Source organism: Mya arenaria, chromosome 5, assembly GCF_026914265.1.
Source record: "Mya arenaria isolate MELC-2E11 chromosome 5, ASM2691426v1".
Lineage (NCBI taxonomy): Eukaryota > Metazoa > Mollusca > Bivalvia > Myida > Myidae > Mya > Mya arenaria.
Window position 1 is genome coordinate 79961936 of NC_069126.1, and position 53160 is coordinate 80015095.

The 53160-nt window shown below is 35.0% G+C and overlaps 1 protein-coding gene across 1 annotated transcript; it reads right to left on the bottom strand.

Moving 5' to 3' along the window:
- Nucleotides 1-1014: 1014 nt before the first annotated feature.
- On the bottom strand, nucleotides 1015-39983 carry LOC128235993 (titin-like). The gene is made up of 12 exons (XM_052950775.1): nucleotides 39834-39983; nucleotides 38641-38985; nucleotides 35173-35481; nucleotides 33171-33479; nucleotides 31170-31478; nucleotides 29169-29477; nucleotides 27163-27471; nucleotides 24025-24333; nucleotides 5861-6193; nucleotides 3849-4139; nucleotides 2037-2197; nucleotides 1015-1047 (listed from the first exon to the last, which is right to left on the bottom strand). Exons 1-12 carry the CDS (start codon nucleotides 39892-39894, stop codon nucleotides 1015-1017), a joined length of 3078 nt encoding a protein of 1025 aa, XP_052806735.1. The 5' UTR covers nucleotides 39895-39983.
- Between the last annotated feature and the right edge of the window lie 13177 nt (nucleotides 39984-53160).

Sequence of the window (53160 nt, forward strand, 5' to 3'; positions counted from 1 at the left end):
ATTTCAAGAAATTTTAACTTACCAGGTATGTGCTTCAATGTTATGAACGTGTCGTTTATTGTTGGAGAGAACCCGTTTTCATTGGAGGCGTAAATTGAAGCAATGTATTCTGTTTCGGGTTCTAAACTTCTTAACGTGTAATTAATTTGTGCTTTATGTGTGTGTTGGATAGACATTGTGATCCACCCTGATAAATCGCCCTTCTTCGTATAGGTGATGTAAAACGTTTGTGGCGAGCCGTTGTCAAACCCAGGAACCCAGGTCAACACAGCACTCGTTTCTCTTATTTCCTCTTGGATTACATGGAAGCCTGAGGGCGACTCCGGTTTTCCTGTATTTAAAAATGATGCCAAGGAGCAAAAAGACGTTAGTGTAATATCTGTCATAGAAGCATGAACGCCATCATTTACGTGAATTTGGGATTGACATATCGGTTATTGACCATATCTATAACCATTTTTGGCCAAGTTTTATCAAATCATGTCCTACATTTACAAACAAAATGTTGGGTTGAGTTATATTTATATATTAAAAACAATTTGTAATCAATTCGTATAAATATATCTTAAAATAATAGTACTATGTCGTTTTAGACAACCTTCTTAAAAAGTTAAGCAAGAATTTGCTTTTTAAAAAATATCAAACAAAAGGACTTTTCAATTGAATTCCTTATAAAATTCAACAACATAGATGTATATGACGATTAAAAGACCAGTAAAGTACCTATAGGTATAAGGTGCAACCACTCAATAAATGGTGATCCAATGCCGTTTGACACAGACAACTGGTACATTCCGAAATCCTCTATGTTAACATCACGTATTGTTAAAAAGCTCGAAAGGCCTTCAGACTTTACATTATATTTAAGCATTCCATCCAACGAGTTGCTACAAGAACCCTCGCTTGCGTTCCTGCACCCTTGCCATACAAACTGTGAAGGTTTTGGAACTGGGTAGGCAGCTATTGTATACCACAGCGTCACATTTTCATGTTGACGGGCGGTGTAAAAAAGCTTCACAACAACTCCTGTGGGTTTCCTTGCTGAGCCTGCAGAAATCAGCACTCATAAATCAATGGCAATGCTAATGTTAAACGTCAAGCTATCTGCAAGCCAATTTGTTCTGTTTTGGTAACACGGGGATATATTCTCTATTAAATTGATATGACGCTAAACCGCAGTACGGCCGCGTTCGTTAATATTTGTTTTCAAAACATAATATAATGAATCCACATCTTTTATCTAGGGTATAACGTGACTAATGGATAGTTTGAGTTGTTTTAAATATATTGATGTTTATATCAGGGTGATTTAGTCATGTCGGTAAAGTAGAGTAAATAAAAAGAATACGAAATACTTCTTTATATTCTGTTTATCAGTTCAGCTTGTTATTTTTTTTATTATTACCCGTGCTTTTCAGATATTGCACAATATAAGTATACGCGTTTTTGGTCAATATGTACATAAAATGTCATTTAGATATCGAATGATCGTTTAGCAAATGCATATATTGACCTTTTATTTATGGATAGTTCATTATTGTCATGTTTCCTTTGAGTTTTTGAAATCCCAACTTTTATTCATATAATGGTCTCAATTTTGTGTTAATATCAATTATATCGTATAATGAACAACGTCTCCATTATAATATAAACATCGTTATCATATTTTATGATAAATTATAAGTTCTTGAAGTAACGTAATTAATAAATAGCGTTGAAATGAGTAAGCGCTATATCATGACACTTGGATATACCTTTTTACAGTTATAAATATATATATATATATATATACATATTTACTTAAAATAGTTTTGTCTTGTCAATACGGCCATTACTGGACTGTTTAATTACGTTTCGTTGAAACGGATCATACTTAGTTTATAGCAGGCATCTAAATTTCAACGATACAACTACTTACATCTGACAAACAAATGGACCGAAGCGTTACCCCCCGTTCCATACTGGTTGTATCCTGAGCAAGTATAAACTCCCGTGTCTGAACATTCAGCCGTCATTCCATGTATAAGTTGATGTACTCCAGGTCTTTCTAGTATTGTCTTTCCATCCTTAACAATGAACATATGCGAGGCAGGGTTACTTTCCAGCGAGCATTGCAGGTTGTTTGTAGAATGTTCCTCAATTTCTACCGATGCGTTTGAAACGTTGTTGAGCAGTAACTGTAAATTAGCTGCTCCATCTGAAACACAACGAGGTTAAAATAGTTATTTTTCAATAATTTGAATCACAACTTATTTTCAATTCCACACGTAATATATCAATGATTAATAACATAAATGTAGTAGATAAATTACATATAAAATAGTTCAAAGAAACAGAACACTTTCAATACCTTGAGGAAACACTTTTTGATGATACTTTACACTATTTTTTGTCAAAATATCAATACCTAATTATTTCATGTTACGAATTTCATCAATATTCACGTCCTACTGGACATTGTTAAGAAACAACAAAATTTCCAAATAATACGATTTTAACTTCAAGGACAAGCCCTGTAATCAAATTCAAATATATATCCTGTTTATGGGCTCAAGGGAAGGCCCACATGTCATTAAACTAGAAACACGATGGTCACACACATACCCACTTACAAACAACAAAAACTCTCCACACATGCATCAAAAAGCTTTTACGAGTGTCCAGAGTCTATGATTATAACCTCACAGTTTTACCTACAGTTGTAATTTAAAGAATGAAAAAGTTTTGAAAACAAATATTGCTATGAATTTATCAGAAAAAAAATGTTTTTTGAATCAAAGAACATTTATATAACATGAAAATAATTTTAGAAATATTATCCGAAAATTAAAAAAAAAATACAATAATTAGTTGAAGATTAATGACGCTGGCATTTTCAAATTACAAACATTAAAATGAAAGACAATTGAGCGCACGACTTAAAATAGGATTACAAGTAGGAATACGCCATCAAATTTAGCAGATGTTTTAACATGTGTGTAATAAGACAATCCATCTGCAATAATACAGAACATTGTTTTTGTGGAAAATACTAAAATTAAAGCAGCTTATCAGAGCTAGCCGGAGAACTTGTGCAAAAGTAAATTAAGCTTAAGAGTAGATGTACAGAGGCGTAAGATGGTGTTTAGCGATGGGATGTCAGTGTTTTTAAGTACCGCTAAGGAAAAGCACTTTTTTATTAAAGTATCATCCTGGGAATTAACATTATGCAGGTCAGGGGATGCATAACATATGATGACCAAGGTTCCTTTTTTCATTCATTAATGTAAGTATAAACAGTGACGAGTGTATTCAAATAATTGACATCATTTTGTACTCAGTTGTATTAGCAATAATATATATTCCAGAATGATAAATCACACGGCCATACATCCCTTGAAACTAAAGCCTGGAAGAAATAATAATCATGTTTAACTTGGCCGGTACAAACTCCTTACCTCAACATCATTGATAATGTGTTGCCTCTTATGAAAATCATTATTACGCGACAGGTTGGAAATGTTATTACTGTTGGTGACTTGAAAGCAGTGACCACAGTTCGTATGATTATTTTCCAAGACCTTACCACAATGTTCAGAGATATCGCGGACATATTACTTAATATTAGAAAGAAGGAATGATTTAAATGTGTGTAAGTTAGTTTGTGTTTCTACTTCAATTTATGTTCATGAAATCTAACATGACCACCAAAACAAAATCAGACTTTTTCACACTGCAGTTTAGTTATGAGAAATTGGTTTATGTTCTCCGTTATTTCTTGAATATACTGAATATGTATTAATTAAACTGACCATGAACATGTGTTCAATAATCAACACTCATAAACAATATAACCATTTGGCACTTACACAATACATCTATTGTAAAGGACGTTGAGTTTCGGCCAGTAACCGGGCTACCACTACCAGAAGCGGACATATTGTTCCTGGCCTCGATGATGTACGATCCTGCCTGTGATCTTGCTATGTCGATGAAGCTAAGTTGCAGGTTATTACCCCCTTGTCCAGATAGCTGATATATGTTCGGAAGTGGATTACTGTCAGCTGTACAGGAGATTGAGAACGTGCTACCAACAACAACCCTCAACGTTGGGGAAATGTTCACGTTGTTGGATGTACACTCAGGACGGTCCGGTCCATCTAGAAATGATATGAAGATTGAAAATGCAAATCAGTTTATTGTAAATCTATGAACGGCACATGTATACTCGTAACGTTTCAAACAGCAATCAACTATGTAAACTAAAGGCTAGCACCTCTGTCAAAACTGGGTTCGGTAAGTGCGTATGCACTCACCATTTGTCATTTAGATTTCGCGCATAGTTATGGGTATGTGGCGAAACGCGATTGTTTATATGATATTATTATTTAAACGATATCTACACTGCTACTTAACTCTTACCAATTCAGTAATTGCACATAACCTTAACATAAGTTTAACATAAATAAAACATATTTAGCATTTTACAGCTAAAAGACAAAGCTAATAATTAAACACACTTTAACGGATACAGGCGGACAATCACATGTTTATTTTATGTAAGAGTTACTTCAAATAACCGCAATATGTCACATCAAGGAGGAAAACAGGTGTATCAACACCACAATGAAATAATGTTGTAAAGTGGCCTTAAATTATGAAACAGTGCGCTTAAAATTAGACTTTTGGCAACATTTTGTATAGTATAGTCATGTAAAATGCACAAAGTGTACAATGCATTGCAAAGGATAAAGCCAAGTCCAATTTACTCAACAATTCAAACCTGAGTCGTATTTTATTCACTATGCCAGCTAAACCAAACACATCAAACAAAATGCATTCACCTTGTTGACAAAGTTAATTTTTAAAATGTCTCTATAATGACAGAATACTCGCGCAAAGTTAATCTGCACCGAATTACCCGCATACTATATATTCCCTATATGAGTTTTCTTAATACAAGCTACGTCACGCTTGGACAAAAGAAAATTATATATCAGTGGTTTACAATTATGCATATGCAACATTCTAAAGACGCTGGGCTGAAACAACTGACACAAACTGAAAAAAATCATCAAACGCGTTCTGTCCCATTCGGCAATACGGGACTATACTCACAAAACGTGTCAGGTCAAAAGCCTGACAACGCTTTGAGCGCTTTGATTAATATTAGCAAGGCCTATCCATGAGGAAAGACGTAAAGTGATTGCAAAGCAGTTTAAGTCTATTGTTTTAAAATGGGGGCGGAAATGTAAATAACTATGTATGTTCGAAAAATGTATACCTTAATTATTATGTATTTCTTTAAAGAGACATTTATACTAATATCTGTCTCATTCAAATATAAAACAAATTTTAAAATAAAGTACCTTTCACTTTAAACCAATTGAGAATGCCAGGCTATTTGGCTTTTCAATAAACCTAGAGTAATGACAAGTCTATCGATAAGACGTTTAACGTCACTTAAACCCTGCTATATTGCTATCTAAAATATCATTTTTATTGTTTGTCTAATCTGAATTTAAAAATCGAAACACATGGTTTATTCATTATACGGACAAAGAGTTCACTATTTCATCCTAAATATGGGAATAAAATCATTATGTGTAAATTTTAACACTATTAACACATACACTTCGCATATGAAGTGAACTAATTAAGTCTGCTAATAAGAACCTAAAAATGTATTTACATATTTTTTTTCTTCGATGAACCCTCAAACTGCTTTCACTGAATAGGCACTTTCATCGAGACATATCGGATGTATAATATATTATGAATTGTTTTTAATCAATACGTATATATCTCTTCAGTTAAAATACATACATAATGCACCCAAAAATAATAAAAAAATAAGGCCTTACCGATTATACCGACTTACATAGAACATTGATCTTCTTTGTTCCGGAGGTGAACCATTGGTCCCTGTTTCTTGCTCGACAGTACACGCCCACGTCCTGGTCACCTCTCTGTACCTGTAGATTAAGTGTCCCGTACGTCACGTAGAGATTTCCTTCAGGTTTGGAGGACGTATTTGTACCCGAGGTAATTTTTGTGTCGTTTGCGTTAGCTTGGTTTGTGTTGTCTTTGTACCAAGCGACGGTAGATATAGTGTTTCCAGGTGACGTCTCACACAGGAATGTGGATGTTGTGTTAACTATAACGGACACAGGATTGACAATCGGAGATGTAATTACTGCTGACGTTATGCCAACTAAAACAAAGAAGCAGATGTTGTGCATCAACCAAGAAGCAGGTGTTAGACACTGAAATAATTTTATTATCAAATAACAAAACCCACACTAACACCAATGGATTGAGTTCATCACAAATGTTCCTTATGTTATATATTATAAAGCATTTGCAACAGGCGGGGAACTATAAAATTACGTCGAATAAGCATATATTAACGGTTAACAGTAGAAGCGACCCAGCAAACATTTTATGTTGGTCCGATGTCTTTGCGATATGAAATGTTTCATCGGCCCGACATCGGCATTTCATCGGGCCGATTTCGGATGTCAGCATATTTCGTATATACCCGACGTATAACCAGCGTAATGCCGAGATTGGTTTGGTCTTTATTTCCATACAGTCTATTTTTCAATGACAACAGGACAAGACAGTTAAAAACAAGGTTTTGTTTTGGTAGGTCTTTGGACAGAAAAAAAGATAATGCAGAGAAAACCTAACCCGTCAGGCATACCATTTACTCTAAATAACGGTAACTCGTTTGAAGCACTCCAAATGTTATGTCTAAAATCGTTTCCCAGCTTGGTCTAGTACCCATCCGTTCAAAGTAGGTTGAGTAACACCTAGTATGTGTTAAAGGGGAGACGGCACCATACAATTAGGGTCACCATTCTGGGAAAATTCGCAAACTCGTTCATCGTTTAAAGCAATAGCGAAATATGTGCTTAAACGGTAGAAAACACGTTTATCGGCTTAATGTGGTACGCACTGCGATTAAGTAGAAGGAGTACCACCTAGTGTGTTTTGAAGACGACAAGAACCACTCCAAAACAGGTAACCAATTCGAAAAATTTCAATCACTCGTTAAAGGAATTCGAAAAGTTTGGTCTAAAAGAGACAACCAGCTTGGACTGGAACTCAACTGAGTAAAGTAGTCAGATCACCTAGTAAATGTTGAGAGGGTTCCGCAAACCTACCACCACTTGAAGGTCACTATTCCGGAAATATCGTAAGCTTCTTTTACGCACGCTGTGCATAAAACTAAAGAAACCACATTATCCGGTTAGGTCAAGTACTCAATAAAGTAATTAAGGTGGAAAAACGTGTAGTATGCGTTATAGGGATCACACCACCCTACTACCCCATATAGGTCACAATTCCGAGAAAATTTGTTAAGTCAACTTAAGCACTTGCAGATTTGGGCTTAACTGTAGAAAACCTGTTTTCCGTCCGGGTCTGGTACACACTTAAATGATGTAGGCGGATGACAACCTAGTAGCTACGCGGTGAAGGGTACCCACCCACCTACGACCTAATATATGTAGATCATCAATCTGAGAAAACTCGGTTCCTTATTTAAAGAACTCGCAAAGTTTTACGTTGTACAGTTGTGTATGGTACTTAATAGGATGTAGTAGGCGTAGTACAATTTAGAATGTGTTGAAGGGGATTAACTCAACTATCAGTCATGTATATATAAGTCAGTTGGAAAAACTCGTATAAAGCACTCGTAAAATTATGTCTAAAATGGTAGGAGCTCCCTTTTCCGGCTTGGTTTACTCACTACAGTGAGGTAGGAGGAGTAAGTCCTAGAACTTGTTGCAGGAGATACCCGCTATAGGTAAGCACTTTGGGAAAACTCGTAAACTCGACGCTTTTAAAACACTCGCAATATTGGGCATAAGACGTTAGTTAACCCGTGTTTTGGCTAGTGTTGGTACTCACTTGAATAAAGTAGGCGATTTACCACCTAGTAGACTTTATATGAGACACGGCAACCTCCAATCCCGTATAGGTCACCAATTTAGGAAATTTCGCTTATTTTTTAAAGCACGTGATAACGCCATTCAATCACGCTACAACGGTTCTCTGAGTAGCTCGTTTATAACGCTATCGTACCTTTTTCTCTTCAAGACGATGTTTGAGCAAATATAAACAATTGTTGAAGGGTTCCAAATGTTCGTATCTTAGTTTTAATACTCCTAATGGTGTGCTACACAAATATTTGTAATACAAAAGTGCATTTTGCAAATCATAAGCTAGTTTCTATTAATAGTTTTGAGGGGGACTCAAAATGAGGCATTGACCCCTTATCTAAACATGACAGCGATCTGAATGAACCTGACAGTACATTTACTTTTAATGCCATCTCGATATGGTACTTTTCATGATACATGGGTCGTCTGCTAGCGGATTCGAAAATTACATTCGAAATAAAGATTGATCAATACTAGTGATAAACGTATTTGGGACCAAATATTTAGTTCGAAAATTCGTTTTATTCGAAATAGTGAAGTTCGGTTTAAACATTATTTTTTACATTGAATAAAGAAGGGAAAAAATCCGGACCGAAAAAAAAGTTCGATATACCGATTAATTCGGTTTATCGGTGTTCGAAATAGCGGTGTTCTACTGTATTTCAAAATGATGTATAGCCTGACTTTGAAAACAAACGATAACACGATATTCTTTTGACAATTATAGATGCGCTTATAAGTACAAGTTTTGCTATGGGAGGTAAATTGAAACATATTAAAGGACTGACTTTGTTCTAGTTTTGTCCCCTTTAACATTTTCATTATCAGGAATACTTCACAACAGGGCACGATTACAAAATAGCTGCGTTCAACACTACATGTATATCAATATTAATACTTACAAGATAAACATATGGCATAAACCACGGCTATTTCTAGACGTTGACAACCGTCATTGCAATTAGACTCAAATCCTTACTTAAACCGCCCTAGACACACTTAACGCGTATCCACCAACGCATCAGCCTCTTTTCTGATGTAATAGTATTTTAAAGCAGGGAGGTAATTATAATGCGTACTATATTAACTTGCATGTCACATTTAGGTTTAAAGCATTGCAAAACCCTCAGCTGATTGCCCTGACACTCTGCCCGATCATTTTACACGCAAAATTGATAGCATTTTTTGGTTGGATGGAAGATTTAGATAACTAATACTAAAGATCAAACATCGTTTTACACTACAAGGTTATACTATCAGTTTAAGGTTTATATATTTACCCCTTAAAATATCTTATGTAGCGATTTAAAAATGTCAGTCTTTAGATAGACAATACTGTGGCGTTTGTCCAAAAATACTGCATATAACCCAATGTTACTTCCTCGTTCATAAAAAAGCAAATACCTGTTTCAGTTTTACAAACGATATGGAGGGGTTTTCACAAAACATATGATTATTCTGAGCTTTGATGCCTCTAATAAAGATATATAGAAATATTTGTTAAATACGCAATATCATTGAGTTGTAATGCTCTGTGAGCCCACAAAAATGAACAACATTGACTGGTAACAATCGGTATCAATTTAGTATACAGACTGTAGATAACTTACTTACTCTTTAAACACCAATCGAATTACATGTGTATAATTTGCTTGGCCCGCAAAACCAACCCATCATACTAAGTACATTAGACCAGTGTTTATCCTGTTACTTGCATACAAATTGGTCCAGTCATAAGGTGCCGTGTAAACAAAAGTTTTTTAGATAGTAGACGAGTGATGTCGGAGCTTATCAATAATGACCGCTTGTTGTCAGGTGGTTATATGACCGCGAAAACGAATTTCTTTTTTATTCTGAAATGTCAGAGGAAAAACGCAAATACTGCTTCAGAATCTTACCAATAGTTAAAAAACAACCGACATCAGTAACAATTCACCTCGACAATTCCAACACTGTACAGGTGTGAAATTACTCATTTTCAGTGCAGTTTTGAATATTCAACACTTAATTCTTTAATATCAAAATTAATTTAAATCCATTGATGTGGCCACTGTTTGTAAACACTCTCGATCTTATACCATGACCTGTGCAGTCTAAGACTTGCGGAATAAGTGTGACATGATGTGATAATGTTCGTTGACTGATCCAAATTAAGGCACTTTTAAAATCTGTTTATGTTATGAATTGATATTGATGTGTTAAATTGCATTTACTCTATTATAAACATATTGATTTTTGTAAATAGCTTTGAGAGCTACTTTATGGGCGCATTTACATGGACACGGACTGTGCCGATGTCAACAGGATAAAACAGTTGTCCTCCTTATTTGTAAAGAAACCTGATAATTGTAAGGTAATTTATAGTGTTTTAATAAACCAAGTAACAGGATAAATATAATACTAGGTTAATGCCGTGGATGGAGAAAGTTTATTCGGTTATCGGCCAGATGATCGGCTGGTTATTCGGCCAGATAATTCCTCTATCCACGGCACATAACTACCATTCTATATGTATAGTTTATGTTTGAGGTCTCCTTAATGACGGGATCATTGAGCGAAAATCCTCGTAATCGGAAAAATACGCACTTTATTTTAACCTATATTTCTTGTTTTATCTAAATATTGCCCGCGATGTACACTTTGGGACAAAAATGTACATATTCTTATTAGTTGTTTAAAAAAATGCATATGCAACTTGCTTAAGGCTCTTCTGCATTGCCTTCTGTTTAGATCATTTCGTCGTGTTTGCATTGTGAAGTTCGAATTGCCGTATTTGTTTAACATTTCCTTTTTTATATTATCGTCTGTATTGGTAATGGAAAGTTTTGACTAAATGTTGAAGGTAAAATTATTGCCAATATATCTGTACTAGTTGAGCCTGTACTCAATGGCAAATTCTTACTCGGGACACCCAGAATTACTGCATTGCAAGTGGGAATGCAGTTGACACTAGGCAGTCCATAATACTAGTAAAAGGCAATGTGTTACAGATATAATGATATGACATCATGCAAAGAAAGCTTTTATTCAAGTACAATTTATATCATTTGTTCAGAAAAAAATGCAAATAAAATAAACATAATGATTATTACAAGGATTGAAAAACGAACTGTACTACAAATGATAAAACAACTTTCTCAACAACACACAATCGATAACTAACAAGTTCTCTCTAAAAAAAACTTCGCAATTCGGTAACATTTGATTGCAGAAAGTGTCGACAAATTATATACGCCTTTCATTTTAAATCAACATAGGGTTTTAAAATGTCCATGTTATTAAATGATGATATATATATAGCAGATAATAAGTCAAAGAAGTAAATATATCATTCAACTTTTTCAACAACTTATTCTAACAAGAGGGTCATGATAGCCCTAAAATGCTCACCTAAGGAAGGGCCACAACTCTGTGATAAAGCATTAATAACAATGTTATAATTTGAACATATCTTTACTGAAGACAATGCCCTGTTTTACATTTGTAAAAGGTCATGTAATGAAGCTACCTGTTAGTTTTCATTTTGTCGGCCATTTTTTTGTTGATTCATCTTGTATTTTTAAAAAGGGTCATGGAAGTAATTTTTCTGTAAAGTTTCAGTGAATGGTAGTTCCAGAGGAGATGATTTTTTTAAAGAAGTCGGCCAGATTGTTGTTTTGTTGATCAACCCTTTGTTGTATTTTGTAGAAGGTTATCTAAGGAAGCTTCATGTTAAGTTTCATTGAATTTGGACTGGTAGTTTCATAGATGTTTTTTTAAAGTAAAACAGGAAGTCAGCCACTTTGTTGTTGATGCTGTTCTTGTTGTTTTTGTTGTTGTTGTTGAACAATCGTGACTCCTTTTTGTACTTTTGAAGAGGGTTACCCAAGGAAGCTTCATGTAAAGTTTCATTTAATTTGGACTGGTAGTTTTAGAAGATATGTTTTTAAAAGCAAAATAGGAAGTTGGCCATTGCATTGTTGTTGTTTTTGTTTTTGTTGTTGTTGTTGTTGATCAATCGCGACCCCTTGTAGTATTTCTGTTGAAGGTTCCGAAAGGAAGCTTCCTGTAAAGTGTAAAGTTTCATAGAATTTGGACTGGTAGTTTTAGAAAGATTTTTTTTAAACAAAACAGGAAGTTGGCAATCTCGTTGCTGTTGCTGTTGTTGTTGTTGTCGATCAATCGTGACCCCTTGTTGTATTATTGTAGAGGATCACCCAAGGAAGCTTCCTGTAAAGGTCCATTGAATTTGCACTGGTAGTTTCAGATAAGATATTTTTTAAAAGCAAAACAGGAAAGCGGCCATTTTGTTGTTGTTGTTGTTGGTAATCAATCGTGACCCTTGCTGTTAGTATGTAGATGGTCACCCAAGCTTTCTGTAGAGTTTCATTGAATTTGAATTTGAACATGTAGTTTCAGAGGAGATGTTTATTAAAGCAAAACAGGAAGTCGGCCATTTAGCTGTTGTCTTTGTTGTTGATCAACGTGAACCCTTGTTTTTTTGTAGAGGGTCATACAAGGAAGCTTTCTATAAAGGTTAATTGAATTTGGAGTGGTAGTTGGAAAGGAGATGCTATTTTTAAAGCAGAACAGGAAGTTTGCCATTTTGTTGTTGTTGCTGTTGTTGTTGAACAATCGTGACCTATTGTTGATTTTTTGAAAAAGGTCACCAAAGGAAGCTTCCAATAAAGTTCCCTTGAATTTGGACTGGTAGTTTCAGAGGAGATGTGTATTTTAAAAGCAACACAGGAAGTCAGCCGTTTTGTTGTTGTTGTTGTTGCTGTTGTTGTTGCTAGTGTTAAGTTTAATTGAATCTGGAGTGGTAGTTTCAGATGAGACGATTTTTAAAGCAAAACAGGAAGACAGGTATGTTGTTGTTGTTGTTGTTGTTGTTGATGTTGTTGTTAATCACTCGTGACCCCTTGTTGTATTTTTTGTAGAGGGTCGACCAAGAAAGCTTTCTGTGAAATTTCATTGAATTTGGCCAGTAATTGTTGACGGACGGAATGAGGGACAGACAGGCGGACTGACTCTGGTGATCTAAAAAGTGATAGCACGAGTCCTAACCAGTTAACCCGTTATTATATTACTTACTTAAAGATGCACTCTTATTCCCAAATAAGGTGTACCCTAATTATAACATTTATCTTAAATACCAAAAGGATGAATAAATGTCAAAAACAAATGTTCTTGTTAAAGATACCGGGTTTAATTTGAAAGAAATATGCATTAAACAACATATTTCTTCCTTATGAGAAAAAAGTATATCACAGTAAGTATTTCGGCATTCGCCAATTATTCAATATTGTTGCATTTAATGCTTCACTCTCTTATATAAAAATTAATGTTTTATGGTTGAAACCGTTACTAACTAAGAACAATGCATAAAACATCAACTTTTGAACTTAGATATAAGAATCTGCGAACTATTTTTTGTCAGCAGTCTTATATAACTGGTTTTCACGGATTTTCGCAAAAAATGGCTCGTTCCCAAACAAAAAATTAAAAAAAAGTTGTCAAAACGTTCAATCTGTGAGAGTGCAGCATTAAATACACGGTTACAATATTGTTTTCCATCAAAGCATTATTCAATAGGTAATTAAAGGTTTATAAGTCAAATTGTATGTATGTTATACATATATGTATGTTGATTTGAATAAGAGTATCACTTTCAAGTTGAATTCGTAAACCCTAACTGAATGTATTTATAGAAAACTGGTAACATAAAGTAGTTAAACAATTATAACGTGACTACAATATCACATATTTAATTTATACATGATACGTAAACTAGAGCAGATCTCAATTTTATTGTAAAACTAGCGGATTTTATTTTTCTTTAAGCGTTAGAACACGTTTAACAATAAAACATAAAGTTTCAAACGAAATATTAAAAAAAAACGCGAACTGATCTTTTAGCAGCCTTGAATATCACAGGTTTACAGGCATTAATGCATATGGCTCAAGACAAAACAGTTCTTAAAACAGTCAGTCTGTGAGAGTGTAGCTTAAGTAAATTTCGCAAAATTATTAATCATAATCTGTTTATCTGTTAGTTTTATACACATGAAAAGGCCACATGTGGCTGTTTAAAGCACTTTTAAGTCTGTACTTAGTCTAATTGAATATATCTTACCGAAAGGTTTCTCGAATTTTAACTAGATAGCAAGATACGTTTTTCGAAAATTAAGTAGTTAACATGAAATAATTCTCAGCGTGCAAAGGTAACTTACGGCAGTTATATGCCACTATACGCTTCCGATGGATGCATGGCATTAATAATTGTACATTTATAAGAAAAATAATGCATACGATTTTAACCTATTACTAATAACTTAAAATGTTTTGCTTTTTAATAATATGCATGTTTATACCAGACATGTAATTATTATAAAGAAATGATCTAATAATTTTGCTTGTGCCATATGTTGATTTAAATTTTCCGACTTATTAGTGTTGATCATTTGCAATGCAACTTATATCGAATGTTAAGTAAACTATTAAATGTATTATTTAAAACTTTTTAATCATTTCCCCTCATATTGTCATTCTCTGAATACCAGTTTATAAGCTCCTTTAGAAAACAACAAAGTCAATACTTAACTTATGGTATTATTTTGAAAGTCTCAGTGATGCACTTTGGAAACCAATTTACATATACAGCATGAACTAGCAACATGAACAAAGTATGTCTTGGAAATAACATGCCTGACAAAAATGGAGCTTACAGACGTGGTCAACTGGCCGAGGAAAATCTAAGAAAAAACCTTCCTTCTGGGGAAAACTCAGTTTGGAATCCAGATTACAGGATTTGTCTCGTACCATTAGATGTCGGGCCCATCACCCATAGGCTCCTTAACAAAGATGTATCAAAAACATGCCATTGTTATGATTCAAGTATACGTACTTTATTAAGTTATACAAATGTATATTACATGTTCTTTGAAGACAAATGAAAAATATATTTATCATTCATATGATGAAATTGCATAGTAACAGAAAACTTTCACAATAAATATGTTCTTGTAAAATTTAAAAATCAATTGAAACGATGTGAACGGATCGGTTGTCCAAAGTTAAATGCTTTTACAGTCATATACGCACGAATTCCTCGTGCTTATCAATCGCCACCTTGCAATATTTCATTAGAAACAAGGGAAAATGATTTCCTTCTAATTCGTTTTACTCAAACGTAGGAAACGTATGTATGACTTAGGTTTGTTATTTAATTGTTGAACTGTTCAAATGCTGTATCGATTGCCTTAGGATTTATGTTCTGAAACTCTCTTAAAGTAATTAGTAATCTGAGTTCAGGTATGTCACTGACAGACTTTTATTTCTTATAAAATAAATTGAATTCATATAACTTGCACACGTTTCGCCCATCGTAAACATATCTGTATCTTATTCTCTTTCTTTCTCCGACCTTTGTTTTCTATGTGCAAATTTATGAAAAGACCCTATCACGAATAAGTCTTTTTCAGATGTTTCTCGCACTGAAAGGAAGGATATGATCCAGAATTCTGTCTGAGTCAAACAGGCGCATGATGCAGCTTGTAAAACACCTGCAGTCGTCGGTACATGTATCTTAACCCGGTTCTTTCTTGATTTCGTATTTGTCGTTACTGGTTGACTCCAATAGAAAAAAACTTCCATCCATGAATCCAGGCGAACGAGCTCACTATCTTCATCCGTCCCCTCTCCAGCATCCCAACCAGTGTCCTATCTCTGTATGTCAACTCTTTCGTTTAGCTCGGGCGCAGATGTGGACGCAAAACTATCAATACCATAGGTTCCCGGGATTGAGTCTAATTCCTCGTTTTGAAATCAAATATAATTTAATAATAGGATATCTATATTGATCATGCATATCACAAATTTAAATCATACACGATTATACGATAACTACAAGCTAATAAGCCGGATTTTTTATTTGACGACGCAATTTTGCAAACCTAGGATTTGAGCTAGTGACCTAGTATTTTTATCCAAAAAGACCCATATTTATACATATCGCAGATATCATACAAATAATCTGATCAACAGAAACTATTCCATTTGTGTGAGCAAAAATGAACATTTTATAAATACAGCAGCTTTTCCAATAAGATCTGTTTAGTTTGTGACCCTAGATGACACACTTTATCATTTAAGATTTCATGTACACAATTATTTTTAAGTTAATCAAATTTTTTTTTTTTTGAAAAATAAGGTAGATATGAAATTCATGATTGGAATGTGTAATTATAAAATAGCAATTGAATTTAGTTGTTGACTGATATTGATATGCTTGGTAAGTATAGAATTCTTTTTATAATATCAGGAAAATATTTCCTAAGATTTGACCTAGTGACCTGGTTTTTGATCTGAGGTTACCCATATTCACAAATGTTTAAGACAACACGTAGACAAATATTCTAAGGGAAGTCTTTCTCCTAAGATTTGACCATGTGACCTAGATTTTGACCGGGGATTTCCCATGTTAAAGAAAGTTCAAGATATTATGCAGACAAATATTCTGACCATTAGTTTCATTAAGTTTTAAAAAAAATGCTGAATCTATAACCTTGAAATATTTTTCCTAAGATTTGAACTGGTGATGAAGATTTTGACCCGGGTTGTCCCATATTATAAATATGCAAGATATAATGCAGACAAGCACTCCGACCATGTTTCATCAAGATTTATGAAAATTGTTGAATTTATTACCGTAAAATATTTCTTCCAAAGATTTGACCTAGTGACCTAGTTTTTGACCCGAGATGACCCATATTCATATATATTCTAGCCGACAAATAGTCTGGCCAAGTTTAATGACCATTGGATAAAACACTTAATTTTGTTTTATAAAATGAAAACTTTAACGCAGACTTGTTAACGCAAGCCCCACCAGCCCGCTCTCCCGCCCGCTCGGTTTTCGCCATTTAACCCGTTATTTTTCGATAAAAAAATGCGGCTAAAAACCTTTCTGAAACTAAATCCCAGATAATCGATAATACACTTTCATTCACTCCTCACTGACAATATGTCACTTATAAGCACCGTCGAGCACCCTACTTTCAGAGCAATTGTAAGTGAACTAGATGAAAGCTATAAGATTCCGGGCAGGAATAGTATTTGTTCGATGATACGAGAAAAGTACCAAGATTCTTAAAATCAAATTTGGTGTTGTTGAATATTGTCATAGTGTGGTTTTGACACATGATTTATGGATCTCTATATAAACGGAGAGTTTCGACACTGTAACAGCACACTTTATCGATTCAGAGTTGGTGCTTGAGTCAACCGTGCAACGAATATCCAAATTCTCTGGAGAATATACTGGTAGGTTTAGCATTATATAGAAATAAGTGAATAATCGTTATATATTTGAAATACTTTGGATTAACACAGGATGAATAAATACATATGGAAAACAAAAATAATGCAAATTAAAATATTTGCGCTGTACATTAAATCAATTATTACATAAATCAAATACAAATTAGTAAACAATTATAAATGATTAATAGAATTTCGTCATTTTATGCTAATTTTTAGCTTTTTTTACAGCTTATGTAATACGTTTGAGTTCACTTATCCATGTACTAGGCTACATGAACAATACTTGACATGGCATAGAGACCCGACCTTTTAATATGCTGTTTTAAATACACCCTCAATTAATAATATGCTGCTACTGCTAGACTAGTATGTTATCTTGTTAATTACTGATTAAAACCACCTTAATATTAATTGTCATGTGAGGATATCAGAGCACATCTTGCAGCAACACTCCGGTACTGGAAAGTGGCAGATCCAACTATTGTGACAGACAACGCGGCAAATGAAAAAAGGCCATAAGTCTTCTCGGAAATCCAAGAGTTGGCAGCTATGGGCGTTGGTTGAATTTAGTAGAGAGGCATGGTCCTTGAAAACCCCGAAGCAAAATAAAGGTCTCATGTTACATTCTTTAAGACCAGCACAAATGCAACAGAGCTCATGCTGAACAAACATTCCACAATACCACTTTTTTAATGCAAGATGTTTGTACTAGATAGAACTCAACCTTAGACATGTTAATGTTAATAGACAAGTTATTCCCCACACTGACTTATGTTGCATCTGAATAATCATTACGAAAAAGGGGAACAGAACTTGTGAATAATCTGTTCACATCTCAGAAAAAACATGAAGTAAAGGCATTGATTAATGTGTTGAGACCCTTGAAAAATGCAACAGAAACATTGTCTGCTGACAAAACTTCAACAAATGATCTAAGTCTGCCTTGCTAGAAAATACTTATGAGATTATTGACACGGACAGTGATACAAGAAAGAAGAATAGTGAAATGCTGATGGCAGTTAAGTACGACCTAAGAGCACAGTAAATGGCCAGAACTTAAGATGATGAATATTCATTTATTGCTAGTAAACTTACTCCAAGTACTCGTGCTATGATGTCTGCATCCGAAACACAGAGAAAAAAAAGCAAATGAGACGAGAGGCTTTTTTCAAAACTTAAAGGTTGCCAAGTGAAATCAAACAAGTGAGGAATGAAAATTAAAATGTCGCTTTGTCATCTTTGCCATCAATGGATTTCGATAACATGGTTACAGTGGGAGAAGATAAACCTTTATCACCTAAAATGACCAAACTGACAGAGACCTTAAAGGCCAGTCCTCAAACAAAGAAGAAAAACAGAATTATTGGCTTGATGACGTTATATTTTAGGCGAGAAAAAAATAACTAGTTCCATTGAAAAAGTGGAACTTCAAAATTAATTTTAAGAGCCTTCTGTGCCTATGTTCATGATGTCAACATTAAAGTGACACTCTTACAAAAATCAATACATACACATGTATAACAAACATAATTTTGAGTGATAAACCTTTAACTACTTACTAAATAATGCATTTATGGAAAATATTAGTTACCGATAACAAGATTGTAACCGTATATTTAATAGCTGGAAACGCAAACATATTAAAAAATTGGTGAATGCTTAAAGTTTTACTGTGATCTACTATAGTCACATTAGGTAGAAATACCTTGTTTTTTGCTCATTTCTTTCAAATTAAACTCGGTATCCTTCATAAGAACCATTGTTTCTCGACATTTATTCATCCATTTTGAAATATTGAAACAATATTATTAAACGTGGTAAATCTTTTTTGGGAGTAAGAGTGCATCTTTAACATTATGGAAGAAAACCCCCCTTCAAATACCCTAAACTATCCCTAGCTGAAAGGAAGTTTTAGGTAAATCCTGCCTACAGTGTAATTTCCAAATGGGTTTTCAGCCTAGCTGAAAGAATAATTTCGAAAGAGAGAGAAAGACTTAGGCATGACTTACTTGATATAATTTTATTTCTCAATAAGAATAAGAATTCTAATGTTGATAATTACGCTTTTTAAACTGAATTAATTACGTCAGTGAATTGTGACCTCTATAAATAAGTTAAAATTCAATTATGGTACTCATGAATGATTTCAGAAGTTCAATAGGATAAATTATATGGTATTAAGTTAGAGCTGTATAAAGTTATATTTTCCTTTCATGGATAAAAACCTGATTCATCGTTATTTAGTCAGAGTTTTTCTCCGATCAATCGACTAAAAATTCAAAGACCTTCTGATCTATTTCCCCTTTGCAGTATTTTTTTTAAAAAAACAGGTATTAAACAATGCATCTAAAAATAGATTTTCAGCGTCGCTTATTGAACTGAGCTTAAATAAAACATTGTTAAATAAGAAATTTGGACGCACTGATGCAGAAGCCTGAAATTATTTTTTCACGGAGATTTATTCATATTTTTTTTATTAATTTACGTCCACTTAAATTTCGAACCAGTTACACAAAATAAAGAACTTACATCGAACAGGTCCATTTCATATGTTCAATGTACAGTCCTCATATTTTAAACAATAAAACAATTCACATTCAGGTCGACGGAATGTCAATACAGGTGCAAGTACTTTTTCGTACTTTCTGACCGTGTCAAAAATGTCCGAAGGCCCAAAGGCGCAAGACGCGGCCAATTTCAAGTGCTCAATCGTCTATATGATTACGGTCATAACCAGACGTAAACAAACAATTTCGCAATTTAAAGATGTTTCCGTTGATGATCTCAATAATTTGCTGGATAATAGAGACTCATAGAGCACGAAAAATGTGATTAAATAAATAAATAAATAATATATATGAAGTATAACTAGGTAATAAAACATTTGTTGCATGGGCATTTGTACAAACGTCAACACTTTTGTCCTTGGTGTCGGGGATGACATTGTGATTTGTTACCCACGGCCTATTGACTTTGGGACCACAATCCAGAAGTCACCCCTCTTCGTTTCCGGAAAACAGTTTTGACTGTTACACAAATGCCAATGCATATCAGAAAACGTGGCTCCAACTGGTCTGAGGCTGAAACTACAAGTACAAGATGGAGATAATGATCATCTTCAAGCAGCTGTTGACAGAGTGCTAAACAAGATGTCTTTGGAAATTACACGGCTCGTCGCAGAAGATCATCACAGACAACTTCATAACCTCAAAGGTAAAATGCTTGAACTTGAAACACAGTTTAAACAGCTGATAAACAATGAACGTGAAGCAAATAACATTTCACAAGAAATTTATGAAAATGTTGACACCAAGAAAAATGCAATTGTTGCGAAACAAGAAAAGAAGCTCAAACAACTTGTTAAAGCACGCGACTGTATTGCAAAACAACCTTCTCCAGAGACATCTCCGCCAGAACAATGTGAAAATAGAAGGGAAAATGCTCAAACTAAAAAAGGAAATGGTTCAACCTTTAGAACATTGCACCAGAAAAAAATACTTATAAATAAAGATAAGCATTCAAAAAACGCGCAGTCCCCGGGCACCAACAAGACCAGCTATAGCGAAGCCGTAAAGATGGGGAAACAACAACAGCAGCAGCAGAAGCAGCATTCAAAAAACGCGCCGTCCCCGGGCACCAACAAGACCAGTTACAGCGAAGCCGTAAATATGGGGAAACAACAACAGCAGCAGCAGCATCATCAACACCAACACCAGCAACAATGCAAAGGCAACAGAAAGATCACCGACACCAGCAGCAAAAGAATCAACAACAACAACAACAACAAACCAACCATCAACAGCAACAAAAAACACAAAACAAAAATGGCAACATCCCAAAACAACACTGGAGAACGGTTACCAAAAAGAACAAGAATCATCGAGAAAAGGAAACCCTGTTATCAACAATAGAGAGACTAATCCAGTGCCTACGAAATCAACAAGAAACCGGAGATTCGTCAGACTCTCAAGCAGGAGGAAATGGAAAAAACACAAGAAAATAAATAAAAAAATTGAAAGGGGTAAGAAAACTGTTCTAAACCTATCAAATAAGATTTTAAATAACAACCACTACCGCTTACTTGGAAAAGGTTTGAAATACTGTGTAACTCCGAAACCCCATAGTCAAATTCAATTTAAACAAGACATATTTGAATTTACGAGGAGGCTCAGGCTTAAAGAATTTTTCGGAAATCGAGAGGATAGTGAGTTCTCACCAGAACATGAGAATACTACTGAAAAATTGGAAAATAAGAAACAAAATAATTCTACATTCATTCCTCATTCAGGTCGAGATACTACCTGGGATTTTTATATTGATGCAATTACAAATGAACTTTTGCTGCAAACCAAAAAATATAAATATCAGTCAAATATATCACCTGAAGAAATTTCGGCATTAAATGATCTCCGAAAAGATAAAAATATCATATTAAAAAAAGCAGACAAGAGTGCCACTATTGTCATTATGAATCGGACAGATTATATAAATGAAGTAGACAGACAACTTGAAAATGATATACATTATTGTAAACTTTCAAACAACCCACAAGAACAGTTCTCCAAGGAAATTATACATGAAGTGTCAAAAATCAATAACATCAGTGAAAAAATTAAAAGCAAATTACTCCCGTGTACTAACAATAGAGTGCCTGCTTTCTACATCCTGCCGAAGATTCACAAAGATGTCAACAATGCTTTACCGCTGGGATACCCGGGCCGACCTATAGTATCGGGATGCCAATCATTAACAGAAAATATATCTTCATATATTGACAGCGTCTTAAAATCTTACATGGAAAATTTGCCATCTTTTGTAAAGGACACTACAGACTTCATCAAGAAATTACGATCTTTATCCGATTTAAAAAAGATGCATTTTTAGTGACACTTGACGTCAGCTCTCTTTATACTAACATTCCACATGATGATGGTATAGCAGCATGCAGATCCTTCCTTGAACAAGACAACTCTAACTCTCTTGGATATATTGAGGACATCTCAAACTTAATCAAACATGTATTAACAAAGAACAATGTTCAATTCAACGATGCAAACTACCTACAGATTTTAGGAACAGCTATGGGCACGAAAATGGCACCGTGCTTTGCATCTTTGTTTATGGGAAAGTTTGAACAATATTTTCTTGAAAACTGTTCCAAAAAACCGTTACTATGGTTGCGTTTTCTTGATGACATTTTCTTCATATGGGAACATTCTGAAGATGAATTAACGGCTTTTCTTCACGATATCAACAAAGTCCACCAAAATATTAAATTTACAAATAATGTCTCTAAAAGATGTGTTTCATTCTTGGATGTCCATATCGAAAAAGACTTAAAGGGTGGTTTGGAAACAAGCGTTTTTCAAAAATCAACGAATTGCCACCAATACATAGAATACTCTTCGTGTCATCCAAAAAAGTGCAAGGTCGGCATCCCCTACATCCAGGCTAAACGCTATAGAAGAATAACATCAAGTGATGACCGTTTCCAGGAGGAATGTGATAAACTAAAAACCTATTTTGAAGAACGAAACTATCCAATTTCTGTTATAGATGAAGCTGTTTCGAAAACATTTTCCATCAGTGCAGAAGACGCCTTGCAGCCAAATGTTAAATCATCGGAAAAAGACAATATTCCTTTTGTGTGTACTTTTAATTCATCATTACCAAACATTGGTAAAATTATAAACCAATATTGGGGACTACTCATATATTCAAAAAGTAAAACTGTCCAAGATCTCATTAACTACAAACCAATTGTTGCATATAAGCGGCCTAAAAATATTCAAGATATACTTGTGAATTCTAAACTTACAAATGTTGTCACTAACGGGTTCGTTACTAAATGTAATAGATCCAGATGTTCACATTGTTGTACTATTTTTGAAAATGACAAATTTTCAAGTACATATTTTTGCAAAGAATTTAAGATAAATCATGAATTGTCCTGTTCTTCTACAGGTGTTATATATGTTATCAATTGCAAAAAAATGTAAAAAGCAATATGTTGGTCAGACACAACAAAAATGTAGTCAGAGAATGAACAGTCATAAGTTTGATATAAAGCATTTTCCAGATTCATATACAAATGTGTCTGAACATTTTAATGCTTCTGACCACATTATCAATGATTTTTCTTTTATGCCAATTGATATAATTGAGAACAATTGGAAACGATTATTAAAGGAGAGTAAATGGATGCACATTCTTGGCACAGTCATTCCTAATGGTATGAATTCAAAAAATATTATTTTAATTCTTCTTGCAGAATTAAAAAAAATCCCAAAATTAATCTGGTTTATAACTGTTTTTAACCTATTTAATGTTGCATAGTTTATACTGGTTTATTGATGTTTGTTTATGCATTTATATTGCATTTTACCAGTATAATTGTATCTCTATAGATCCTATAAGACATTATTTTGCGCAAAAACGTATGCTATATTTTGACGTTATCAACGTTGACGTCATTTAATGTTGACGCCATTTCCTGTTCATAATATACATACAACCTGATGAAGGCCGAATGGCCGAAACGTTGTTTCATAAATAAATAATTTCTGTTGAAGTTGGACTTCTTTAATTATCACCATATCAAGTGTTTTAACAAATCTTACATTTGTTTTCTCAAACATAAGTTAAAGAATAAGCTCACATATAGAAATATTATACTAAGGTAACCTGTGCATTTAGTCATAGCAAATACTGTCAATGTTCATGTTGTATATATATATATATATATATATATATTTTCTAATTTGCTGTATTTTTGTTTGTTTCTATGACATACCAGTTTGTTCGATGACGTTTAATCTTGCTGTATATCTGTCTATTATTGGTGTAATGATGCTGCATCTGTATGTTCCAGCATCACTATCCTCAATTGATGAAATAATTAGGTTCTTTGTGTCACTAGATCGAGCCCATCTAGAGTCAGTTGTACTTGGGTTAAAAATTGAAGTTCCTTCAGCTACATAAATTGTATTAGTGCCATCATCCCACATTGGGTTGACAAAAGTGCCAGCAATGTCACAAACTATTGTTGCAGTATCACCCCTTGCAACTTCAACACTTCTAATGTCAGTGATCAAAGGGCTAACTGAAATAAAAATAACAGCGTATTTAACCAACAGTGATTTGAAGCATTTAAGTGAGATTCAACCTTTTCGTTTTGGATAACATTATAACAACAATTTGGGAGAGTGCAGCTATAAAAAAACGAGTACGGTCCTTATCACATTTCAAAAGAAAGTGCACTCGGTATTGAAATAGTTGCAACATAATTTCCTCACGATTTCTTTAATTTCACCCTATGTTTTTCAAGAGATGCCCCAGCTAAGAAAACTTGATATTGAGTGTGTTGTACTCAACTCAACTTAACGCAATACTCTTATATAAAATCACAGTCTTCATTTGAGTAAAAGCATGTGAAAACGCAATATACACATGTTAACACAGGTAAGAAGAGGTGGGTTAATGGCGGCTTCAAAACAGGTTTGGAGTTTATCATTATACAAAACAAATTTAATTAGTAAGGGGAATGTGTTTAGTTTAAATAGTATTATTTTTATGACAAAACAAATTCATTTATTAGAATAAGGATACAATATAATCGATACAGTAATGAGATAACAAATGGAAAACTATTAAATACATGATCAGATTCGTTTAAAGTGATTATCTAAGATTTTAACAAAAATTGCTGTTTTCCTTAAGGTATCCGGCTTCTGACAATTTAAAACTTCACTAAAATATAAGACATTAGGTCTTCAGTAAAAACGACTATGTATATATTTGTTCTGGTAGAATTAAAAATTGACATGTAAGTAAATAGTGCAGTTCGTCACCGATATCGTTTAGATTACAATTCGTACACTTTCTATTGACATGTGGTACAGCATTCTGTCTCTATCTACCGACTTCGACCGTGAATTTATGATTGCTAGTGCGGAAATGCAAGAATGTAAAACGTAGATATTTGGGTAAGATATTAAGGTACTCCTCAAATTTGATATCGGACTTAAAAAGAGAATACATTTTACCATTAGACAAAATATTAAATTGTTAAATTGTTTCAATGCTATGATTTCTTTCTTAGTAACTAGATTCCAGCTTTGATGATTGGCTTGAGAAAACCTAGTGCACATAGATGTTTAAAAATATTCTTAATCCCAACATTCGATATAGTTTCCACGGGATTCCAGGCTAATAGCGAAACACATTCACAATGTCCAGAAGTTTTCCACACTGTTTTCCAGAAAAAGCTCTGGACATTTTTTTTGAAATCTGCGGAATAAATGGAAATTCCACGGTAAACTGTGTTTTTCAATATCAGTTCCTCTATGTACAACACATCCCTCTTGGATATAAACAGATGGGCTGTTATCTTAAACAATAAAACAATTCACAGTCAGGTCGACGGAATGTCAATACAGGTGCAAGTACTTTTTCGTACTTTCTGACCGTGTCAAAAAATGTCCGAAGGCCCAAAGTCGCAAGACGCGGCCCATTTCAAGCGCTCAATCGTCTATATGATTACGGTCATTACCAGACGTAAACAAACAAGTTCGCAATTTAAAGATGTTGCCGTTGATGATCTCAATAATTTGCTGGATAATAGAGACTCATAGAGTACGAAAAATGTGATTAAATAAATAAATAATATATATGAAGTATAGTAAGGTAATAAAACAGTTGTTGCATGGGCATTTGTATAAACGTCAACACTTTTGTCCTTGGTGTCGGGGATGACATTCTGATTTGTAACCCGCTGCCTATTGGCTTTGAGACCACAGTCCAAAAGTCCCCCTCTTCGTTTCGGGAAATTCAAATGCCAATGCAGCAAGTCGGTACTGTGTGTGTGGCATTTTCACCTATATGTGAACATAAACATGACACTGGCCTACAAATTTTAGCTTTTGATCAGAAACTGCCTTTGACCTTTTGGCTATGAACTTTTAGACTACTACGTCAAAAACTGTGCAAAAAGTTTGCTTCGCAAACCTTTTGCAGTAGACCAACTGATCGACTGACAAACCAACCACTAGACCATCTGCATGGTGACTTCAATATTCCCTTCTTAAACTGGGTTTGCTGGTGTATAACGAATGAACTCTCATTGTGTTGAAATTAATATTGCAAAATAATAAAAATAAAGTCAATTTTGATGAGGTAAATACCATCTAGTCTGCTGCCGGAGCGTATTTGTACAATTTATAATGAAGAGAGTCATATAAAGAGATGCAGTTACAATAATTATTGATGATCATGAAATATAAGTGCTCCAAGTGTTTTAACAAATCTTACATATTTTTTTTTTCTCAAACATAAAATAAAGAATAAGCTCACATATAGAAATAATATGTACTTAAGGTAACCTGTGCATTTAGTCATAGCAAATACTTTCAATGTACATGTTGTATATATTTAAGAAATATAACACACCACTGAGGGTCAAACGACATTATAAGGACCGGCCAGTCAGCCACCGAAAGTGTATTGCGCCGAGGTCCATTCACCTTCGGGGGCTGACTGACCGGTCCTTATAATGCCATATGGCCCGAAGTGGTGTGTTATATTCCTTTTATTATACCGAACATTTTCCGTTACCATTCAATATTTTTAAAGCGATTTAAATGAGTTTTATTGAATAAAGGTAATATCGTTACTTGCGACAAGTTTTCGCCGTTGTGAAAATGGCAAGCCGCACTTACCAATTGCATGACGTCAGCGGTCCATATTACATTTTTGGCGAGGTCCGGACCGGCCAAAATATAATATGGACCGCTGACGTCATTAAATTGGATTTTCATCAAAAAACAGTAATATACGGACCGATCGAGTTTATATATACAAAGAAGGGACACATTTATGTGAGGTATAATATATATTCTAATTTGCTGTATTTGTGTTTGTTTTTATGACATACCAGAGTGTTCGATGACTTTTAGTCTTGCTGTATAGCTGTCTATTGTTGGTGTAGTGATGCTGCATCTGTATGTTCCAGCATCACTATCCTCAATTGATGAAATGATTAGGTTCTTTGTGTCACTAGATCGAGCCCATCTAGAGTCAGTTGTACTTGGGTTAAAAATTGAAGTTCCTTCAGCTACATAAATTGTATTAGTGCCATCATCCCAACGTGGGTAGGCAAAAGTGCCAGCAATGTCACAAACTATTGTTGCAGTATCACCCCTTGCAACTTCAACACTTCTAATGTCAGTGATCAAAGGGCTAACTGAAATAAAAATAACAGCGTATTTAACCAACAGTGATTTGAAGCATTTAAGTGAGATTCAACCTTTTTGTTTGGATAACATTATAACAACAATTTGGGAGAGTGCAGCTATAAAATAACGAGTACGGCCCTAATCATATTTCAAAACAAAGTGTCTTAAACAATAAAACAATTCACAGTCAGGTCGACGGAATGTCAATACAGGTGCAAGTACTTTTTCGTACTTTCTGACCGTGTCAAAAAATGTCCGAAGGCCCAAAGTCGCAAGACGCGGCCCATTTCAAGCGCTCAATCGTCTATATGATTACGGTCGTTACCAGACGTAAACAAACAAGTTCGCAATTTAAATATGTTGCCGTTGATGATCTCAATAATTTGCTGGATAATAGAGACTCATAGAGTACGAAAAATGTGATTAAATAAATAAATAATATATATGAAGTATAGTAAGGTAATAAAACAGTTGTTGCATGGGCATTTGTATAAACGTCAACACTTTTGTCCTTGGTGTCGGGGATGACATTCTGATTTGTAACCCGCTGCCTATTGGCTTTGGGACCACAGTCCAAAAGTCCCCCTCTTCGTTTCGGGAAATTCAAATGCCAATGCAGCAAGTCGGTACTGTGTGTGTGGCATTTGCACATATATGTGAACATGAACATGACACTGGTCTACAAATTTTAGCTTGTGATCTGAAACTGCCTTTGACCTTTTGGCTATGAACTTTTAGACTACTACGTCAAAAACTGTGAAAAAAGTTTGCTCCGCAAACCTTTTACAGTAGACCAATTGATCGACTGACAAACCAACCACTAGACCATCTGCATGGTGACTTCAATATTCCCTTCTTAAACTGGGTTTGCTGGTGTATAACGAATGAACTCTCATTGTGTTGAAATTAATATTGCAAAATAATAAAAATAAAGTCAATTTTGATGAGGTAAATACCATCTAGTCTGCTGCCGGAGCGTATTTGTACAATTTATAGTGAAGAGAGTCATATAAAGAGATGCAGTTACAATAATTACTGATGATCATGAAATATAAGTGCTCCAAGTGTTTTAACAAATCTTACATATTTTTTTTTTCTCAAACATAAAATAAAGAATAAGCTCACATATAGATATAATATGTACTTAAGGTAACCTGTGCATTTAGTCATAGCAAATACTTTCAATGTACATGTTGTATATATTTAAGAAATATAACACACCACTGAGGGTCAAACGACATTATAAGGACCGGCCAGTCAGCCACCGAAAGTGTATTGCGCCGAGGTCCATTCACCTTCGGGGGCTGACTGACCGGTCCTTATAATGCCATATGGCCCGAAGTGGTGTGTTATATTCCTTTTATTATACCGAACATTTTCCGTTACCATTCAATATTTTTAAAGCGATTTAAATGAGTTTTATTGAATAAAGGTAATATCGTTACTTGCGACAAGTTTTCGCCGTTGTGAAAATGGCAAGCCGCACTTACCAATTGCATGACGTCAGCGGTCCATATTACATTTTTGGCGAGGTCCGGACCGGCCAAAATATAATATGGACCGCTGACGTCATTAAATTGGATTTTCATCAAAAAACAGTAATATACGGACCGATCGAGTTTATATATACAAAGAAGGGACACATTTATGTGAGGTATAATATATATTCTAATTTGCTGTATTTGTGTTTGTTTTTATGACATACCAGAGTGTTCGATGACTTTTAGTCTTGCTGTATAGCTGTCTATTGTTGGTGTAGTGATGCTGCATCTGTATGTTCCAGCATCACTATCCTCAATTGATGAAATGATTAGGTTCTTTGTGTCACTAGATCGAGCCCATCTAGAGTCAGTTGTACTTGGGTTAAAAATTGAAGTTCCTTCAGCTACATAAATTGTATTAGTGCCATCATCCCAACGTGGGTAGGCAAAAGTGCCAGCAATGTCACAAACTATTGTTGCAGTATCACCCCTTGCAACTTCAACACTTCTAATGTCAGTGATCAAAGGGCTAACTGAAATAAAAATAACAGCGTATTTAACCAACAGTGATTTGAAGCATTTAAGTGAGATTCAACCTTTTTGTTTGGATAACATTATAACAACAATTTGGGAGAGTGCAGCTATAAAATAACGAGTACGGCCCTAATCATATTTCAAAACAAAGTGTCTTAAACAATAAAACAATTCACAGTCAGGTCGACGGAATGTCAATACAGGTGCAAGTACTTTTTCGTACTTTCTGACCGTGTCAAAAAATGTCCGAAGGCCCAAAGTCGCAAGACGCGGCCCATTTCAAGCGCTCAATCGTCTATATGATTACGGTCGTTACCAGACGTAAACAAACAAGTTCGCAATTTAAAGATGTTGCCGTTGATGATCTCAATAATTTGCTGGATAATAGAGACTCATAGAGTACGAAAAATGTGATTAAATAAATAAATAATATATATGAAGTATAGTAAGGTAATAAAACAGTTGTTGCATGGGCATTTGTATAAACGTCAACACTTTTGTCCTTGGTGTCGGGGATGACATTCTGATTTGTAACCCGCTGCCTATTGGCTTTGGGACTACAGTCCAAAAGTCCCCCTCTTCGTTTCGGGAAATTCAAATGCCAATGCAGCAAGTCGGTACTGTGTGTGTGGCATTTGCACATATATGTGAACATGAACATGACACTGGTCTACAAATTTTAGCTTGTGATCTGAAACTGCCTTTGACCTTTTGGCTATGAACTTTTAGACTACTACGTCAAAAACTGTGAAAAAAGTTTGCTCCGCAAACCTTTTACAGTAGACCAACTGATCGACTGACAAACCAATCACTAGACCATCTGCATGGTGACTTCAATATTCCCTTCTTAAACTGGGTTTGCTGGTGTATAACGAATGAACTCTCATTGTGTTGAAATTAATATTGCAAAATAATAAAAATAAAGTCAATTTTGATGAGGTAAATACCATCTAGTCTGCTGCCGGAGCGTATTTGTACAATTTATAATGAAGAGAGTCATATAAAGAGATGCAGTTACAATAATTACTGATGATCATGAAATATAAGTGCTCCAAGTGTTTTAACAAATCTTACATTTTTTTTCTCAAACATAAAATAAAGAATAAGCTCACATATAGATATAATATGTACTTAAGGTAACCTGTGCATTTAGTCATAGCAAATACTGTCAATGTACATGTTGTATATATTTAAGAAATATAACACACCACTGAGGGTCAAACGACATTATAAGGACCGGCCAGTCAGCCACCGAAAGTGTATTGCGCCGAGGTCCATTCACCTTCGGGGGCTGACTGACCGGTCCTTATAATGCCATATGGCCCGAAGTGGTGTGTTATATTCCTTTTATTATACCGAACATTTTCCGTTACCATTCAATATTTTTAAAGCGATTTAAATGAGTTTTATTGAATAAAGTAATATCGTTACTTGCGACAAGTTTTCGCCGTTGTGAAAATGGCAAGCCGCACTTACCAATTGCATGACGTCAGCGGTCCATATTACATTTTTGGCGAGGTCCGGACCGGCCAAAATATAATATGGACCGCTGACGTCATTAAATTGGATTTTCATCAAAAAACAGTAATATACGGACCGATCGAGTTTATATATACAAAGAAGGGACACATTTATGTGAGGTATAATATATATTCTAATTTGCTGTATTTGTGTTTGTTTTTATGACATACCAGAGTGTTCGATGACTTTTAGTCTTGCTGTATAGCTGTCTATTGCTGGTGTAGTGATGCTGCATCTGTATGTTCCAGCATCACTATCCTCAATTGATGAAATGATTAGGTTCTTTGTGTCACCAGATCGAGCCCATCTAGAGTCAGTTGTACTTGGGTTAAAAATTGAAGTTCCTTCAGCTACATAAATTGTATTAATGCCATCATCCCAACGTGGGTAGGCAAAAGTGCCAGCAATGTCACAAACTATTGTTGCAGTATCACCCCTTGCAACTTCAACACTTCTAATGTCAGTGATCAAAGGGCTAACTGAAATAAAAATAACAGCGTATTTAACCAACAGTGATTTGAAGCATTTAAGTGAGATTCAACCTTTTTGTTTGGATAACATTATAACAACAATTTGGGAGAGTGCAGCTATAAAATAACGAGTACGGCCCTAATCATATTTCAAAACAAAGTGTCTTAAACAATAAAACAATTCACAGTCAGGTCGACGGAATGTCAATACAGGTGCAAGTACTTTTTCGTACTTTCTGACCGTGTCAAAAAATGTCCGAAGGCCCAAAGTCGCAAGACGCGGCCCATTTCAAGCGCTCAATCGTCTATATGATTACGGTCGTTACCAGACGTAAACAAACAAGTTCGCAATTTAAATATGTTGCCGTTGATGATCTCAATAATTTGCTGGATAATAGAGACTCATAGAGTACGAAAAATGTGATTAAATAAATAAATAATATATATGAAGTATAGTAAGGTAATAAAACAGTTGTTGCATGGGCATTTGTATAAACGTCAACACTTTTGTCCTTGGTGTCGGGGATGACATTCTGATTTGTAACCCGCTGCCTATTGGCTTTGGGACCACAGTCCAAAAGTCCCCCTCTTCGTTTCGGGAAATTCAAATGCCAATGCAGCAAGTCGGTACTGTGTGTGTGGCATTTGCACATATATGTGAACATGAACATGACACTGGTCTACAAATTTTAGCTTGTGATCTGAAACTGCCTTTGACCTTTTGGCTATGAACTTTTAGACTACTACGTCAAAAACTGTGAAAAAAGTTTGCTCCGCAAACCTTTTACAGTAGACCAACTGATCGACTGACAAACCAATCACTAGACCATCTGCATGGTGACTTCAATATTCCCTTCTTAAACTGGGTTTGCTGGTGTATAACGAATGAACTCTCATTGTGTTGAAATTAATATTGCAAAATAATAAAAATAAAGTCAATTTTGATGAGGTAAATACCATCTAGTCTGCTGCCGGAGCGTATTTGTACAATTTATAATGAAGAGAGTCATATAAAGAGATGCAGTTACAATAATTACTGATGATCATGAAATATAAGTGCTCCAAGTGTTTTAACAAATCTTACATTTTTTTTCTCAAACATAAAATAAAGAATAAGCTCACATATAGATATAATATGTACTTAAGGTAACCTGTGCATTTAGTCATAGCAAATACTGTCAATGTACATGTTGTATATATTTAAGAAATATAACACACCACTGAGGGTCAAACGACATTATAAGGACCGGCCAGTCAGCCACCGAAAGTGTATTGCGCCGAGGTCCATTCACCTTCGGGGGCTGACTGACCGGTCCTTATAATGCCATATGGCCCGAAGTGGTGTGTTATATTCCTTTTATTATACCGAACATTTTCCGTTACCATTCAATATTTTTAAAGCGATTTAAATGAGTTTTATTGAATAAAGTAATATCGTTACTTGCGACAAGTTTTCGCCGTTGTGAAAATGGCAAGCCGCACTTACCAATTGCATGACGTCAGCGGTCCATATTACATTTTTGGCGAGGTCCGGACCGGCCAAAATATAATATGGACCGCTGACGTCATTAAATTGGATTTTCATCAAAAAACAGTAATATACGGACCGATCGAGTTTATATATACAAAGAAGGGACACATTTATGTGAGGTATAATATATATTCTAATTTGCTGTATTTGTGTTTGTTTTTATGACATACCAGAGTGTTCGATGACTTTTAGTCTTGCTGTATAGCTGTCTATTGTTGGTGTAGTGATGCTGCATCTGTATGTTCCAGCATCACTATCCTCAATTGATGAAATGATTAGGTTCTTTGTGTCACCAGATCGAGCCCATCTAGAGTCAGTTGTACTTGGGTTAAAAATTGAAGTTCCTTCAGCTACATAAATTGTATTAATGCCATCATCCCAACGTGGGTAGGCAAAAGTGCCAGCAATGTCACAAACTATTGTTGCAGTATCACCCCTTGCAACTTCAACACTTCTAATGTCAGTGATCAAAGGGCTAACTGAAATAAAAATAACAGCGTATTTAACCAACAGTGATTTGAAGCATTTAAATGAGATTCAACCTTTTTGTTTGGATAACATTATAACAACAATTTGGGAGAGTGCAGCTATAAAATAACGAGTACGGCCCTAATCATATTTCAAAACAAAGTGTCTTAAACAATAAAATAATTCACAGTCAGGTCGACGGAATGTCAATACAGGTGCAAGTACTTTTTCGTACTTTCTGACCGTGTCAAAAAATGTCCGAAGGCCCAAAGTCGCAAGACGCGGCCCATTTCAAGCGCTCAATCGTCTATATGATTACGGTCGTTACCAGACGTAAACAAACAAGTTCGCAATTTAAAGATGTTGCCGTTGATGATCTCAATAATTTGCTGGATAATAGAGACTCATAGAGTACGAAAAATTTGATTAAATAAATAAATAATATATATGAAGTATAGTAAGGTAATAAAACAGTTGTTGCATGGGCATTTGTATAAACGTCAACACTTTTGTCCTTGGTGTCGGGGATGACATTCTGATTTGTAACCCGCTGCCTATTGGCTTTGGGACCACAGTCCAAAAGTCCCCCTCTTCGTTTCGGGAAATTCAAATGCCAATGCAGCAAGTCGGTACTGTGTGTGTGGCATTTGCACATATATGTGAACATGAACATGACACTGGTCTACAAATTTTAGCTTGTGATCTGAAACTGCCTTTGACCTTTTGGCTATGAACTTTTAGACTACTACGTCAGAAACTGTGAAAAAAGTTTGCTCCGCAAACCTTTTACAGTAGACCAACTGATCGACTGACAAACCAACCACTAGACCATCTGCATGGTGACTTCAATATTCCCTTCTTAAACTGGGTTTGCTGGTGTATAACGAATGAACTCTCATTGTGTTGAAATTAATATTGCAAAATAATAAAAATAAAGTCAATTTTGATGAGGTAAATACCATCTAGTCTGCTGCCGGAGCGTATTTGTACAATTTATAATGAAGAGAGTCATATAAAGAGATGCAGTTACAATAATTACTGATGATCATGAAATATAAGTGCTCCAAGTGTTTTAACAAATCTTACATTTTTTTTCTCAAACATAAAATAAAGAATAAGCTCACATATAGATATAATATGTACTTAAGGTAACCTGTGCATTTAGTCATAGCAAATACTTTCAATGTACATGTTGTATATATTTAAGAAATATAACACACCACTGAGGGTCAAACGACATTATAAGGACCGGCCAGTCAGCCACCGAACGTGTATTGCGCCGAGGTCCATTCACCTTCGGGGGCTGACTGACCGGACCTTATAATGCCATATGGCCCGAAGTGGTGTGTTATATTCCTTTTATTATACCGAACATTTTCCGTTACCATTCAATTTTTTTTAAAGCGATTTAAATGAGTTTTATTGAATAAAGTAATATCGTTACTTGCGACAAGTTTTCGCCGTTGTGAAAATGGCAAGCCGCACTTACCAATTGCATGACGTCAGCGGTCCATATTACATTTTTGGCGAGGTCCGGACCGGCCAAAATATAATATGGACCGCTGACGTCATTAAATTGGATTTTCATCAAAAAACAGTAATATACGGACCGATCGAGTTTATATATACAAAGAAGGGACACATTTATGTGAGGTATAATATATATTCTAATTTGCTGTATTTGTGTTTGTTTTTATGACATACCAGAGTGTTCAATGACTTTTAGTCTTGCTGTATAGCTGTCTATTGTTGGTGTAGTGATGCTGCATCTGTATGTTCCAGCATCACTATCCTCAATTGATGAAATGATTAGGTTCTTTGTGTCACTAGATCGAGCCCATCTAGAGTCAGTTGTACTTGGGTTAAAAATTGAAGTTCCTTCAGCTACATAAATTGTATTAGTGCCATCATCCCAACGTGGGTAGGCAAAAGTGCCAGCAATGTCACAAACTATTGTTGCAGTATTATCCCTTGCAACTTCAACACTTCTAATGTCAGTGATCAAAGGGCTAACTGAAATAAAAATAACAGCGTATTTAACCAACAGTGATTTGAAGCATTTAAGTGATAATTAGTAAGGGGAATGTGTTTAGTTTAAATAGTATTATTTTTATGACAAAACAAATTCATTTATTTGAATTAGGATACAATATAATCGATACAGTTATGAGATAACAAATGGAAAACTGTTAAATACATGATCAGATTCTTTTAAAGTGATTATCTAAGATTTTAACAAAAATTGCTGTTTTCCTTAAGGTATCCGGCTTCTTACAATTTAAAACTTCACTAAAATATAAGACATTAGGTCTTCAGTAAAAACGACTATGTATATTTTTTCTGGTGAAAAATGAACATGTAAGTAAATAGTGAAGTTCGTCACCGATATCGTTTAGATTACAAAATGTACACTTCCTATTGACATGTGGTACAGTATTTTGTCTCTAACTACCGACTTCGACAGTGAATTTATGATTGCTAGTGCGAAAATGCAAGAATGTAAAACGTAGATATTTGGGTAAGATATTAAGGTACTCCTCAAATTTGATATCGGACTTAAAAAGAGAATACATTTTACCATTAGACAAAATATTAAATTGTTAAATTGTTTCAATGCTATGATTTCTTTCTTAGTAACTAGTTTCCAGCTTTGATGATTGGCTTGAGAAAACCTAGTGCACATAGATGTTTAAAAATATTCATAATCCCAACATTCGATATAGTTTCCACGGGACTCCAGGCTAATAGCGAAACACATTCACAATGTCCAGAAGTTTTCCACACTGTTTTCCAGAAAAAGCTCTGGACATTTTTTTGAAATCTGCGGAATAAATGGAAATTCCACGGTAAACTGTGATTTTCAATGTCAGTTCCTCTATGTACCACACACCCCTCTTGGATATAAACAGATGGGCTGTCAATTCACAAAATTTCAACATAATTGAAAAACTACTTTATGAACAAGCTAAAAATGGCCAGTTTATTTCATCGGCGAATAAACTCTGGATAAATATGATTTTTTTGAACTTCGAATTATTCCAGAGTTATTCGTAATCTAGAATTTCTTTCTGCGTGTAATGTAAAAGTTTTACAAATTCAGTTTAACACTGGGTTATATTTATCTGAACTTAAAACATTAAACGCAGTCCATTGCACGGGTATATGATATCATTATATATAAAATATATAAAAAGACGAATTTTCTATAAATATGGAGCGTATTTTAGAAATCATCATAAAAACGCTACATAGAAAAACGTTTATATATTTCTCGCAAATCAAGATTAAGGTCATATTCCCAAAAGATGTATTTATTGTGTCTCTGTTACAAGCAGAAAACAATTTCACGCTTCGGTACACATACATCGAGCTAAATGATAAAATGTGTGGGTCAGCGCACGTTTTGCACATGCTACTCACTCACTTATACCAGACAGTTTTTGACCGCTAACAGACCACTTGTAGATCCAGACAATGAATTATAGATATATTTTAGGACAAAAGTAGTGCTTCTGTCATTAATTTACAATACATAGTCTTAGTAACAAAATCGTGCAATTTTGGCAAAGCACCAGTGTTGACGTTCATACGAATGTTTAAACGTGTCTCGATCAACAATTTCACGCTCAGAAGAGCGAATAAATGTAACAATGAAATGCGTGCAAGTGTTTGTTTTGTAAATGTTAATGGATGGGTGAGCTCCCTACACCATTTGGTACCAGGTTCTGTGGCATATCAGGCACAAATATGGCAAATGTTAGCGAAACCAATAATATGGGTCCCGATATACACAAGTGTACTTGTCTTTTAAATACAATAAAATGAAATATGTAAATCATATGTGTATTATATATATATGTATGTTGAAGACCAAAAATGTTTGCGTGAACCCTGAGGGAAAACCATGCTTTCACTTATATAATAACATGTGTCAATGCCATTCCGATTATTGTTTGAGTTATGTTATTTATAAATGATAGACATGCTACTATAAATTGTTATATACATTTTACTATAGAAATTCGTTCCCGCAATAATGGGTATCGTCTCCGTCCGTGAGATTATCACGGCACATCAGGGCGATTATGACATAATTGCCCAACGGCAAATATTTTCACAGGGGCAATTATCAACCAAAAGCCATGGCCAACCATGCATTATTCTATAAATAATGCCTTTACATTTTTTATGAAATAAAAAAAAAATAGTCATGGTCTTTTTCAAAACACTATAAAGCAACTGGAGGACGTTTGGAAGAACTTAAAAATGACTTCGAGAAGCCTAAAGCCCTGTGTTTGTCACAGGCAATGTGCAAGAGATCACCTCATTATTGCATTAGAATTTTTAAACATATTTGATAAATGCCAAAAGGAAACTTTTACACGAAGTGACTTATTTGTAATATTGATCAAAGGCAAACCAATTTTTGGGACAGGGAATAAATACATATTATTTATTCCATTCTCATTTTGTCTGAAAGTCATCATTGCTGATAGTAAGCAAAACATGTAATATGCTTTCGAGGAAGACATATTTTTCCTATGACATATTTCTTCTGCAAGAGCATAACAGTATGAAATGACAGTGTATCGTAAGAATATGATGATTTATAAAACACTTCTCTATATTCAAAAACGTAAATAATACTACCAAAATCAACCTGAAATGTCACCCTATCTTAAAAAATGCCTTGGATTTGTCTCTCAAAATATGAAATAAATTAATAAGGGCCAGTAATGAATATCCATTGTTTACATATGTAAATATTTCCCGCTTTTAACAAACACGTGCAAACATGCATAAACATGTGCATGTTTTGCATGCATGTAAGTGTGTGTGGATGTTAGCGTGTTACATGCGCGTGAGCGTATGTGTGCGTGTATTTGTGCGTTTGTGTATATAAGAATGTGTCTATGCATGAATGATATAATAATTCATGCATAATATATGCAGGAATATTCTACCTCTGATGACAACACAGAAATGCAGAATACCTGCACAAGGTTTTGCCAATTTGTTTCTATATAAAGCTTATCAGGCAACACAATAAATCCTGTTAATTTTGTGCTGAAATTTATTGTAGAGTGTACCATATAAAAAAGAATACAACGTTGAACATCCAAATCTGATTTAAATCTTAAGCCATATAAGTTGATGAAAATATAAACTTACTTGTGACATTGATTCTCAGGGAGTTGCTGTAGGTGTTGACCCCTAAAAGCGGAACAGCACAACGCCAAACATCTCCATCTTCAGAAGTACTCAAGGATGGGATTGTACATCCATACTCCAATGTACCGCATGTTACCACTAAACCATCTGGAGGAGTGCTTGGAACTGATATACATGAACCACCTGATAAACCGACAGTAATAATCGCTTGTTCAGTTGTCCCGCCTTTGACAATCCTATACCATGTCACTGAAGATGTTTCGGCTGATAATGTACAAACAATGTTCAATGAATTTCCTTTAGTAACGGAAGATGCGTTTGCTGATAAAACTGGAGCTTGGGCATCTGAAAATAATCCAATGTTATCAATTAAATTCATATTGACATGAACAGTGTCAACCATAAACAGGGTGATGCTATCTGTATCTCATATTGATTAATTATGTGTATCATATGACAACTCGTAACAAATCGTTTATTTAAACGTATTTATTAGAAGATTTCCAAGACTTTTTCACCCCTCTCCCACTAAACAAAAAATGCCAAAGAAAATGAACCTGTACTTATTTCGAAGAGCTTGGATATAAAACACTTTTAAAAAACACAAAATGGTTTGGGGTTTTTAAGAAATCTATATTCATGTGTGGGCTTGCTTTTTAAAAGTATTTAAATTTCAGATGCAGATTAAGATGTGCGTTAAGACAATATATAATTAAACTGCCTTTATTTGTGTGTGTGTGTGGGGGGGGGGGGTGTCTGGGGGACTTTTTCAAACACTTCTTTATAACAGGTACAATGGCTGAATGGAAGTCATGGAGATGAAACTAAATCTAGATCTAGATCATCTCAAAATCTGACTTCTGTATGCACATGTTATTTGAACTGCTTCTACATGATAACTGGACAAATCAAAGCACATAACTTGCCTGTCTGTGGTTTCTGCTGCCATTTATGGTACCAGCCCCACTAAGGCAGCCAAATTTTAGTCTTAGTTCTTACAACGTTATATACTTAGATTCATTATGACAATGAAACATTTGTTTAATTTTTACAATATATATTTTTCCTGACTGGTTTAGATATATCTAAAGTGTTTTATTCTGAACCGTAAATTTCTAATTTTTCTGTGAAAAACAAATCGAAAATAGCGAGTTTGGTCCTAATCAGATTCAAAAAGAAAGTAGCAATCTTACCAATGCCATGTCTGCAAACGCTGTTTAGAAATATCACAACTAGTATTATATTTAATCCCATTCTAAGCCAAAAACATCTCAATTATAAAATTTGTGAATATTCTCGTCAACATATATGTGATATATTAATGAAAGAAAATAATTCAAACGATTTTGTTTAAGGCAACACTGAAACGCACAATCGGTATTTATAAAGCATCAACGTTGTTCTATATTCAACCAGAAGCACTGACATTGGATTCTATACAGTTTTAAGTCAATGTCGTAAAACATGGCAACATTAGAAGTATATTAAGCATAAAAGATGACACCTATGAGTGATATAAATACGTTGCATCAGGATATACATGTATTTGGTATATCATTCATCAAGACAACATTAGACTCTATACAGTTATATATTGGACCGTCCAGTCCAACATTTATGAGGTTTTATACATTGATCAAAATCAAACTTCTCAGACGTCCCATAGGACATACATTAGACATTCAACAGCTATGAATTAAACACAAAGCAACACATAGGGATTATTTTCAATTTCTATATAGGAAGTATATTGGACATTATACAGCTATGAATTAAACTTTTTAAATTTTTGTCTTGGAAAGTGCAAAATTTCGCATAAATATCATCACACCAATGATATCAGTTTGCTGACAAAAAATCAGATCGTAGATTTTCATATTTACGTTCAAAAATTAAGGTTTTACGTGACTAACTGTTTAAAAAAAATGCATAAAACATTTTTAACTTAAATACAAAAATCTGCGATGTATTTTTGTCAGCAGTCTTATATAACTGGTTTTGAAGGATTCTCACAAATATTGGCTTGTCCCAAGACAAATAATAAAAAAGTTGTCCAACGTTCAATCCGTGGGAGTGCAGCTTTAACAACAGACTTATTGATAAAACTTGTGACATGTGTTTTAATAAAATCACCTGCAACTTTCAACTTTACAACAGGAGATTCATCAAATCCAAAATTCAAAAATTGTAAAAATGGTATATCTGTGAGAGTGCAGCTTAAATGATAGGGTACCATAACGTTATACGAGCGACACATAGGATTTGCAGGGGACTGTTTGGATTCTGTATCAACAATAAGGAGCATGCTTTGGACTTTGGACAGTTCATTGACCAACCAATGCCTTGATGATACGTCTTGGTCTCTACACAAACAGCAGTTTGACTGAACATGGAACGCATACACTGGTCCTCTGCTGTTCAATACCAAACCATTGAGGATATTTCTTTGTCTCTATATGAACAGTTCATTGATTCATGCCTTTGTGTCTTCCATGAATGAAGGACATTCCAGTATGTTTCTATAAAATTCAATTTCAAAAGGTACACATATAAGGCAGACATAATAATGTGCAGCATACTTTACAACCTTAATATTTGGCATGTACTCTTCAATATATAGTGCAACATAAAACGAAATGAGCATTTACTTTTATTTTACTCTGCTTGATTTTCTGCACTCCAGGCGCATACAAATATTCCAGTTTCATACATTAAACTATCAACAAATGATTCTAAACGCAACTACTGGGTTACATTTTCTTGATTAAATTGTGTTTACAACACATACTACGTATTTAGTGTGTTTATGTTGATTGACAAACAAATAAAAGTAAAGGTTCAAAATAATTAGTGACAAGACATATTTAATGAACTGCTCATATGGATCTTAAAGTAAAGCGCATTGCAAGTGCCATACAGTTTGCGTGAATGAACCACGTCTTCTCTTTGTCGAGGTGATGGATATTTTTGTTGTTGTTGTGTTTTGTTTTGTTTGTTGTTTGGGGGGAACTAAACAATAAAATTGGAATCAGGTGGTGGTGTTAGTAGTTTATACTCCGGGTCCCGACGTGAGCACATTGAAGGGTGCCAGAGTGACAGTTTAACCACCTATCCTGGGCAGACTATCTGGCGGTTTACCACCTCTTCAAGGAACTGACAACTTCTGTACAACCCAGGGGCAGTGGTACAGTGCGAATGGTCGTAGAAAGAATTTCATAACCAATCACAACATAAGTGACCCGGTCCGCCCCGGAATCAAACCCGGGTTGTCCGATTCACAGTCCAACGCTCTACCAATTGAGCTAACCGGGCTGACTAATATGGCGCGCCGGCTGGTAAGCTGATCGCACATGTTCTGGGGAGGTCTCACCTATGTTAACCAATGGAATTCAATACGTAAACTCCCGTGGTTCATGCAAACTTCACATCGTGACTGTGACGTGTTTTTTGTCATTTCAATTATTATTGCTAATGACGTGTAAATTAAATATCGTTAAAATAAAATACTTATGAGGTAAGATTTATGTGTATCCATCCGAATTTTACGCTAGCAGTTCAACATTTCTTATTTGACTTGAATGACATAACTGGATAACGAACTTGACCTGCATAGTCTTATCATATAACTGTTGTCCACGTTTGCACCGCTTGCTTTATATGTATCCATAGTATGTTCAGTCTTAAGCCAGTGTATAATGGGGTGGGTCGTGGGGCATATCAAAACTTATGGACAGAAAGGCTTCTCTCGTATGCTAAACTCTTGGTACGCCGTGTATTTTGAATACTTTCATTGACATATTTTAGGCCTGGTTCATATAAATAGATGGCATAGTATTTCAGACAATTTCGTTGTTGACTTTACTACAAGTGATGTCAAAATAATAATAAACACTCACTTCTTATACAATATTGGTGCCTGGAACCAATCAACATCATACTCACAGTCGATGTTAAGACCCTATAACGTATTGCCGGACATATTCGTCCGAATGTTACAGACGGCAATATTACCAATACATTTCTTTGATATACTGTTTTACATATTTCAGAAAGTGAATGCCTTATAGCAGCAAATTATCAGACATTAAGCCCTTTTTTCATCCAAACTGTTGGTACAGGAAGACAAACACAATATTCAGGAACAAACAGTTACAAGCCTTCTCTTCCTTTATATTTAGAATGATATATTTATATATATATATATATATATATAGATACACACAAAAATACACAAAACCTTTCAGATTTGTTGTGGTTATTTCCAGTTCATGTAAAGAATTATTGGTGCATTATCTAAGTGCATGTTCTTATATGCATGTAATCAAATGAAAAATTCATTACTTCATATCAGTTATATTTGAGCAGTCAACTGGTCGCGGTCAATAGTTTCATGGTTTACTTTACGGTAAAACTGGTGGATGTATAGAGTCCTATGTCAGTGCTTATGACTGTATGGAAAACAACGTCGACCGAAAAAGAACGGGAAAATGGCGGCGTGTTTGTATAGGTTATTGACTACTTAGTTTAAAGTGAATCGCGCGCAACTCGTTCTACTTTTTAACGACCATATCATTGTATGTGGGATGAAATTTCTACGAGTAAACTGTAACGTCTGCTACTGGATACAAGACAATAAAATACAAGTGTATGTTTTATTTACGGATGATTCTATCAGCCACGATTTGGAATACGCTCTATATTTATATACAGGAAAAGATAACTCTTATACACAACCTAAAGTCCCATCATTTATTACGTTTCTTAGTAAGGACCAAACAGCATTTTATAGTAGAATACATTTTCTTCTAACAATTAACCTTTAGTTTTGAATCTAAACGAAAATATTGATAAAACGTTCGAAGACTATTATGTTAAATCTCCATGTCAACTCTTACTTATGTAGCTTGTGATGTGCAATCAAACAAACTATCATTAAACAACAATTTAAACCATTAATACGAAAATTTAAAAATTATGATGTTCAAACAAAACATTTATCAAATTAACTTGAACATTTGTTAAAACATGGCTGTAAATATCTTAAATGTACAAATTGCATCGAAAGTCTGCTTTCATTGTTAAACACCGATAATTCACTGATTAAGTTTTACAAGTGAAACAAGCATAGCCCATGTCAAAGTCCTTTAATTTCACAGGCGTTTCCCGCTTTTGATCTGTTCGTCTTGGCGATGCACCATCAGGTTTTTTGTTAGGGTCACCTCTGGAGTAGTATCGCCCAAGTAATCACCAAAAGGAATATCTGCCGACGATACGGTGTAAGTCTCAGGTTCCAACTAGTCTTGGCAAGATGAAGTGTTACCGAAAATAATTGTATGGCCAGACATGGCGGTAAAACTGAAAGTGGTGCTTACATGTTCTGCTGTTGCACACGGCGTTTATAAGAATTGTCTTCGTTCACCGACTGTTCTTCACGCTTACTTCAGTCCTTGTAATATAATGTTTTACATGTGTGGAGTTGCGTACCCTTGTAACTAAAGATGGTTATTTCACAGTGACTTCGTTCACAAATATATCCTCAGCTATATATGGTTCATAATCATATGGTGTTGTCAATTTTTAACCTTGTTTAAACTCTTATTGAAAGATTTCTCTCTTCAGCTTTTTTCCTACTGTCTATATACACTTGACTCTTTCTTAGACATGAATCCTATATCGTATCATCCCATAATTCAAAGATAATTGAAAGTCTGGTAACGATGTATTATTTTCCTGTTGAACATCAATTATGACGGCAATACTATCGAAAATCAACAAATATTTTTGGAATTTGCGTTTTAAAGCCTTTCTTTCGCTTTAGCGATCTTCAATCTTTTTAAAAATGTTCTATTCTGTCTTCCGACCTCCCTATTATTGCTAAGGTGTAGAGGATTTATACATCTGTGTTCAATGGCGTAATTATAATAATAATAATAATAATAATAATAATAATAATAATAATAATAATAATAATAAATAAATAAATAAATAAATAAATATATATATATATATATATATATATATATATATATATATATATATATATATATATATATATATATATATAGTTTTAAAACCTCTAAAATATTGGGGCCCTGTTTATATTTACACCCGAATTATTGGGTCCACGGTGTATTTATTGGGGCATACCTCAATATTGGGTCAAAGACCCAACATATAAGGACCCAACATAATTGTTTGTTTTAAATGTATCTGCAGGGTCAAATACGTGATTGCAACCTGTATTCCTAAACACATTTATTGGGTCGCAATTTCACTGTTGGGTCGCCAAATATACATGCACCGTGTTTCGTGTATATTTGTATATTATATTATATATTTTGACCCAATATTGCAATATATTGGGACATCACAATAAAGTGGAAAAGCTATCGTTATTGGTATATGTTATACTTATTTTTTTCCATACACAGTAACAACAAACCTTAACGTAGCAATATAACACCTTAACCGTTTAGTTGATGTACTATTATATAGATGATGACATCATTTTCTATAAATAATTCAATTTTTTTTTTTTGCTTGTGAATAGCTTTGAAAATATGATGTAAAATGGAGAATTTGCTCCTTAGGAGCAAAGTTTCCATGTTTCATCGTGTTTTTAAATATCACATTCTACATTCTCTAGATGCGTTAGAATGTGTCTCTATCAGTTATTGGGTAGATGTGAACATTAACATGTAACTCAAAATAATTTAATTCATAGAATAACTCCTATGTCAGCCAGTATAGATCCCAGGAAAAAAAATCAGGCATTCTAGTGCAAGAAAACTTTCTAAATATTACTTTCTATGAAGTTTAATGCTCCTTCCCTAAAAATCTGTTTCTTAAATGCTAAATAATGGTTTATTTTTTTATTTCTTTCCTGTACATCATCGTATCACTTCATAAGCATACAACTTGAATCCAAATGAGACGCCGAGTAATTGGACGTCCCATTCGGATCCAAGCTGGTTGACATTCTGATATGAGTTAACAATCAACATACAATAGGGGAGTGGGTACACTGACGAGCAATGAAAATGCAACAAGTATTTTTGAGTGTAACTACAAAACGTGCATTTTCGTAGACAACAGACCAAGACATATTTCATATTAGTTACCTATGCTACTCCCTGAAATGGGTTTTGTTTTCTGAAATCAACCATGACTGACTACGGCCGGACTTCTGGCGTATTCAACGTCCGCGACGCGCACGCTTTCTTAGCGACGTTTTTAAAATTCGTTTTTACTTTTATTGCACGTGTGCGTTGATTTACTTTATGAAAATCACCTGAAATAGCAAATCTCTAAGAAATAGGCAATGACACGATAAAACAATCGAAAAGTCAGTCTTCAAATTGAACGGTATAACGTCACGGGCTCCGTTTCAGACTGTCCATGACAAGGTACACAGCGTGCAACGCCGTCAAGACAGAATGTCTACCAACGTTAACGTAATCGATTCCTTGCAGCCCAATCGACGACAGAAGACTTGGTCAGGACACAGTGGTAAACCAAAACATTGGAAACTGTGTCAAGAAGACTTAGGGACTACGGTGGAAGTTGTCATCGGCTTTGCAAATTGTCGTGTTGCGCCGTAGCCATCGTATTGAAGTTACAGTCAGCTTGACACAGGCGTGGTAACTGTGTTGCTCTGGGTACCACATCTTGCACACCCGTCTCTCAGGCAATGCCTTGTTTAAATTTTCTTTTTCTGCAGGCATTAAATCTTAACACTTTGCTAGATGAAATGACGACCTTAAGAGATGTGTATATGTTTGCATTCAAAAGATATTGAAGCATATATTCTTTGTTGCGTTTTCATTGCTCGTCAGTGTATAATCCGAAAGCAGACGAAGACAACCAAAAATAACACATAGGCAAAGCAAGTTTGTCGTCACTAAGTATTATCTAACAACTGTCAACAAGTGTGTATGTGTTTAAATTTTCCAAACACTGCTGTCTGGTTGTGAAAGATGTTTGTAAAGCACTGACAAATCCTGACGAGTCCTGACTAGCAATTGTGTATAATTAATCAGAGCTTAAGATAAGGTGTGTATTGCATGTTCTAAAATATCCATTTCTCAATCTATTCCTATGTTTGACCACTTATTAGAATCGCAACCGGATGTTTGGATTCCTAGAACAGGGGGAATGTCTAATATATGGGCATCGCAGATACGGCCACAGTACCACTTCCGGGTTTAATCAGCGTGTTTCCTGGTAGTATCGTGTCAGTGTTACGAAAGCTTTCCATTTTATTAAATCATATTTTAAAGTATTTCAAAACTGGATAAAAATATCTCGAGAACATTTCAAGGATACACCCACTCTTATCCAGAAGCAGTTTTAGCCACTTGTGCCTATTTTATAACAACATGCTGTCGCATTTATAATTCCACAAAGATGTAACGCCCTCGCATTTTTGAAGGAGTAACATTTTTGTGGACTTAAGGTGACGATGTGACATCATGTGAAAATTTCATTAGCACCTTTCTCAACCATTTACCTGTTTATCACGTGTTTTCACGCCCTTGCAAACAGAGTAGACCCAGATCAGGCAGCTCCTAAAGATCTGGGTCTGCTCTGCTTGTTTCACTCAGGGGTGACAAAATTCCAGAATTCCGGATTTTGGGCAAGTGTCCAAAAAAAATAAAAAAAATGTTTTGGACACTTGCCCACTCATTCTCAATATGTTTCTAAAACACATTAAGAATTAGTGGGCAAGTGTCAAAAACAAATTATGTTTTTTTCTCAGCTCAAATACAGTTTTCACATAAGCTTGAGTCGGATATTGTTTATGAAATTTGGACCAGGTCTCTTAATCTTGCATGCTCAGACTTCACCCTTCCTCCACACAAGCACAGTGCACCTATTGAAACCTTTGAAACTTAAAGTGGTTGAAAATTTAAATGAAATTAGAGTATGTGCTCCTATAGAGCAAAATGCTCCATTTCCCATGATATTTTTAAAGGTATTCAGACCATCATTTTTTTCAAGTTCATTTTGTGCTCTTTTTTTAACTTCATTTTCTATAAATTTGTAAACAATACAAATTTATAGAAAATGAAGTGATGATCTAAAATTAATGTATGAAGTAAATAGGACTGCAACGGTTCACCGAAGTTCGGTTATTTTCGATTCTTTTTTCTCGGTTCGATTTTCGGTTTGGCGCCGCAAAATTTCGGTTCGGTGCGTCAATTTACGGCCATGACGGCCCATTAGACTATACCGCTTATTTGGACCAATCAGCTTGCCGATAATATTCTGCCTACCGTTGTTAGGTAAAAATGTCTGAATTGTGCGATCCACTGGCTGCTTTAAAATCGGCACTTTGGAAGCATTTCGGCTTCTTCAAGAAGGCTTGCAGCATAACTTGATAGTTGATACAGTTGACAGATGTATATATTAGTCTTATTAGATGAATATTGGCAAGTAAATGAGTTGTTTTAAAGTGTTTCTATAATTATCTTGTGTTCCCTATTTCCGAACCGAATAATCGATAACCGAGAGGGTAATAATCGAAACTGAACCGAACCGAGAAGTACCTGTATTGTTGCAGGCCTAGGAGTAAAGTGTTAAGACTTTGGAATAGTCTTGTGTGAATGGAGAAAACGTTCGAACAGAAGCTGATAATCATTATCAGCTTCTACCAAAATGGTTATTTCATTCATTTGATTGAAAAGTCCCAACTGTGAACAGTTTACATAGCACTTGACAGTTCAAAAGGTAGCAGGAGATTGCATTTTGAGTCTTGATTTCCATTTAAACCCAGGAGCTTTCGGGGGCTTTGCCCCCTGGCACCCCTGTTCACTAAACAATGTAGTTTGAACTTCAGACCAAGGCTTGTAAGACAATTAACTCTCAAACCAGGACTGGTGGGACATTTTAATCTTAGACCTGGACTAATGAGGCAGCAGGCAGTGCAGTGCTGACCAGATGGAAACAGTTGACCCAACAATGTTATATATATTACTTGCAAAACCCTTAGAATTGTTGGGTCATAAATTTTCTCGCAAAACCTGGTGAAAGTGATGATATATAGTAGACAAAATTGGCTAGGGGCCCAAAAAGAGTCCCTTTAAGCCAAAACAAAAGTGGACAGTTAATATGGTTCCGAATTAACCAACAATGTTGCCTAGATGCCCCTTAAGGTTACCTTTAGAGCTAAGAAAGCTACAAGCTGTAATGGAGATCAGTGATCCAACAACATATTATACATGAATACCTGTTGGGTCATAAATTGTTTTCATACAAGTCCTGTTCCCATAGAGACCATGACCATTGAGACAGTTTACTCACAGGCCAAGACTAGTGAGACAGTTTAATCTCAGACCAAGACTAGTGAAGTATCAGGCAGTGCTAACCAAATGGAATTGACACAACAATGTAATATATACTACTTACAAAACCCTAAGAACTGTTGGGTCATTAATTTTTTTGCAAAACCTGATGAAAATGATCATATATAGTAGACAAAATTGGATAGGAAACTCTTTTGAATCCCTTTAAGCCAAAACAAAAGTGACAGTTTTGGTCAGACCTCGGGCCAAAAACTTGCTCAGGATGTTTTTCTTGATGATGTCTTGATCGAGTTCAGTCATGGATGGGGCAAGGTCAAAAATAGGTCAGTAGGTCAAATCTTCGAAAAATCCTGTTTACCCTGTAGGAGCCCCATTTTTTTGCCCAATCTTCCTGAAATTCAGTCAGAATATTTGTTTGATGATATCTCAATCGAGTTTGACCATGGGTTGGGCCAGGTCAAAAAGTAGGTCAGTAGGTCAAATCTTTGAAAAATCCTATTTAGGCTTTAAGGGCCACATTTTTTACCCAATCTTCCTGAAACTAGCTCAGGATTATTTCTTGATAATATCTTGATCAAGTTCAATCAAGGGTGGAGCCAGGTCATAAAGTAGGTCAGTAAGTTAAATCTTAAAAAATCACAAACCTTCACCTTTGACATTAGTGCGTAAATGGGCACTCCCAACCCCTATTGCATGCACAATTGTGAAAAAGTGCCTTCATGCTAGACCCAGTCCTTTTGGGGCATGTGTCATGTGACTGTGACAGCTCTTGTTAATCATTTCTTTTTATATGCCCAAAGAAACTTTGGTTGTATTTTGTTATGGCGCACCTTCCGCTTGTCCATCCCTCTGTCTGTTTGTCTGTCAGCCATTCTTGTCCGCTCAATAACTTTAATACTATTCAGCTTAGGGCAACCATGGATTAAAAATTTATGACCCAACAATTCTTAGGGTTTTGCAAGTTATATAGATATTACATTGTTGGGTTAATTTTTTTATGACCCAACAATTATTCAGAGTTCTCATGGAATATATAAAAAAATGTATAATACATTGTCTTTTTGTCTGTTAGCCATTCTTGTCCGCTCAATAACTTTAATACTATTCAGCTTAGGGCAACCATGGATTAAAAAATTATGACCCAACAATTCTTGGAGTTTTGCAAGTTATATATATATTACATTGTTGGGTCAATTGTTTTATGACCCAACAATTATTCAGAGTTCTCATGGAATATATAAAAAAATGTATAATACATTGTTGGGTCACCAATCTCAAATACTACCAGTAGCTATCTTTAATTTGAAGGTTATGTTATCGGGCACCAAGGCAACACTTAATTAGGGACCAAATCAATGTCAATGTCACAGTTATCTGATATATAGAATGCCTGTGCACTCAAACATTTCTGCTCAATACCGTAACTTGAATAACTCGATCAATAGGTCATCGCCACCGTGATCCTTAATCTAGTCAGTACCATTAATTGAAACGCATTCAGCTAAGGACTACCTTATGTGGTGTTATAGATGATCATGGTCTGTAGTTGATGCTTATTTTTATACCCCCAGAAACCAAGTTCGAGAAGGGGTATATAGGAGTTGGCATTGTCGTTGTTGTCGTCATTGTCATGGTTGGTGTAGGCATGAAAAACTTTAACCTTGGCTATAACTTCCTTGTTCTTGAAGCTACTGCAATGAAACTTTACACAGCTGTTTACAATCACAAGGGCTTTAATCTGACCAAGAGCCATAACTCTGTGATGCTTTGTTGTCAGAATTATGTTTATGGTCTTGGGAAATAATAGACGAGAGTTGACCTCCATGCACGGGACTTATAGTTTTGAATTGTCTCTTCAAGACGATTATTGAGTAATAGCCCATAATAACAAAACCTTGTTGTGTCAGGAGCTGGGGCAGAAGTACTGATGGTTCTAGGGTTTTTGTGTCACCTGCTGTAGGCAGAAGGTGACACTAAACGATCACTTCTCTGGCGTCTGTCTTAGTCCGTCTATCCAGCCGTCTGTCCGTCCATCTGTCTGTCCGTCACACTTTTCATGTCACGCGTTTTAGCTCACCTGAGCAAAGCTCAGGATGAGCTACTGTGATCGCTCGAGGCATCCAATAAATCGACTATTATTCTTTTGATATAATTAGAAATAATATAAATGATAATATAAATATAAGAAATGAACGCCTACTCGCTACATTTCAACGGGTATATGAATACAACAGGTCGCATGCATAGTTAATGTAAACCCCTTCGGGGTTTACGAACTCTGCACGCGACCTGTTGTATTCATATACCCGAGAACAGACGCGAGAAGGCGTTCATTTCTTAATTGAAATTAAGTTTTAAATTTTATTCATAATTACACCTGTAATAGCCTATAGGACTTATTCTTTTTGGCTGAAATCTGTTAAGGTTTTGGGGTTAGTGTTGTAATGCACTGTTGCTCCATGAAATAATATTTGCCCTAGGAAGCTTATATGTGACGTCGTTTGAAAAATGGGACCAATTGCGGGACAAAAAATGCAAACTTAGATCAGACGCCGCTCATTCTGCGCGACGTCTGATCAAAGTCTGCACTTTTTGTCACCCATAGACGTGTAGAGAAAACATTTTCTCTCTCTGTGTGTGAAGATTAAACTAAAAAATAACGACACATGTGTGAAAACAGCTGATATATAATGTCACCATGTTTTCCGCAATTGGTCCCATTTTCTCAGACGGCGTCACATATTTGAAATGGAAGTGCCCTGTATGCTGAACATAGATTCTGCATAGATACTGTTTCAAACAATTGATAATTTTAGTCAAATTTCACAGGATTTGAACTGAGTCATTTTTAGTTTAAATCTGATTGATAGTTGAAATATTTGCTGTAGGGAGCTTATATTTGAAATGGAGATGCAATGGAAGGCTGAATATAGATACTTCATAATTAAAAATGATGAAAATATGTTTTATCCAAATTTTAACCCTTTACCTGTTTAATGTTCATGTAAAAAAAACTCTGCCTACTATGCATATATTATTAGATCATTTTCATAGTTTGTGAATTATACTTGTAATTTGTAGAACAATATCCAGACTACAATATTTTATGTTGCAAACAGAGCAGTGTAGTGGACATGATATTTATTATCATATGTTAATATAATAAACACCATGTCCACTACAGACCATAGTTATCTCCCCTTGATGTGTTAAAGTAGGCAAAATAAGCCCTGTCCGGGATTCTTCTTTGTTATTATTCAACAAATCTTTATCAAACTTTCAGAAATTAATGGCCATGTTGTAAACTTTCGCCTCTGTGAATTTGGTACGGGTCACATGACCCTGACCAGAGTTATCTCCCCTTGATGTGTTAAAGTAGGCAAAATTAGCTTTGTCCGGCCTAACTCCAGGGCAAAAAACCTAGACATGGAGGGGATGTACTTATTTCAAACAGTTAGCTCTAGGCGAGCTTTGCTCTTTGTTACTTTTTGTTGTATAAATGGTACAACATGTATTTTTATGCCCCCTCTCTTAAAAAAGGGGGGGGGCATATAGATTTGCCTTTGTCCGTCCGTCTGTCTGTCTGTCTGTCTGTCATTCCGTCTGTCTGTACGTTCCGAAAAGTTTGTGTCGCGTGTATCTCAAAAACCGTTAGTAGTTCAGACTTGAAACTTCATGGATGTAATACTCTGGGTGGGAACTTGCGCACCTGGGTATTTTCATCCGGCCAAAATTGATATTTACGGAGTTATGGGCCTTGATTTTGTGAAAAAATGGCATTTTTAGTTTGTGTCATCTGTAACTCTAAAAGCCTTTGTAGTGCAGACTTGAACTTCATGGATGTATTACTCAGGGTGTGAACTTGTGCACCTGGGTATTTTCATCCGGCCAAAATTTATATTTACGGAGTTTTGGGCCTTGATTTAGTGAAAAAACGGCATTTTTAGTTTGTGTCATCCGTAACTCTAAAAGTATTTGTAGTACAGACTTGAAATTTCATGGATGTATTATTCAGGGTATGAACTTGTGCACCTGGGTATTTATCCGGCCAAAATTTATATTTACGGAGTTATGGGCCTTGATTTAGTGAAAAAGCGGCATTTTTAGTTTGTGTCGTCCATAACTCTAAAAGCGTTTGTAGTAGTGACTTAAAACTGCATGGATGTATTATTTAGGGTGTCAATTTGTGCACCTGAGTATTTTTAGCCAGCTAAAA

Excerpts from the sequence above, each read along its gene's own strand:
- LOC128235993 (XM_052950775.1), bottom strand. The coding sequence starts at position 39,894 with ATGGGATTAAATATAATACTAGTTGTGATATTTCTAAACAGCGTTTGC. Across the intron at positions 31,479-33,170 it reads AAAAGTCATCGAACACTCTG|TTAGCCCTTTGATCACTGAC; the intron begins GTATGTCATAAA and ends TTTTTATTTCAG. Across the intron at positions 27,472-29,168 it reads AAAAGTCATCGAACACTCTG|TTAGCCCTTTGATCACTGAC; the intron begins GTATGTCATAAA and ends TTTTTATTTCAG.